This window comes from Hyperolius riggenbachi, chromosome 9 (assembly GCF_040937935.1).
Source record: "Hyperolius riggenbachi isolate aHypRig1 chromosome 9, aHypRig1.pri, whole genome shotgun sequence".
Taxonomy (NCBI): Eukaryota; Metazoa; Chordata; class Amphibia; order Anura; family Hyperoliidae; genus Hyperolius; species Hyperolius riggenbachi.
Window position 1 is genome coordinate 27816366 of NC_090654.1, and position 72089 is coordinate 27888454.

The window sequence follows — 72089 nt, forward strand, 5'->3', positions numbered from 1 at the left end:
CAATGGAACAACAAGACGTCACTTCTCTGCAGAAAGGACTTCTGTATTGTGGGAATCATCTACACAGTATAAGGTTCTTCCAACTGCCCTGATGGGATTCACATTCATTTCATATTATTAAAGTAAATCTGAAGCGATATTAAAAACAAATAACAGATACTGACCTAAGGAGAGGGAAGGCTGTGGGTCCTATAGAGTCTTCCTGTTCCTCTCCCGAACCCCTCGTTCCCCCGCCGGCTTCTCCATTCAAATCTCCTCCTGCCACTGGTGTGGGAGAGAGCGGGCGCTCGTGCGTGCGCAGTACAGAACCGCCTGTCTTCGTGAGCCCGAGTGCTTCTCAAGACTTCCGAAGCCCAGCCAAAGCGGAATAGAGCAGTCTATGACCGATCGGTCGTAGACTGCTAATGGGGGAGCCAGCGGGGGAATGTGCGGACCGTGAGAACGGACAGGCTCTTTAGGACCCAGAGCCTTCCTTCTCCTTAGGTGAGTATCTGGTTTTTGTTTTTAAAATCGCTTCACACTCCCTTTAAAGAGAACCAGAGACGAAGCACCCTCATGTATTCTACCATATATATCAGTGGGAACATTAGAGAAATCACCTACCCTGCTCTCTGCTTCATCCTTCACTGCTCAGCCTGCTTGTTATCAGCCCTGATAAAATCCCCGACTGAGCATTCAGTCTGGCTTTGCTTAGGAATCATTATAGCTGAGTCTGTCTTCTATGATGTCTTTTCAAGCCCAAGCCTGCCCCCTTGTGGCTCTGCTCAGGAATCATAGCTGAGTCATTATAGCAAAGCCAGACTGAACGCTAAGTCGGGGATTTTATCAAGGCTAGAAAGAAACAGGCCGAGCAGTGAAGAATGAAACAGAGAGCAGGGTAGGTGTTTTTTTCTAATGTTCCCACTGATCTATATGGTAAAATACATGAGGGTGCTTCGTCTCTAGTTCACTTTAAAGAGGATTCCCTCCCCTCCCCCCCCCCCCCCAAAAAAAAAGCAGGCGACAAAAAGTCTACTGAATTAAATTGCTTATTTAGTCAGTGTTTGCCCAGTGTAAAATCTTTCCTCACCCCTATTTTCATTCTGTAATTTATCACAGGTGACAATATCTTTAGTCCTGTCAGGTGCATCTCTGCAGAATGTTCGTTTCTGAGACTTAAAGGAGTCATCAGGCAAACTCCCCCCCCCCCCCCCGGGGCTTCCTCCATCCCCTTGCAGCTGACATGTGCCTTGCAGCAGCTCCATGCTCAGCCAACGGCACGAGGTCCCCTCCGGTGCAGAGGCCGACCTCCTCTAGTGCGCCTACGCGAGCGCCGCTGTCAATCAAGCCCACGTTGTCCGCAGTGTACTTCAAAGGTGCAGTAGTTCTGCGCAGTACACCGCGGACAACGTGGGCTTGATTGACAGCAGCGCTCGCGCAGGCGCAGTAGAGACGACCTCGGGGTCGCCCTCTGCACTGGCGGGGACCTCCGTCGTGGGACATGTCAGCTGCAGGGGCTGGAGGAAGCCCCGGGTAAGTAGAGAGTGGAGGGAGGAGTTTGCCTGATGACTCCTTTAAGAAGCCGGTGAAAATAATACCTGGTCTCCCAGTGTGCCCAAGAAGGGGGGGGGGGGGAGGAGGATTCCACATAGCTAAACAGCCTAGGCTAAGCATCATGGGGGAGGGGGGCTACATACCAGCAACTGAAGCAATATATAGGAAGTGTTTCTGATGCTGAGTCCAGGATACTTATTGTCAAAGTGGGTATCCTGAATAATTACATTCACTGCATTCTACTGTATGGTGCATCTTTAACGCGGACCTCAACTTAGAAACTTCCCTCTCTGCTCTAAAAGATAAGCAACAGCATAATAACCTTTACAGAAAAACAGTTCTTTGTTACAGCTGATACAAATCCTGCAATAAATCTGCAGTGTGTCTACCTCCTGCTTTCATGGAAGCTGACATAGGGCTTACACATTAGCTGTGTCTGCCAGGGACTGCTGAATTTCTGTGCTGACACAGCTGAGAGATCAAATTACACTTGGGATTACTTACAAATGAGGGGGAATTAGACAGGCTCTTCTGCTGGTGACAGGAAATGAGGAAATCCCTGCAATGGGGACACAGATTTCAGGTGCACCAGAAATAACAAGAAGATACATTTTGTGTTAAATCTGAATTTAATGGTTCTAGAATCTAGATTGTAAGCCACATTCTTCTTCTATTTGTAAAAAGGCAAGTCTGGCCTGTGACCACAAGAGGGCGCTGTCTGGCTGTCTGCTGTCCCAGCCATGTTCGTGTATCCGGGACATCTCAGGCCAGTGCCCTTCACTTCAGGCACATTGAACTTTGAGCCTCTGCTCTTTAATAACCTGATGATCTGGTTGCCCCATTACATCACATGCTTTGGGGGGGGGGGGGGGGAGCAGTAAACACACCTGATAACTCAAAATGCACAGAGGCCCCAGCACTACAGAGCATAACCTAAATACAGCAAGTCCCAAATAATAATAATAATAATTCCTTTTTTTGTATAGCACTTTTCTCCTGTCGGACTCAAAGCACCTGCTATGCAGCCACTAGAGTGCACTCAGTAGCAGAGGAGGGACAGGGTCCTCCAGCACCCAAGGCTGAGACACCAAAGTGCGCCCCTCCATCCCTCCCACCCCAGCTGTCACACACTGATAGCTATTAGACTAAGAGGCCCCTCCCCCATCCCTCCCACCCCAGCCATCACACACTGATTGCTATTAGACTAAGAGGCCCCTCCCCCATCCCTCCCACCCCAGCCGTCACTCACTGATTGCTATTAGACTAAGAGGCGCCCCAGGGCCCCCAACATCCCCAACACCTTAATCTCTAGTTATATGGCTTGCAGTCACTGCTATGTATGTCCTTTTCTTATTTCTTTGTGCTTCAAACACAATTAGGAATGACAGCTGAATGAATTGTGCGCCCCCTCCTACACTACGCCCTGAGGCTGGAGCCTCGTCAGCCTCTGCCTCGGCCCAGCCCTGCTCAGTAGGCAGTAGCAGTGTTAGCGAGTCTCGCCCAAAGAGCTCCTTACTGAACAGGTGCAGCTTACTGAATTAGGAAGAGCCGAGTTTTGAACCCAGGTCCCCTACGTCAGAGGCAGTGCCCTTAACCATTACACTATCCAGCCAGAGGCAGGCAGGGGCGTAACTAGACATCACTGTGCCCCCCTGTGAAACTTTGGATGGGGCCCCCCATCCAAAGTTTTTATCGTAACAACCAACGATTTATACAGGAAAATCATGACAATTAACAAGGTTGCCCAAACTGTCGCATCCCACTGTAGTATTCACTGTAACTTTGGCAAAGCATTCAGAATGTCACTGATGGATACTGTTATTACAGGATTTTGGACTCAGTACGAGACAATAAGCTCTCAATGAGGCAGCGACAGTCAGATATCAATCTTACCCATTCCACTGTGTCCAGTAATTAGACACCATAAGGTCACTAGCCTGTGTGTGATAAGAATCTAGGAATCTCTTCTGAGGGATTGCTGAAGGGCCAGTCTACAACTTTTTTTCAACCTGTGACTCCTTTGTTTGTAACGTTGTACATGAAGTCATCAGAACTCCAGTGTGAGACAGATGTTTTTTTACGAACCCTAGGGAGCAGGGACAGTGTACAAATTCCAAAGTGTTGATGATTCCTTATCTGTGTGGTGGACACATGCAGTCAATATAACAATGGTACAAGAGCAGAATACATTTTCTCTCCATGCCCTTAGTTGTCAGTCTCTCAAACTTTTCTCCCCACAGGGCCCCCTGTGGCTTCTGGCCCCCCCTGCGGAGGCGTCTCTTGCAGGGTCTATTTTTACGCCCCTACATGCAGGCAACCAGAACTCTCAACTAACCGGCATGCCTGAAGGATAACGGGGACTTTGATTTTGGCGTACTGGAGGGCAGAAAATACTCACCAAGTGTCCAGACAGTCTTCTAAAATTCTTGTAGCTCCTAGCGGCGTTCCAGGCGTCCGTGCACAGATCCAGGCATGTCATGTGACTTTGCACAGGTCAGGTGACACTCCGAGAGCTGTGCACAGAGAACCTCAGAAAGCCACTACGAGCAACAGGAAGGCTAGAAGATGGAGCTGGGCACTTGGTGAGTATTTTATTTTGCACAAGGAAGAGGGGGAGGGGTTTGTGCTTTTTTTTTTTTTTTCGGCTGGTCGCTCAAACAATCGGCAAGCACATGTATCCAACATCATGCGATCCCTGCCGGTGCTGGATACCAGGGAATCTGCTGTATTGCTATTCTTTCACCTATCGATCATTGCGTCGATTTGAATTTTGGGAGGATTCTTTTGCTCTGATCGGATTGCTTATCATTTTCTACTTTGTTGTTGGGCCTGAAGAAGATCGATCCCATCAGACAGTTGAAAGTTTAGGAAATTGAATCATTAATGGGCACTTTTAAACACACGCTAGTGATTAGGTTTGGCTGTGACAGGTAGAAGGGATGGTCAATGACATACAAATAATTACAAAAAGATTCAAACTTTTATGCTAATTTTATGTAAATATATATGACCTGAAAATGGACAGGACACCACAGCGGCTGCTTATATGCACATACAAATTTGCATCAATTTGGAAACATTTGCATCTCAGGAAGTGTGTGCTGGTGGGGCACAGACTCAGCTGTCTGAGAAGACTGCATCTTACAGCCACAGGGGTCTGCGCTGCAGGAAGTGTGTGTGGGTGGGGCACAGACTCAGCTGTCTCAGAAGACTGCTTCTTTCAGCCACAGCGGTCTGTGCTGCAGGAAGTGTGTGTGGGGGTGGGGCACAGACTCAGCTGTCTGAGAAGACTGCATCTTACAGCCACAGGGGTCTGCGCTGCAGGAAGTGTGTGGGGGTGGGGCACAGACCCAGCTGTCTCAGAAGACTGCTTCTTTCAGCCACAGGGGTCTGCTCTGCAGGAAGTGTGTGGGGTGGGGCACAGACCCAGCTGTCTCAGAAGACTGCTTCTTTCAGCCACAGGGGTCTGCTCTGCAGGAAGTGTGTGGGGGCGGGGCACAGACCCAGCTGTCTCAGAAGACTGCTTCTTTCAGCCACAGGGGTCTGCACTGCAGGAAGTGTGTGGGGGTGGGGCACAGACCCAGCTGTCTCGGAAGACTGCATCCTCCAGCCACAGGGGTCTGCACTGCAGGAAATGTGTGGGGGTGGGGCACAGAACCAGCTGTCTCAGACGACTGCTTCTTTCAGCCACAGGGGTCTGCTCTGCAGGAAGTGTGTAGTGAAGAAGCTCTTCAACAGATACTTAAAAAATAATTTATTGGACAGGCATTAATCATGGTGCTTCTAAACACATAAAAATAAGCTTTGCCACTATTTGTCTAAACATGATTAGGAAAACATTTGTGCCTGGACTTTAGCTATACATACACCTCGGATAACTGTCACCCAAACTGATCGTTCCTGGAAATGGTTAAGGAATGTTGGTCGTACAGAAATGATGCTTGGTTATGTGCTGGGAAGACTGTACTGTTCTATGGAAAGGGAAATATAGTGTCAGGGTATGTGCAAGGGTTAGAGATAGTGCCAGAGTAAGTGAAAGGGGTTATAGATAGTGCCAGAGTAAGTGAAAGGGGTTATAGATAGTGTCAGAGTATGTGCAAGGGTTAGAGATTGTGTCAGGGTTTGTGCAATGGTTAGAGATAGTGTCAGGGTGTGTGCAAGGGTTTAGATAGTGTCAGGGTGTGTGCAAGGGTTAGAGATAGTGTCAGGGTATGTGCAAGCATTAGAGATAGTGTCATGATGTGTCCAAGGGTTAGAGATAGTGTCAGGGTGTGTGCAAGGGTTAGGGATAGTGTCAGAGTATGTGCAATGGTTAGGGATAGTGTCAGGGTATGTGCAATGGTTAGGGATAGTGTCAGGGTATGTGCAAGGGTTAGAGATAGTGTCAGGGTATGTGCAAGGGTTAGGGATAGTGACAGGGTATGTGCAAGGGTTAGGGATAGTGTCAGGGTATGTGAAATGGTTAGGGATAGTGTCAGGGTATGTGCAAGGGTTAGAGATAGTGTCAGGGTATGTGCAAGGGTTAGAGATAGTGTCAGGGTATGTGCAATGGTTAGAGCTAGTGTCAGGGTATGTGCAAGGGTTAGAGCTAGTGTCAGGGTATGTTCAAGGGTTAGGGATTGTGTCAGGTTATGTGCAAGGCTTAGGGATAGTGTCAGGGTATGTGCAATGGTTAGGGATAGTGTCAGGGTATGTGCAATGGTTAGGGATAGTGTCAGGGTATGTGCAAGGGTTAGAGATAGTGTCAGGGTATGTGCAAGGGTTAGGGATAGTGACAGGGTATGTGCAAGGGTTAGGGATAGTGTCAGGGTATGTGCAAGGGTTAGAGATAGTGTCAGGGTATGTGCAAGGGTTAGAGATAGTGTCAGGGTATGTGCAAGGGTTAGAGATAGTGTCAGGGTATGTGCAATGGTTAGAGCTAGTGTCAGGGTATGTGCAAGGGTTAGAGCTAGTGTCAGGGTATGTGCAAGGGTTAGAGCTAGTGTCAGGGTATGTGCAAGGGTTAGGGATAGTGTCAGGGTATGTGCAAGGGTTAGAGCTAGTGTCAGGGTATGTGCAAGGGTTAGGGATAGAGTCAGGGTATTTGCAAGGGTTAGAGCTAGTGTCAGGGTATGTGCAAGGGTTAGGGATAGTGTCAGGGTATGTGCAAGGGTTAGAGATAGTGTCAGGGTATGGGCAAGGGTTAGGGATAGTGTCAGGGTATGTGCAAGGGTTAGAGATAGTGTCAGGGTATGTGCAATGGTTAGGGATAGTGTCAGGGTATGTGCAAGGGTTAGGGATAGGGACAGGGTATGTGCAATGGTTAGGGATAGTGTCAGAGTATGTGCAATGGTTAGGGATAGTGTCAGGGTATGTGCAAGGCTTAGGGATAGTGTCAGGGTATGTGCAATGGTTAGGGATAGTGTCAGGGTATGTGCAAGGCTTAGGGATAGTGTCAGGGTATGTGCAATGGTTAGGGATAGTGTCAGGGTATGTGCAATGGTTAGGGATAGTGTCAGGGTATGTGCAAGGGTTAGCGATAGTGTCAGGGTGTGTGCAAGGGTTAGCGATAGTGTCAGGGTGTGTGCAAGGGTTAGGGATAGTGTCAGGGTATGTGCAAGGGTTAGGGATAGTGACAGGGTATGTGCAAGGGTTAGGGATAGTGTCAGGGTATGTGCAAGGGTTAGAGCTAGTGTCAGGGTATGTGCAAGGGTTACCACTAGGTCACCAGCTTTATTGCGTGTGGTCCGGTATTAGTCATGGAGAGATGATGATAAATGATGAGATCATTTACATTTATATTTCAAAAAAAGAGGAAAACTAACATGAGGTCAGATTGCAGGATACTCTACAAAATCATATATAAAACCTGTGTATGTGACAGTACTTTGTATGGTTCACATCCAGTTCTGAAACATGCCTGAAGAAGAAACAAAGTTTCAAAAGCTTGCAGAGAAATCTTGTACAGTTAGTCATTAAAGGTATCACCTAAACAGCTGTTGTTATGTCTTTGAACCAGCTTTATTGGGGAGCGAGTAGGGACACCAGGAAACTTTATGGGAGGGCGTGTTGCATGTGAAATCTGGGTGTGGCTAATGGTGTCTCAGGGGTGGGGCTCTTGGCTCCAAAAGTTGGGAGGTTTGTGGCAGGAGGCGGCCACACATGAAATGGGAGGGAAGCCAAAAGAATGTTATCCTAGTTGAGGACTGGGGAACCTTTTTGGGGGAGGGACGGGGGGGGGGGACCCACTAGATCACCAGGAAAGCTTTATTGGGAGGCAGCGGAAAACCACTAAATCACCAGGGAAGCTTTATTGGGAGGCAGCGGAAAACCACTAGATCACCAGGAAAGCTTTATTGGGAGGCAGGGGAAAACCACTAGATCACCAGGGAAGCTTTATTGGGAGGCAGCGGAAAACCACTAGATCACCAGGGAAGCTTTATTGGGAGGCAGCGGAAAACCACTAGATTACCAGGGAAGCTTTATTGGGAGGGAGGGGAAAACCACTAGATCACCAGGAAAGCTTTATTGGGAGGCAGGGGAAAACCACTAGATCACCAGGGAAGCTTTATTGGGAGGCAGCGGAAAACCACTAGATTACCAGGGAAGCTTTATTGGGAGGGAGGGGAAAACCACTAGATCACCAGGAAAGCTTTATTGGGAGGCAGGGGAAAACCACTAGATCACCAGGAAAGCTTTATTGGGAGGGAGGGGAAAACCATTAGATCACCAGGGAAGCTTTATTGGGAGGGAGGGGAAAACCACTAGATCACCAGGAAAGCTTTATTGGGAGGGAGGGGAAAACCATTAGATCACCAGGGAAGCTTTATTGGGAGGGAGGGGAAAACCACTAGATCACCAGGAAAGCTTTATTGGGAGGCAGGGGAAAACCACTAGATCACCAGGGAAGCTTTATTGGGAGGCAGGGGAAAACCACTAGATCACCAGGAAAGCTTTATTGGGAGGCAGGGGAAAACCACTAGATCACCAGGGAAGCTTTATTGGGAGGGAGGGGAAAACCATTAGATCACCAGGGAAGCTTTATTGGGATGGAGGGGAAAACCACTAGATCACCAGGGAAGCTTTATTGGGAGGGAGGGGAAAACCACTAGATTACCAGGGAAGTTTTATTGGGATGGAGGGGAAAACCACTAGATCACCAGGGAAGCTTTATTCGGGGTAAGGGAGTGGGGAAACTACTAGACACCAGGGAAGTTCACTGGGGAGGAAGAGAAGGTAGAAACCACTAGACACCAGGGAAGCTTTATTGGGGAGCGAGTGGTGAAACCACTAGGAAAGGCATACTGGGGAGGGAGGGGGAACCACTAGACACCAGGGAACTTTATAGGAGGGCTATAAAATCAGGACGCAGCTAAAGGTGTCTCAGTGATGGGGCTCTGGTTCCAAATGTTGAGAGGTACGTTGCAGGTGGCTGCTGCATATGAAATAGGAAGGAACCAAGAAGAATGTTGTCCTAGTTGAGGAAAAGGTATAACTCCAAACATGCTTGGAAGATTGGCGAATCCACACTCTCAGGAGAAGTCTCCTCCCACTGCTAGACAGGTAAGTCATTGGTGGAGGAAGAGGACTTGAGGTGGGTGGTTTGGTTTGCTGTAACTGACAGGCTTGGCACCACAACCTGGAAAGGCAGTGAGTGAGTTGTAAACTAAAAGCAGGATATGTCAATCCCAATCCACTTATGGTGAGGTAACTTAAGGTGCGTACACACGCACTACGGCCGCCAACGACGGGTCAATCAGACCCTCCCGCTGGGCAGACTTTCAGGCAACAGAAGCGCGTGTGTACGCACTGTCGGCAGACTGATAAGGTTGTTTCTGAGCGGATCGCTCAGAGACAGCCTCATCAGTCTGCCGACAGTGCGTGCACACGCTCTACTATCGCCTGAAAGTCCGCCCAGCGGGAGGGTCTGACGGACCCGTCGTTGGTGGCAGTAGTGCGTGTGTATGCACCTTTACACATTCATTGTGTGGGGCCATCTGGTGACTTGTGCTACCCGACAGCCAGAGACGGCTACAGCATTATGGAAAATGCAGGGGACCCCAAAAAAAGTCACCAAAATTCCAGATGGATAAAGACACAGGAAAATGGTCTAAGATCTTGAATGAAAAGTCACACATTTAAAGGATACACGAGGTGACATGTGACATGATGAGATAGACGTGTGTATGTACAGTGCCAAGCACACAACTATGCTGTGTTCCTTTTTTTCTGTCTCTGCCTGAAAGAGTTAAAAATCAGGTATGCAAATAACAGTTTCTGTCCGGGTTGGGACCAGGTCGGACTATAGCGTAACCCTCACTGATAAGGAATTACAGCCATAAAACACCTTTCCTGGAAGAAAATGGCTTCTGAGAGCAGGAAGTAAATAAAAGGGGTCAGAAGTTCATAGATTTTAGCTCTGGCATACTTCAATGAATGTGCCATTGAGACAATGAAACTGTAATAACCTAAAAAGAACATTTAAAAATAAAATAAAACTGTGGGATATCTTTAAAAAAAATGTTGAAGGAGAATAAGTACAATTGTTTATCTCATCATTTTATTTTCACCTCGTGTTTCCTGTAAGTACAAATACTAAAGAGCTCCGTGTACTCCGTATACAAGTGCTGGTGACCTCTTGTAAGTCTTCACATGAAGCTCTCGGCAATTTTTCCCTTGCATTGGTCGCATTTCCCTGAATTAAGTCCAACCCCGGTCACCTCCAGGTCAAATTTACACGAGTCTCCGGGAGTCGCAGCCGACCTCTTCAAGGGCACGGCAGCTGTGGAGATGCGGAAGGACCCGGTGCCTATGGAAGTTGTATCGGCATCCTTGCCCTGAGTGGTGCACCGGCAAACTCGCCGTATTTCCCGGCGGAAGTGGATGGTGAACAGGCCATAGATGATGGGGTCGAGGCACGCATTGAAAAGGCCAAAGAGGAAGAGGATGTGGCTGAGGGAAGGTGGGACCTTTCGGCTGGTCAGCATCTCAGGGGAAAACCAGTACCAGATACCCAAGAGGTAGTACGGTGTCCAGCAGATGATGAAGGTCAGCACGATGACCAACGACATCTTAAAAGTCCTCATGCGAGCCCGAGGAATGTTGTTGTAGGATCGTCGCAGGTGGATTTCTTTGGAAGAAACTACAAGATGAAGAAAACTCAAATGAATGATGGGGAAGGCCGTGCTCTCCAAACTATTCATCTTTTTGGGAATGACCAGAGATGGTCAACGGGATAATAATAATTCTGGCTTACATGAAAATTGTATTTGGAATTCGGCCAATCAAATGTTATTCCTGTACAATTGCAAGCCAAAATTATCAACATTTCCAGGTTTCAATACACATTGTGGTAGATCAGAAAACTGTAACGTGTGACTATCTTAAAGGGTGTCTGAAGCGATTAAAAAAAAACAAAAACCAGATACTCAACTAAGAAGAGGGAAGGCTCTGGGTCCTGCAGACCCTTCCCGTTTTTCCTATGGTCACCGGGTTCCAAAGCTGGCTCCCCATTAGCAGTATCCGGCCGATTGCGTGCTCACACATGCGCAGTACGGAGTATCCGTTTTTGGGAGCCCACAGGCCGAAGCCTCCCTCAGCGGTGAAAGTGACGCAAGAGAGCAGTCTGTGATCGATTGGTCAGAGACTGCTTACGAGGGATCCAGCGCTGGAACGTGGGACCATAGAAGTAGCGGGAAGGTTCTATGGAACCCAGATCCTTCCCTCTCCTTAGGTGAGTATCTATTTTTTATTTTTTGATACTCACTCCAGACTCCCTTTAACACTCTTTGCCCAACTGCTTTGGGAGGCAACCACCAACATAGAAAGCCAGCCTTGGCACCCTTTTGCACATGGGGTAAATTAAAGGCACATACACATGTTCAACAAACGTCTTTTAAATGCACAATTATCAAACAACTTGAAGAAGTTGGACAACTTTTGTCAAGATGACAAGGCATTATCACTGATAAGAGGCGACCAATGACTGATAAGAAGCAGCTCAAGTCAATCCAACTGTTGGACGTCTCTTATCAGTGATAATGCCTTGTCATCTTGACAAAAGTTGTCCAACGTCTTCAAGTTGTTTGATAATCGTGCATTTAAAAGACGTTTGTTGAACGTGTGTATATAATGCATCAAGGGCCCAAAAGATGCTGTTGCAAGCAGCACCACTGCAGCCTACACAACCTGTTATTAAAGTGGACCAGAACTCAGAACTTCCTCTTTGCTCTAAAAGATACGCAAGAGCATAATAACCTTTAAAGAAAAACAATTCTTTGTTACAGCTGATACAAATCCTGCAATAAACCTGCAGTGTGTCTACTTTACCTGCTTTAATGGAAGCAAACATAGTTAACATCCTGTGCTTTCAAATGAGCTCATCTGCCTTAACTGCCATGGCACAGGGGAGAGATCAAATTACAACTTGTGATTAGTCACAGAGGAGTGGGAATTAGACATGCTAAACTCTCTAAATACATACAGGGTGCATTTCTCTAGGTTTTCCTTCTGTCGTGTGCAAGAGTTCAGGTCCACTTAAACATTCTTCAGCTGGCGGCAGACGTTTCATTTGACACAGAATGTGGCATTAAGGCGGCACTCCGCATACTAAGCGGTGAATTGGCTTATTTCTAGCTGTGTTTACTGGTGGGGCGGCTCACCCAGGCCTCACCTTTGGTCTTCTTCATCTTGTGGGAGATCTCCAGCAGGATGCGGCTGTAGCAGAATAACATGATGAGAAGCGGCAGCAGGAAGAGGCAGCAGAAGGTGAACATGTTGTAGAGGGTCTCCTGCCAGTGGGCCTGGAAGCTGCCCAGCGTGGCGCACTGCACAAAGTGCACCGGGTGCGACCGGCTCACCGTGTGGAACACAAAGAGCTGCGGGAGGAAGGCAGAGATGACATGTGAGAATCAGGGCCTTCTCTCATGAAGCAAGGTAAAACATTTGCATCAGGCAGAGAGATTACAAGGGCAGCATGTTTGTACTATGTGTTTACACTAACATGTAGTCAGAGTAGGAGGAGAAGTGAGAGGAGAGCGAGGTGAAGAGGTCATCATTGGGGGAAAAGCAGCTTGTTGTGCTGTGTGAGGAGTCTGACAGTGAGTGAGGAGGCAGGAGAGCAGCAGTGTTTCATTTGACTTGCACAGCAAAAGGGATGAGGTGGCACTGCTGTCTTAACTGAGGAGGAATGGAGGACAGCCAACTGGCTGAGGGTGAGCAGATTGTTTGTCACAGACTAACAGCCAGCCAGTGTGCTATTGTGCTGAGCTGCAGCATGTCATGTGAGAACATTAAATGAAGCAGAGTAAATTGTCGGGTGCTGTGCGATCATTCCAAATCGGGGTGGGGGGCCCATTCTCACAAGTTTGCCTCAGGTAGCAAGAAGTCTAGAACGGGCCCTGGTGAGAATTGACAACACTTACGCCTAAGGCTAGGAATACACGGTACGTTTTTGTACCGTGTAATCGAGCCACTGATGATAAAATCCGACGTGTCCGATCACCTGCTGGATTGATTCCGCGCTCGATACCGCGGGCAGGACAATGGAAGAAAACAAGGAGAAGATAAGAAGCGCCCGCGGGGACGAGCGGGAATCGATCCAGCGGCTCGATTACACGGTACAAAACATACCGTGTATTTCTAGCATAAGGCTAGGTTCACACTGGTGATGGTCGAGTGTAAGGAGGGACCTCTCAGTGGCTATTTTGTTCCTGAGGATGCCCTGTCTATGGCAGGAGCCATTTTGCTACAGAGATGCCATTTTGTTTTGTTTTTTTCTTATAGATTAGAAGAAAATATGTTTTTAAGCTTATTCTACATTTACAGACAGGGCCGATGCTAGACTTTTTTACTGCCTGAAGCAATACATTGGCTTCAGTTAGTGGAGTAGCAATAGCCAATAGGGGGTGTAGAGGTTGTGACTGCACCAGGGCCCTTGGACCAGAGGGCCCAGGGCCGGGCCTTTGCTATGAGCGACCGGAGCGGTCGCTCAGGGCGCCATGCTCTGAAGGGCATATGCTCTGAAGGGCGCATGCGCTCTGTCGCCCCTTGCCGCCCCGCTGTCTCTCCCTGCGTCCTCTCCGTGTGTAATTAGAGCAGGACTATTGGCGGCCATTTTCTTGTAGCCTTGCTCTAACTACAGATAGAGCAGAGGCGGGGAGAGAAGAGTGACGTCGGCGCTGGAGCGTGGAAGTCAGGTGAGTCAGTCTCTGCCCGGCCCGCTGCCACAGAAGGGGGGGAATTGACTGAGGCACACTACCTATTGCTGGGGGCACACTACCTACAGTGGGGGCACACTACCTATGCTGGGGGCACACTACCTACGCTGGGGGCACACTACCTACGCTAGGGGCACACTATCTACGCTGGGGGCACACTACCTACGCTGGGGGCACACTACCTACAGTGGGGGCACACTACCTATGCTGGGGGCACACTACCTACGCTGGGGGCACACTACCTACGCTGGGGGCACACTACCTACGCTGGGGGCACACTACATACGCTGGGGGCACACTACATACGCTGGGGGCACACTACCTATGCTGGGGGCACACTACCTATGCTGGGGGCACACTAACTATGCTGGGGGCACACTACCTACGCTGGGGGCACACTACCTACGCTGGGGGCACACTACCTACGCTGGGAACACACTACCTACGCTGGGGGCATACTACCTACAGTGGGAGCACACTACCTACAGTGGGGGCACACTAACTATGCTGGGGGCACACCACCTACACTGGGGCATACTACCTACACTGGGGGCAGCTATGCTACTACACTGGGGGCAGCTATGCTACTACACTGGGGGCAGCTATGCTACTACACTGGGGGCAGCTATGCTACTACACTGGGGGCAGCTATGCTACTACACTGGGGGCAGCTATGCTACTACACTGGGGGCAGCTATGCTACTACACTGGGGGCAGCTATGCTACTACACTGGGGGCAACTATGCTACCTACACTGGGGGCAACTATGCTACATACACTGGGGCAACTATGCTACCTACACTGGGGGCAGCTATACTACCTACACTGGGGGCAGCTATACTACCTACACTGGGGGCAACTATGCTACCTATATGGGGCAACTATACTACCTACACTGGGGGCAACTATACTACTACACTGGGGTCAACTATGCTACTACACTGAGGGCAGCTATGCTATCTATATGGGGCAACTATACTACCTACACTGGGGGCAACTATGCTACCTATATGGGGACAACTATGCTACTTACACTGGGGGCAACTATACTAGCTGCCTATACTGGGGCAACTATACTACCTATACTGGGGCAACTATACTAGCTACCTATACTGGGGCAACTATACTATCTATACTGAGGGCTACTATACTAGCTATCTTTACTGCGGCAACTATACTACCTATGCTTGGCTACCTACACTGAGGGCACCTACACATGAGATCCTATGCTGAGGGCACCTATATCTGGCTACCTACCTACCTATACTGAGTCTGAGGGCATTTTTTGGGGAGGGACACACCACAGCGCACAAAGAGGATGGGGGGCACCAAAATCTGGTTTCGCTCAGGGTGCAGTGAAACCTAAGGCCGGCCCTGAGAGGGCCCCTCCCTCAACTGCAATATTAGCTCTTCAATGGTGCTGTGCTGGTAATCATCACTTCTATATATGCTGTGAATAGTGGTAATCATTAACAAACCGTTCCCCATCCTCCGCTCGCCTCACACCTCTCATACTGTGGATGACCTTGGCAGGTTTTGTGGCGCCATATGAATTGTGTATAGAGTGCTTGGGGGCCCAATGTAAAGCTTGCAATTAGGCCCTAAGCTCCTTAGCTACACCACTGGCTGCAGAAGTGTCTGAATCACACACCTGAAACAAGCATGCAGCTAATCCAGTCAGACTTCAGTCATCTGACCTGCATGCTTGTTCAGGGGTTATGGCTAAAAGTATTAGAGGCAGACTATTAGCAGGACAGCCAGGCAATGTGCATTGTAAGAAATAAATGTGTTAGTCTCTATACACTTCAGGTGTGCTTTATTGCTGTAAGAGGACCTGTCTGGAAAAATTGCTGCTGGATAGAGATGGTCTATAGTGTTGGGCGAACAGTGTTCGCCACTGTTCGGGTTCGCCTGGATTTTGGCCTGTTCGGGTTCGGTTCGGCACCCCCCGAACACCTCATGGTGTTCGGGAGGGTGCTCGGCCACGCTGCCCGAACCCGAACAGGCCCTCTGTGTTCGGCCGAACACAGCCGTGTCCGGCCGAACATAGCCCCCTATAGGGTCCCAGCATAAAGGGAGAGCATGCCCCGAGCGCGCGGGGGGGGGGGGGGGGGGGGGGTGTCGGAAATGCCCCCCACCCCTCCCCGCTAAGCTCTCCCTTCTGCTGGACCCTATAAAATTAAATAGAAGTCCCCCGAAAGTACCTTGCAGGCTGGCAGGAGGAGGGCAGGAAGAGGGCAGCCGGAGATCCTAGGCGCTAGTACCATCTGGTACTTCCGCCCTCTCTCTGACGCACTTCCTGTTTACATTTGAAGTCGCGTCAAGAGAGAGCAGAAAAAAAAAAAAAAAAAAAAAAATACATTTAATCTGACAGCATTTCACCAAAACTACATGTATGTCATTTGGCAGAGGTTCCTCCAAAATACAGATAATTTGGCAATGATTCCCCCAAAATAGACATAATCTGGCAGCAGTGGTTCCCCCAACATACATATAATCTGGCAGCTGTTCCCCAAAATACACTTAATCTGGCAGCAGCGGTTCCCCAAAAATACAGGTAATCGGTGCCCCCAGTATAGGTAACCAGGTCTATAGGTGTCCCCAGAATAGGTAGCCAGGTGTATATGTGTGCCCACTATAGGTAGCCAGGTGTATATATGTCCCCAGTATAAGTAGCCAGGGGTCTATGTGCCCAGTATAAGTAGCCAGGTGTATATATGTCCCCAGTATAAGTAGCTAGGTGTATATGTGTCCCCAGTATAAGTAGCCAGGTGTATAGATGTCCCCAGTATAAGTAGCCAGGTGTATAGATGTCCCCAGTATAAGTAGCCAGAGGTATATGTGCCCAGTATAAGTAGCCAGGGGTATATGTGCCCAGTATAAGTAGCCAGGTGTATACATGTCCCCAATATAAGTAGCCAGGGGTATATGTGCCCAGTATAAGTAGCCAGGTGTATATATGTCCACTGTATAAGTAGCCATGTGTATATGTGTCCCCTGTATAAGTAGCCATGTGTATATGTGTCCCCTGTATAAGTAGCCAGGTGTATATGTGTCCCCTGTATAAGTAGCCAGGTGAATATATGACCCCAGTATAAGTAGCCAGGTGTATATATGTCCCAAGTATAAGTAGCCAGGGGTATATGTGCCCAGTATATGTAGCCAGGTGCCCCCCCTTCCCCAGCGGGAGCGCAGAGAAGAGGGAGAGCTGTGGACACAGCGATGGGGAAGGGGGGAAGTCTCCCCCCCTTCCCTCACCTTAGGACTTACCTTCTCTCTCGCTCCCCCTGCAGATATGAGCTGCAGGCGGCAGAACACTTACTCCATTCGCACGGAGAAGACAGATCTGTGCTCCACTGATCTGGTCTAGACTAGACCAGATTAGCAGAGCACAGATCTGTCTACTCCGCGCGAATGGAGTAAGTGTTCTGCCGCCCGCTGCTCATATCTGCAGGGGGAGAGAGAGGGAGAGAGGGTGAGCCTTAAGGTGAGGGAAGGGGGGGGGGGAAGACTTCCCCCCTTTCCCATCGCTGTGTCCACAGCTCTCCCTCTTCTGTGCGCTCCCGCGCGCTGGGGGGAAAATAAATAAATAAAAAAACACAGGTCACGGCAGGGTGCCCCTAGGGACCCAGCGCCCGGGGGCACGTGTCCTACCCCGCCCACCCCAAGCTACGCCCCTGCTTGCATACAAATGAAGGTAAATGTAATGTTAATCAGCCAGTGCAATATAAACACTTTCTTGCATTATCTTTGTGTCATCATTGCGGTAAGCCACCTCCTTTATTTTCATTTTTAGCTGTTTCTAAGTTTTATTTACCCTTTGGCGCCTCTTTCCCCCGTTGTGCATCCAAAAACTCCCCCTTGGGGAGGGGTGCTGGCCTTTCTGTGGCCGAGCCAAAGCTTATACCAGGTTCTTAAGAAGACAAAAAAGAACACAGGCCAGGCCACCGGGAGCCCAATCGTGTATTACCAAATGAACACTGGGAGTATATAAAATGTGTAGTATTATTAGTATTATACTCACAAAATTAGATTTATCGCATGTGAGGAAGTACCGTCCCCACTCGGCCTTGCTTCTAATATTATGGAATGGTCGCTACTCCAAAAAGGTGATCACTGGAAAACTTCCAAGTGTACACTCCCCCAACATGGGGTGTAAAAAGCTAGAACAAAGGTAGCCCGTGGACATAATAAATTTTGAGAAATATCAAATACTGCCTTACCAGTGAGTTTTACTACTATAAAGGTAGGAATTTAAGTACTATAGTTGAATTCCTGTACATATGATCAAAGCTTATACCAGCATTTTTTACTAGAGAGTGGCTGCACTTAAAGGACATCCGAGGTGAAAATAAACGGATGAGAAAAACAATTGTATCTATCCTCCTCCTCCTAAAAATTACTTTTTTACATAACACCGCAGTTTTATTTTATATATAAATCTAGTTTTTACGTTTTTACTGTTTCATTGTCTCTGCTCAATGACATCTCCCTTGAATTAATAATCTTTTTTTTTATCTCTTTTCTACTCTCAGAAGCCATTTACTGACAGAAAAGTGTTTTATAACTGTAATCACTTATCAGTGAGGGTTACCCTGTAGTCTGACCCAGTCCGACCCCTACAGAAACTGTCACTTGCATACCTGATGTGTAACTCTTTCAGGCAGAGAAAGGAAAAAAGGAACACAGCCTAGTTATTTGTGTGCTAGGCACTGTACATACCCATGTCTATCTCATCATGTCACGTCACCTCGGTTGTCCTCAACTACATAAAGACCGCCCCACGCCAATAGGCGTGGCGGCAGCCCCAAGACCGCTTTTTTTTTTCTCCTCAGATTAGTCACCTGCTCAACTAAAAGAAAACATAGCTTCATTGCTATGCTCCTGTGTTGAGCTGTTCTATCATCATTGTATATTTATGCAGTCCTCACTACCATGTTTAACCTCTCCCTATCCACAGGCACCTTCCCCTCAGACTTCAAGCAGGCCACTGTACTGCCTCTGCTCAAGAAACCCTCCCTCGACCCCTCGCTACCCTCCAACTACCGCCCGATCTCCCTCCTCCCCTTCGCCTCAAAACTCCTTGAGCGTCTGGTTCACAAATGCCTGACCCAGTACCTCAATGCCAACTCACTACTAGACCCACTGCAATCTGGATTTCGGCCTGCCCACTCAACCGAAACGGCTCTCACCAAAGTGGTCAATGACCTTGCCTTAGCTAAAGCTGAAGGTAAATACACCATTCTCCTCCTCCTTGACCTTTCAGCAGCATTTGATACAGTAGATCATCCCCTACTCCTCCAGTCCCTCCAATCCATGGGCATTCACGATCTCGCCCTGACCTGGCTTTCATCCTACCTCTCCAACCGCTCCTTCACGACCTCCTTCAATGAGTCCTCGTCCACCCCCAACCACCTCTCAGTGGGAGTCCCCCAAGGCTCGGTCCTTGGCCCCCTACTGTTCTCCCTATACACATCCTCCATTGGCAAGGTTATCTCCTCCATGGGTTTTAACTATCATCTGTATGCAGATGACACCCAAATCTATCTCCACACCCCTGACATATCCACCACTACCATGGACAAGGTCTCCTCCTGCCTATCTGCCATCTCCTCCTGGATGTCTGCTAGGTTCCTAAAACTAAATCTAGACAAAACGGAATTTATGATCTTCCCACCCCGGTCATCACTGGACTTCCCAGATGTGCAGGTCACTGTTAACCACACTACTATTCACCCTACCTCTCAAGCCCGCTGTCTGGGTGTCACCCTGGACTCTGCACTCTCCTTCACTCCCCACATCCAAAACCTCACAAAGTCCTGCAACTTCCACCTTCGTAACATCTGTAAGATTCGCCCTTTCCTGACCCCTGCCACCACCAAACTCCTCATCCATGCCCTCATAATTTCCCGCCTCGACTACTGCAATGCCCTTCTGTCTGGACTCCCTAAGACCCGAATAGCCCCACTGCAGTCCATCATGAATGCGGCTGCCAGAATTATCCACTCCTCCCATCGCTCCACCAGGGCGGCTCCCCTCCGTGAATCCCTCCACTGGCTTCCTATCCAGTCCAGAATCAGATTCAAGATATTGTGTCTGACCTACAAATCCATCCACAAAACCTGTCCAACCTACATTTCTGATCTTACTCAGAGATACACACCAAGCCGCTCACTCCGCTCCTCCAATGAACTTCGCCTGACCGTCCCCCGCATCACCCAGTCCCATGCACGCCTCCAAGACTTCTCAAGAGCCGCTCCGACACTATGGAACGCCCTACCTCCACCCATTAGGGCAGCCCCCTCCTTCAACACCTTCAAGAAGGCCCTCAAAACTCACCTTTTCACTCTTGCCTACCACCCCTCACAATTGCTCTAAACCCACAGCCGAACTCTGGTCCCCTACCTCTCGTGTCCCTACCTCTCCCTCTAGATTGTAAGCCTTTGGGCAGGGTCCTCACTCCTTTTGTGTCCTACCTGATCATGCACCTCTATTACTGTGCACCCATGCTATGCATTTGAGTGAACCTAACTTGCCTAACTCCATGCTCCATCCAGTGACTGACTAAGCATTACCTTGTACTCATACTGTGCTGTGTGATCTGGTTTTCTTGTATTCCTGTATTGTCATATTGCTGTTTGTCACCCCTAAATATTGTCTGTAACCTAAATTAATGTCCAGCGCTGCGTAATATGTTGGCGCTTTATAAATACAACAAATAAATAAATAAATGCACAACTTCTGTATATATTTTTTTCTATACACCTCCTCAGGGGAAAATAACTTTCTCAATCAGTCACACTAACCTTCAGATTAAAACATTCATACGACTACACACCACAAACGTCTAACTCCGCCCTGGATCTTAAGTCTTTCCAAAAAGCCTCTGGGCCCACAACCACAGATAGTGTTTCTTCTGCCTTACTCTCGATAATTCAAAATTTCTGCCCATTTTTTACGCCATTTAGTTTTTTACCAGGGGATGGCTCATTTGACTCCCACTCTTCCACTTCCAAAAAACTATCCATCTCTTGTAACCACTCAAACTTAGCGGATTTACATTTTTCTAGTTTTCGGCTATCAGTCTTTTGTCCACTTCCTCCATGCAGGACGCCCTTTCCCCAAAAATTATAACACGGTTGCTAAAATTACATGAATTTGGGACCCGCCGATTACAAAATAATTCTATTTCTTGACATATCTTTGCCAATTGGCGTCAGGTCCTGGGGTTGGCTACTGCAGGAGATCGCGCGGCAAACGCCTTCAGTCTCCGAGCGGCGATCGCCGCTCGGGAGACTTTTAGATGGCAAACCACCGTCTTTCTACTGAGTACAGCGCTGCGATCTTCGTGACAGCTCCATAGGCTGGGTTGTGATCGGCTGTCATAGGCTGAAGCCTATGACACCTGATCACGCTGATTGGCTGGCAGGGGAGGGAGGAAGGGAGCAGGGAAACAGGAACAAAAAAAAATAGTACATTTTATAAAAAAAAAACCATAAATATTTATTTAAAAAAATAAACAGAGGGGGGCATCAGACACCACCAACAGAGAGCTCTGTTGGTGGGGAGAAAAGGGGGGGGGGGGGGGGGGAAATCACTAGTGTGCTGTGTTGTGCGGCCTTGCAGCTTGGTCTTAAAGCTGCAGTGGCCTATTTTGAAAAAAATAGCCTGGTCTTTAGGGGGGTTTAGCACTCTGGTCCTGAAGTGGTTAAAGGGGATGCCTGAGCGGAGAAGAGTTTGTGATTCTTCACCTTGCTGATGTGGCTGGTTGCCCTAGTCTTCAACCTACCTTAGTGAGCACCCTTCTATCTTATACTTCTCATATATTGGTGGCATTTTGCTCCCATTGTCTGTGTGTTCTTTATTTAACTAGTTATCGTCCCAGGGCAGTATATCTACACCCCACATAACTTCATCTAAAGTCCCGGAGTGTAGATATTGGGTTCACCCGGCGCTTGTGCACGCTCCCGCGCACATATTCGTCGCTGCCCATTGATACACTGACCAGTGAATGCGAATACAGTATCCATTCATTGATCAAAGTGACTGTGATCAATGATCACAGGCATCAGTGAGATGCCGGTGGTCATTGACAGAAATGAAAGTATAGCATACACGCTAAACTTCCTGTGTACTGTTCACAGGAAGAGAATAAAGTGGAGGGGCATCTAGTGTAAAATTACACCTACATACATCTCAATAAATAAAAATACACTAAATACCCTATTAATTAACCCTTTACCTCCCCTCCCATAGTTGCCAAAATAAAACACTTTTATAAAAATAAATAAAAAAACAATAAAAGTGACATTTAAAAAAATTACTTTAGGGACTTAACTTTTTTTTTTTATTATTATTATTATGTATGTCATGAGGGTATATTACTGTTATTTTTGCAAATAAGGGCTTGTAATCAGTGACAGATGCAAAACTGTAAAAAATACATCTTTATTTCCAATTAAAATATTGTCACCATACATTGTGATAGGGACATCATTTAAAGGGTGTAATAACTGGGACAAATGTTATTCCCATTAAAATGCATTTAAAATAAAATGAATTCTTGGCAAAATGTATGAAATGTAAGAAAGCCCAATTGGTGGTGAAAAAAACAAGGTATAGATCATTTTGTTGTGATAAGTAGCGATAAAGTTATTGGCGAATGAAAGGGAGGAGCGCTGAAATGTGAAAGACAATTTCCTGTACATGCAAGCTGGAAAAAATAACATCTCATTGACCATCTCTGTTGCTGGACTATGACAGGAGGGCCACTATCACAAAAATGTGTAAAATGTAAAATACATGTATACATATACAAATAAAAAGTAAATTTCTGTCAGAGTAAAATGAGCCATAAATGACTTTTCTCCTTTGTTGCTGTCACTTACTGTAGTTAGTAGAAATCTGGTAGAACGGACAGGCTTTTGACTAGTCCCATCTTTTCATGGGAGATTCTCAGTATTTCATTTATCCAAAAGCACCCCCTGGAAAAGATCTATACAATGATGCAGGCTCCCCCCTCCCCTCACCTGTTTGCACACTATTGTGGCGGTTGAACAGAGCAATCGCCATTCGCCAAGTGGTTTGGAAAATAAAGAAAACATTGAGATTCCCCCATTAGTAAATGGGCTAGTCCAAAACCTGTCCGTTTTTCAAATTTCTACTACCTACTGTAACAGACAGCAACATAGTAGAAATGTAATTTATAGCATATTTTACTGTGGGGGAAATGTACTTTTTATTTATGTGTTTTCACCTATTTTAAATTGCACAATTTTTCACGATAGTGGTCCTTTAAGGCTTGGTTCCCACTACAACGTGTGAAAGTTGGCCAGCTGGAGCAGACAGTGTATCTAATGCACGGTACTGCTGCGGTGCCGTTCACACTTTATCTGGAGAGTCTAGTCTACGAAAAATGTATCTGCATCTGGAGATTATCGTGCAGGTCAGGACTTTGCATTCCAATTGCATCCTGAATACTGAAGCAGATCCAAAAACCTGCTAGTAAAGGACAGATGTGAACAAACCATATGTTTAACATAGGATCTGTTGAAGTCTACATTTTTGTAGCGGCACCGATCCAATATAACAGACTAAATTGTCATTTTGGCATTGTTGTGTAAACCAAGCCTTATGGAGGCCACAGTTTGGCCCAGATGGCATCACTGACTTACCTGTGGTGTAGCCAAAACCAGACTTAGAGTCCAAGCTACAGATAACATGGTCTTATTCTTCTTTTTGGCATCTCCTATGCCCAGTGGGTTTAAGATAGCGGCATGGCGATCGAGGCTTATCACCACGGTGACAAATGCCGAAGAGTACATGGCCACCAGCTTGAGGAACATAAGAATCCTGCAGGCCACGTCCCCAGCATACCACTGGATAGTAACATTCCATACGGCATCTAAAGGCATCACCACTAAGGTGATGAGTAGGTCTGCAGCCACCAAATTGATGATGAGAATCCGAATGTGCGATTTCTTCCGGTACTTATGGATGATGGTCCATAGAGTGGCCACATTAAAACAGGCAGAGGAGATGAAGAGGACGCAGGTGATGGCTACCCGAATCCTGGCTGCTGTGGAAAACGTCGGGAGCACAAACTGATCTTCATTCAAGAAGGTTATGTTGGGTCCATCAATCCCATTGACACGGAGACAGCTGAGATTGAAGCCTTTAAATGAACAAAGAGGTGGAGAAGTATCTTCACCAACTCTCGTCAGTAGCTCACTCGTATTCATCTTGAGTTCCTAGAACATCACTTGAATGAACCAAGTAGGACCCCTTTTAGTAAAATGTAAGACCATTGTAAACACCAGATCCAAACCAGTATTCTAAACTGATCTCTTGTGCTGAGCCTAAAGGACCTTTAAGGGTTGTAGGTGTTCGCCAAACATAAATGATGAAACATTTTAAAAAGTTTGGTGGTGGGATCTTGCTACAGTTCATACAGTCATTTCTCCACCTGTCGTTGGTCATGTCTGGTTTCTGTTATGGTACACACTCACTAGATGATGGAATTCAGCACCATTTCCTAGTGGTTACCTCCTGAATGAGGGTTTTGTTGTCAAAATGATAATTGCTTCGAGGAAAACCTCCCATTTTTCAATCTTAGTTGAAAGCTGTTCATTGTGAATAATTTTAAGGACAGCGAAAGATGGAACTAAATATACAACATGATGATGACAGTGGCGTTAGTAGGTCAGTCTGACGTTGGCTTACTTGATTGGATGCTCTCGTCGAGTTCTGGATAAAAGAAGCAACTTATCCAGTGTTCATCACTGCAAATAAAAAACGAAAACATATTGTTATATAATCGAGCCTTCGACCAACTCACAGCCATCCTGTGAAACAGAGTTTTTCTAATCAAGGAAGGTCAATTTTATAAAAAAAAAAAATAGGACTTAGCCCTTGTTCACATTGTGTTACGGTCGCGTTAGCGTTGGACTTTTTTGAAGCAATTTTTTTTCCATTCCCGGCAATTTCTGTTTTTGGTAAGTATTTTTGTAAGCGTTTTTGCAGAGCGATTCCGTTTTTTTTACTTCCTGGCGTCAGTCAGGAAGTGAACTCTTTGATCTGGAAAAGAATAAATAAAATGTATTTATTCTTAAAAACACAAATGCAATCGCTGCACAAAGCGATTTTGTGAGCGTTTTGCGTTTTCTCCTATACCTTCCATTGTAGCAGAATCGCCCTGAAAATGGTCCATTCAGGGCTTCTCTGATCGGAAAGCAGACTGATCGCCCTCATCTGAACTAGCGCATAGGCTAGCATGGTGTAAGCACTTTCAGGCACTTAAAAAAAAAAAAAAAAAAACACCTCCAGTGTGAACGACCCCTTACAGATTGCCCAACAAGCTCATAGATAACCAGAACTCCTAGGAGTTTGTAAAGGTGGCCACACAGGATACATTATTTATTGTATTTATAAAGCGCCAACATATTACGCAGCGCTGAACATTAGTTTAGGTTACAGACAATATTTAGGGGTGACATACAGCAATATGACAATACAGGAATACAAGAAAACCAGATCACATATCACAGTAGGAGTACAAGGTAATGCTTAGTCAGTCACTGGATGGAGCATGGAGATTAGGCAAGTTGAGTTCACTCAGATGCATAGCATGGGGGCACAGTAATAGAGGTGCATGATCAGGTAGGACACATTAGGACTTTACGGCAATTTGATAAAAAACGATTGGATTTTCCAAAGCATCGAAAGCTTTTTTTTTTTTTTTTTTTTTTTTTTCGAGCAAAAAAACTCTGATCGGATTTCCCGTTTTTATTCGAAAGAAGTCTATCAGGCGTGCTGGATTTTTTTGATCAATTTTAATGAAAGGTGAATGGTGTAGGGTAGATTGTCAGTTTCCTTACATATATACTTCCATGCAATTTTCTCAGAGTTTTCAGTCATCTTTTTCATAATTGGTTAAAAATTTAATTGTGGTACATTGGTCAGATTTTTTAAATGTCACAATCAGTCAGAAAAATTGATTGCAATTCTTTAATTGAAAAGATATTTTAAAAATTGTATGGTATGTGGCAACCTTAAGGGGCTAAAAAAAGAACGAAAAGCCCTCTTACTAAAACACTATGTGAAACAGAAGTTTGCCTTCTTAAAACAGAATAGGCGCTAGTGCAAAATATTGGCTTCTGGGTGCCAAAGAAGAAATTTGGGCGCTCGATAAATAGCAGGCGCCGGGCCCGTCCAACTGAAATTTTTCATTTTGAGGATTAGTGGTTTGAAAAATATTGTTTTGAAATTCATTTTGACAATTATCATTTAGTAAATTATCATTTTAAAATGTATTATCTCAGAAATGTATTGCTTTAAAATTCGTTTTGACAATTATAATTTCGTCAATTTCATTATCGTTTTGAAATGTATTATCTCAGAATGTATCACTATCTATATTAATGTTATTTGCAGTGGATAAAGGGTGTTTAGGGTTAGGCGTCAGGAAGGGGGGTTTTAGGGTTAGGCACCACCGGGGGGGTCTTAAGGGTAGGCATCAGGAAGGGGGTTTTAGGGTTAGGAGTCAGAAGGGGGGGTTTTAGGATTAGACACCACCGGGGGGGGGGGGGTGTTATGGTTAGGCACCACCAGGGGGGGTTTAGGGTTAGGCACCACCGTGGGGGTAGGGTTAGGCACCACCAGGGGGGTCTTAAGGGTAGGCGTTAGGAAGGGGGGTTTTAGGATTAGGCGTCAGGAAGGCAAGTTTTAGTGTTAGGCACCACCGGGGAGGGATTCTTAGGGTTAGGCACCACCACGAGGGCCTTAGGGTTTGGCACCACCGGGGGAGGGGGGGGTCTTAGGGTTTGGCACCACCAGGGGTTAGGCATCACTTGCTAGATTTTCACTTCAGCCTGAGGATCTGATTTAATACTGTTATCTATTTTAATGTAATTATTCTATCTTAGGTAAATATGAAGAAACAATAAATAAATTGTTATAGACAATAGTGGTGCTCAGCAGAGCTCGAATATTCGAGTAGCTCGAATATTCGAGCTCTTTTTCAGCTATTCGAGCTCGGTATTCGAGCTCCGAATAGCTGGAGCTATTCGAATGGGCTATTCGAGTACACTCGAATAGCCCATTCACTATTCGAGCTATTCGAGCAAACCGGCGCTATTCGAGCTCGGTACCGAGCTCGAATAGCGTCATAGCCCAGATTGATGTGCTTAGAGCCAATCAGAGGGCTCCCAGGCCCTCTGACGGCAGCCAATCACAGAGGGGGACCCTGGCCAGCCCCTACCCTATAAATAGCGGCCGCCATGTTCGGGTTTTCCATGCTTGCCTGAGACTTGTACAGAGAGAGATCTGCTCCTTTGTGCTTTGGCTTAGCAAGTGCTCTATTGTGTTCATTTACCTAGCGTTTTTGCTCACCTACACCTGCCATATACACCTGTATTGTTGTTATTTAGATAGACATTGTATTTTAGTTAGTAGCTTGTGTGTTACATTAGAGACAGGCAGCTGCTGCAAGCTTACAGGTTTAGGCCTCAGGGGGGCCTTGCCTCTGTGGGCAGCTGTCCTCTGTTTATTTCTCTCATCATCTATACCAGTATTTCTGCTGTCCTTTACTAATAGTATTGTAGTTATACTGTACTAGGAGTAGGACACTCACTGACTGTCACTGTTTATAGGCTACTAGCTAGCTCCTGCGTGTGTGCACTCACTCACCGTCTGTGTGTACACACACTCTATTTCCTTCTGATTACTGATAGATTATTGTTAGTTGTACTTACTTACTACTTACTCTTACTGTACCCGTAGGGACACTCACTGTCACTGTTCATATAGGCTACTAGCTCCTGCGTGTGCGCACTCACTGTCTGAGTGTACACACACAACACACACTCTATTTCCTTCTGATCGCTGATTGATTATTGTAATTAGTTAGTTCTACTTACTGTTACTACTTACTCTTACTGTACTAGGAGTCTAGGACACTCAGTCACTGTGTTCATAGGCTACTAGCTCCTGCGTGCGTGCACTCACTGTCTGAGTGTACACACACCCACACTCCATTTCCTTCTGATCGCTGATTGATTATTGTTATTAGTTAGTTCTACTTACTGTTACTACTTACTTACTCTTACTGTACTAGGAGTCTAGGACACTCAGTCACTGTGTCCATAGGCTACTAGCTCCTGTGTGCGTGCACTCACTGTCTGAGTGTACACACACCACCCACACTCCATTTCCTTCTGATAGCTGATTGATTATTGTTATTAGTTAGTTCTACTACTTACTGTTACTACTTACTGTACTAGGAGTCTAGGACACTCAGTCACTGTGTCCATAGGCTACTAGCTCCTGCGTGCGTGCACTCACTGTCTGAGTGTACACACACCACCCACACTCCATTTCCTTCTGATCGCTGATTGATTATTGTTATTAGTTAGTTCTACTACTTACTGTTACTACTTACTTACTCTTACTGTACTAGGAGTCTAGGACACCCAGTCACTGTGTCCATAGGCTACTAGCTCCTGCGTGCGTGCACTCACTGTCTGAGTGTACACACACCACCCACACTCCATTTCCTTCTGATCGCTGATTGATTATTGTTATTAGTTAGTTCTACTTACTGTTACTACTTACTCTTACTGTACTAGGAGTCTAGGACACTCAGTCACTGTGTCCATAGGCTACTAGCTCCTGCGTGCGTGCACTCACTGTCTGAGTGTACACACACCACCCACACTCCATTTCCTTCTGATCGCTGATTGATTATTGTTATTAGTTAGTTCTACTACTTACTGTTACTACTTACTGTACTAGGAGTCTAGGACACTCAGTCACTGTGTCCATAGGCTACTAGCTCCTGCGTGCGTGCACTCACTGTCTGAGTGTACACACACCACCCACACTCCATTTCCTTCTGATCGCTGATTGATTATTGTTATTAGTTAGTTCTACTACTTACTGTTACTACTTACTTACTCTTACTGTACTAGGAGTCTAGGACACCCAGTCACTGTGTCCATAGGCTACTAGCTCCTGCGTGCGTGCACTCACTGTCTGAGTGTACACACACCACCCACACTCCATTTCCTTCTGATCGCTGATTGATTATTGTTATTAGTTAGTTCTACTTACTGTTACTACTTACTTACTCTTACTGTACTAGGAGTCTAGGACACTCAGTCACTGTGTCCATAGGCTACTAGCTCCTGCGTGCGTGCACTCACTGTCTGAGTGTACACACACCACCCACACTCCATTTCCTTCTGATCGCTGATTGATTATTGTTATTAGTTAGTTCTACTACTTACTGTTACTACTTACTGTACTAGGAGTCTAGGACACTCAGTCACTGTGTCCATAGGCTACTAGCTCCTGCGTGCGTGCACTCACTGTCTGAGTGTACACACACCACCCACACTCCATTTCCTTCTGATCGCTGATTGATTATTGTTATTAGTTAGTTCTACTACTTACTGTTACTACTTACTTACTCTTACTGTACTAGGAGTCTAGGACACCCAGTCACTGTGTCCATAGGCTACTAGCTCCTGCGTGCGTGCACTCACTGTCTGAGTGTACACACACCACCCACACTCCATTTCCTTCTGATCGCTGATTGATTATTGTTATTAGTTAGTTCTACTACTTACTGTTACTACTTACTGTACTAGGAGTCTAGGACACTCAGTCACTGTGTCCATAGGCTACTAGCTCCTGCGTGCGTGCACTCACTGTCTGAGTGTACACACACCACCCACACTCCATTTCCTTCTGATCGCTGATTGATTATTGTTATTAGTTAGTTCTACTACTTACTGTTACTACTTACTTACTCTTACTGTACTAGGAGTCTAGGACACCCAGTCACTGTGTCCATAGGCTACTAGCTCCTGCGTGCGTGCACTCACTGTCTGAGTGTACACACACCACCCACACTCCATTTCCTTCTGATCGCTGATTGATTATTGTTATTAGTTAGTTCTACTTACTGTTACTACTTACTTACTCTTACTGTACTAGGAGTCTAGGACACTCAGTCACTGTGTCCATAGGCTACTAGCTCCTGCGTGCGTGCACTCACTGTCTGAGTGTACACACACCACCCACACTCCATTTCCTTCTGATCGCTGATTGATTATTGTTATTAGTTAGTTCTACTACTTACTGTTACTACTTACTGTACTAGGAGTCTAGGACACTCAGTCACTGTGTCCATAGGCTACTAGCTCCTGCGTGCGTGCACTCACTGTCTGAGTGTACACACACCACCCACACTCCATTTCCTTCTGATCGCTGATTGATTATTGTTATTAGTTAGTTCTACTTACTGTTACTACTTACTTACTCTTACCGTACTAGGAGTCTAGGACACTCAGTCACTGTGTCCATAGGCTACTAGCTCCTGCGTGCGTGCACTCACTGTCTGAGTGTACACACACTAAATTTACTTGTGATTACTACTACTGATTATTGTAACTGCTAGTTGTACTTCCTGACTGTTAATACTTACTTACTGTACTAGGGGACACTCACTCAGTCACCTCACCAACCAACCCACTCCATTAAAGTACCCCACTTTTCACCCGCCCTTTTACAAAACTTTTGTCTATACGCCCAAAACATTGAAGATGTCTGGAAGTGGCAGCCAGCGCGGTTTGGGCAAGGGGAAGGGCAGCAAGGGAATCAGGAAGAGAGGGAGCAGCATTGTGGCAAGCCGCGGCCGCGGGCGCGCCACCATGCACAGTTCCGCAGCAGCAGCAGCAGCGTCAGTGGCTAACATTCCTCCCATAGCCACTGGCCGTGGACGCCTTGGGCGCCGCCCAGGAGGAGCATCTGCAACTCACGCTGCAGAGACACAGCAGCAGCAGCGTGTAGCACCTGCTCCCATTTTCCTCCAGCCGGGTCGGAAACGTCCCATTGAGGAAAAGGATGCAGACACTGTGGTGCAACTCATGACGGAGGATGAGCAGCCCGCCATCAGCTCTGCATCCGAGGCCTCCACCCTCACCACCACCACCACCACCACCCCTGTTCGCAGCAGCCGCCCAGCAGGGTCTGGGGAGGAGGCCAGTTCACCGTCAGTCGCCGACCTCTCATTCAGCACTCTTTTGACCCCAGGCATGATGAGTCAATTGAATGCTGTTGTTGGCGATTTGGAGGAGGAGATGCTGATGGGCACTTTGGGGGAGGAGGGATTGGACAGCAAGACTGTGGCGACAGTCAAGCGTCCCATCCATGCATCAGCAGAGGAGTTTGGGGGGTCATCATCAGAGCAGGACATGTTTCAGGAGGGGCATGATGATGATGACCCGGTGACAGACAGAGACTGGGTGCCAACACATCCAGAGGATGTCGTCCTCAGCAGCTCTGAGGAGGAGGAGGAGGATGCGGTTGTGGGCCTTGCAAGGAGGCGCATCATTGCAAGCATTGGCAGCGTCCCACAGCCTGCTGGTGTCTCAGGCTCAGCAGCAGCAGCAGCAGCATCAGCCAGTACCACCACCAGCCGCACCCAAGACCCCCCCCCCCCCCCAACCACCACAGGGAAACAGGCAGCAGCGCTTCCATGCCGTAGGGGGATGTTTTTGTCACCAATCTGGCGGTTTTTCACCATGCCCACAGTGTACAGCAAGTACGCCACTTGCAACCACTGTCAGCGGAAGTTGAGCAGAGGTGCAGACCCCTTGAAGTTCAGCACCAGCTCGCTGATCAACCACCTTTCTGCGAAACACTTCCACCAGCATGAGGAGTTCCAGAGGCTGAAGGCATCTGGTGCTGGCAGTGGCACCAATCCCATCACTGCACAGCCTTCAGCAGCAGCAGCAGCAACAGCAGCCACCCGCCCTCCTGCTCCTCCAGCAGCACCAGCAGGAGTGCGGAAACGCCCTGCTCCTCCCCCCTCTGCAACTCCTGCCGCCGACACTGAGGCCTGTTCTGGCAGCCAGTCCTCATTGGCCTCCTCTGCTCCGTCTGCTGATTCCCGTGCCAGCAAAAAGGCACGCCAGAGCCTTTTGAGCGAGTCCTTCCAGGGGGTGGTTAGGGCTCTGCCTCCCAGCAGCCGTCGCGTGCGGCAGCTGAACGGCTTGCTGGCACGGGCCATGTGCTCCCAACTCCTGCCGTACACGCTCGTGCAGGAGGGGAGCGACATGCGGGCGCTGCTTGCTTGTGCAGCCCCAGACTGGCAGCTCCCCAGCAGACACTTCTTCGCCCGCAAGGCCATTCCTGCACTGCACCGCTTTGTGATGGCCAATGTGGAGCGAGGGCTGGAGCACGCGGTTGGTGAAAGGGTCCACGTCACCATGGACTCCTGGAGCAGCCGCTTCGGGACAGGCCGCTACCTGTCCTTCACTGTCCACTGGGTCAGCTTGGTGGAAGGGGGTGAGGATGGGAGAGCAGCAGCGGGCACAGCAGCAGCAGCAACACAGTGGGTGGTGCCACCCCGCAGGGTCAGGGGAACTGCAGCGGGTTCCTCCGATCCTCTGCCATCCTCCGCCACACCTGGCCAAACCCCCCGCCTCAGCAGCAGTGTGAAGGCCCGCCACTGCCAAGCGCTGCTGCACTTGGTCAGCCTTGGCAAGACCAAGCTGACGGCAGCCCACGTGTTGGCCAAACTCCAGGAGCAGGAGCGGATTTGGCTGACCCCCAGAGGCCTCAGAGTCGGAGAGGTGGTGTCCGACAATGGGGCCAATCTGGTTGCTGCCATAGACAGGGGAAACCTGACCCACATCCCCTGTCTTGCCCACGTGCTGAACCTGGTGGTGCAGAAGTTCCTGCGCACCTACCAGGGGATGGACGAGCTGCTGGAAACGGCAAGGAACGTTGTGCGTCACTTCCGGCGCTCGGCTGCAGCCTGTGCGAGCCTGGAAGACGTGCAAAAGGAGCTGGATCTGCCACGCCATCGGCTGATCATTGACGTTCCGACTCGCTGGAACTCCACCCTGGCGATGTTGGAGCGTCTGGTTGAACAGAAGCACGCTGTCAACCACTACCTTGCCCTGGCCACTGTTTCCGCAGCTCAGAGAAGGGACAAGACCAGCAACATCCCGTCCATCGTCCCCGATGATGACTGGAGGCACATGCAGCAGGTGTGCTTAGTGCTGGCTCCCTTCCTGCAGGCCACAAACATGGTGAGCAGGGACCATGCTATGGTCTGCGAGTGGGTGCCCCTGGTTTCTCTGCTGAACAGGGCACTCGATGCTTTGCTGGCACAGGGAGCGGCAGCCTTGGACCAGCAGGAGCGGCAAGCAGCTGCACAGTCCACCTCTGAGGGGGAGGAGGAGGAGGACTTGGTGGAGGTCCCTGACCTGGCTGCTGATGAGGGGGATCAGCGCAGTGCAGCTGAGTTGGTGCGGGGGTGGAGAGAGGATGAGGCAGCAGAGGAGGAGGATGAGGAGGACAGCACTGACGTCGATGTGCCAGCAGACGTGGCCCGCCTCTTCCCAATGGCAGCGCACATGCTGACGTGCCTGCGCAGGGACCCCAGGGTGATCCAGATGAAGCAGAGGGAGGACATCTGGATCAGCATGATGTTGGACCCACGCCTCAAGGGGAAGTTGAGCCAGTTCCTGCCGCCTGCAGGAGGAGACCCAGCGCAACAAATAAGGAGCTTGCAGCAGGCCCTTGTTGAGCGCTTGGAGGAAGCCTTCCCCCAGCCTTCCACCCCCACTGTCCAGCAGCCAGCACAGAGGCAGCAGCAGGTGCCTGCATCCAGCAGCAGCAAGCGCCCCACAGACCTGCTGTCTCTCAGCCACGAGCTCTACAGGACTGTAGAGGCTCCGGCAGCAGTGACTAGAGAGGAGATGCATGCAGCAGCATCCTCCTCCGGTCACAGCCAGCGCCTGACCCGCATGGTGGCTGACTACATGGGGTCCTACAGCGGGCTTGACAGCGATGCCCCTGTTGATCCCATGGAGTATTGGGTCAAGCGCATGGAGATCTGGAGCGAGCTGGCGCAGTACGCCCTGGAAGTGCTGTCCTGCCCCCCTTCCAGCGTGCTGTCCGAGCGCTGCTTCAGTGCAGCTGGTGGCGTGGTCACCGAGAAACGCTCACGTCTGTCTCACAAGTCTGTGGACAGACTGACGTTTCTCAAGATGAACCAGGCGTGGGTGGAAGGCGAGTTCCTGGCCCCTGTTGTCGGCGAGAGGGGGACATGAACTGGCTGCCGGAACTTAGTACCATCGTTAATGTGCCTTACCACCCTTTACCACCTCCTGGCTCCTGCTCACTAAGCCAGCCTGGTTCACTTTGACTATTACGTCGCCTGCAGCCACACATTTCACACCTACAGTGGGCTGCTGCTGTGTACTGCCCTTCTGCTGTCTGTCTGTGTTTCCCACTGCCAGGGTACACAGAATTACCGTCTGCTGCCACTCTGCCACCAGCTATTACGTCACAACAATAGCTGCTCACACTGCTCCTCCATTCCTCCTGCTGCTGCTGTCTGTCTGTGTTTCCCACTGCCAGGGTACACAGAATTACCTTCTGCTGCCACTCTGCCACCAGCTATTACGTCAAAACAATAGCTATATTGGTTGTAAAACCAAAACCAAAAAAAACCAATAAAAAAAAAAAAAGGTTTAATTTTTCTGAGGTGCCCGGGTTGAAAACTGTGTTGTCCCAGTTGTGTATTGGACACAATGTGGGCTGCACGACCGCTGTCTGGGACCTCCTGTTGTGTTTATTTACAGCCCTGGTATCACCGCTAGGTACCAGGGCTATTATGTCACGCTGCCTACCTGCTGCCACACTCACACTGCTCCTCCATTCCTCCTGCTGCTGCTGTCTGTCTGTGTTTCCCACTGCCAGGGTACACAGAATTACCGTCTGCTGCCACTCTGCCACCAGCTATTACGTCACAACAATAGCTGCTCACACTGCTCCTCCATTCCTCCTGCTGCTGCTGTCTGTCTGTGTTTCCCACTGCCAGGGTACACAGAATTACCTTCTGCTGCCACTCTGCCACCAGCTATTACGTCAAAACAATAGCTATATTGGTTGTAAAACCAAAACCAAAAAAAACCAATAACAAAAAAAAAAAGGTTTAATTTTTCTGAGGTGCCCGGGTTGAAAACTGTGTTGTCCCAGTTGTGTATTGGACACAATGTGGGCTGCACGACCGCTGTCTGGGACCTCCTGTTGTGTTTATTTACAGCCCTGGTATCACCGCTAGGTACCAGGGCTATTATGTCACGCTGCCTACCTGCTGCCACACTCACACTGCTCCTCCATTCCTCCTGCTGCTGCTGTCTGTCTGTGTTTCCCACTGCCAGGGTACACAGAATTACCGTCTGCTGCCACTCTGCCACCAGCTATTACGTCACAACAATAGCTGCTCACACTGCTCCTCCATTCCTCCTGCTGCTGCTGTCTGTCTGTGTTTCCCACTGCCAGGGTACACAGAATTACCTTCTGCTGCCACTCTGCCACCAGCTATTACGTCAAAACAATAGCTATATTGGTTGTAAAACCAAAACCAAAAAAAACCAATAACAAAAAAAAAAAGGTTTAATTTTTCTGAGGTGCCCGGGTTGAAAACTGTGTTGTCCCAGTTGTGTATTGGACACAATGTGGGCTGCACGACCGCTGTCTGGGACCTCCTGTTGTGTTTATTTACAGCCCTGGTATCACCGCTAGGTACCAACCAGGGCTATTATGTCACGCTGCCTACCTGCTGCCACACTCACACTGCTCCTCCATTCCTCCTGCTGCTGCTGTCTGTCTGTGTTTCCCACTGCCAGGGTACACAGAATTACCGTCTGCTGCCACTCTGCCACCAGCTATTACGTCACAACAATAGCTGCTCACACTGCTCCTCCATTCCTCCTGCTGCTGCTGTCTGTCTGTGTTTCCCACTGCCAGGGTACACAGAATTACCTTCTGCTGCCACTCTGCCACCAGCTATTACGTCAAAACAATAGCTATATTGGTTGTAAAACCAAAACCAAAAAAAACCAATAACAAAAAAAAAAAGGTTTAATTTTTCTGAGGTGCCCGGGTTGAAAACTGTGTTGTCCCAGTTGTGTATTGGACACAATGTGGGCTGCACGACCGCTGTCTGGGACCTCCTGTTGTGTTTATTTACAGCCCTGGTATCACCGCTAGGTACCAGGGCTATTATGTCACGGCGAGCTGCCTGCCTCATTGACTGCCTGCTGCCACACACTCATCCTCCTCCTCCTGCTGCTGAATTTACCTCCTGCTGTCTTTGTGTTTCCACTGCCAGGGAGCACATACAATGGCGCTTCCAACATGCGTGCGCCCACCAGCTATTTGTTACGCTCAAAAATAGCTGCATTTCTTTAAAAAAAAATTTGAAAAGAGAAATACGTGAAGAAGAAGAAGAAGACGATATTGAAAAAGAAGGAGAAGGAGAAGATGAAGAAGAAGATGAAGAAGAAGATGAAGAAGAAGAAGATGAAGATGAAGAAGATGAAGATGAAGAAGAAGAAGAAGATGAAGAAGAAGAAGATGAAGAAGAAGATGAAGAAGATGAAGATGAAGAAGAAGAAGAAGAAGATGATGAAGAAGATGAAGAAGAAGAAGAAGAAGATGAAGAAGAAGAAGATGAAGAAGAAGAAGATGAAGAAGAAGATGAAGAAGATGAAGAAGAAGATGAAGAAGATGAAGATGAAGAAGAAGAAGAAGATGATGAAGAAGATGAAGAAGAAGAAGAAGAAGATGAAGAAGATGAAGAAGAAGAAGAAGAAGATGAAGAAGAAGAAGAAGAAGATGAAGAAGATGAAGAAGATGAAGAAGATGAAGAAGAAGATGAAGATGAAGAAGATGAAGATGAAGAAGATGAAGATGAAGAAGATGAAGAAGATGAAGAAGAAGAAGAAGATGAAGAAGAAGAAGAAGAAGATGAAGAAGAAGATGAAGAAGATGAAGATGAAGAAGAAGAAGAAGATGATGAAGAAGAAGAAGAAGAAGAAGAAGAAGATCTAGAAGAAGATTAAGAAAGATAAAGAAGAAGAAGAACAAGTATATACAGTAACACTACACTACTGAACCAAATTAAGGACACAACTTCTCTTTCCACATTTTTTTTTAAAGGAACATCCCCACATAATCACTTGCTGTTGTTACTTGGAAAAAAAGATGTTTCTTGCATCATTCACCCTCAAAACAAGTGTTGGAAGCTATTTTGGGCCAATTCGAATAGTCAGCTCGAATAGTGAGCTCGAATACCGACTCGAATAGTGAGCTCGAAGTCCGAGGTCGAATCGAATAGTAAAAAATATTCGACTCGAATATTCGACTGACCTCGAATAATTTACTATTCGAATTCGACCAAATTCGAATTTTTAAAAGGGGTATTTGAGCACCACTGATAGACAATATCTTAAAATTTCAGCTATACCCCGCGCCCTTTTTTCAATCTGCATCATATGTGTTGGGGACATGTGGTGCACAGCCCAGCCTGGGAAGAGTTAATAGCGCTGTGCTGGCCGGTGACACCGACTGAGGACTAATCTCCCATCTCTTCTGTGAAGCTGGGCTGTTGATCATTTATTCATAGAGTTGAGAAGGTGCAGAGGGGTCATGGCTTGTTATCATGCACTCTCTTCTGTCTCTGTGTCTATTAAGTATTTATCCAGATTCGCTGGCATTTAGCTCGCTGGAATAGACAGCGGCAGAAATCCCGTAATGTGTGACACATCAGAGCAGTCGGACTCGCTGTGGGGGCGGAGCTGGACGACCAGCAGGAAAATTATTCACAATTTAATGCGGTGTCAGACCGACATTTCTAGTGGTAACTTCTCTGTAAACAGCATCAGGCAACACAGCAAGGAAAAATAAAGAGCTTAAAGAGTACTTAACTACTGACTGTCTTCCAGATAGTCAGTCCACAATCCTAGAACACTGTGCAAGAGAAACAAAAAAAACTAAATTGTATTCTCAAATTTTGCAGCAGAACAAGATAAAAAACAGGCAGGTGAAATGGGACTTAGGGCGCTTTTCCACTAGCAATCGCCAGAGGCGAGAGAGGCTCCAGCCTCAGGGCGCAGTGTAGGAGGGGGCGCACAACTCACTCAGCTATCATTCCCCTATTGTGTTTGAAGCAGAGAGAAATAAGAAAAGGGTACATCAGGGGCGTAACTAGGCCCCGCTTGGGCCATTTTGGGGGGCTGGAGGGGTCGCAGCATGAGGGGAAAGCCATGGTCACAGTCGGCCGGGGGGGGGGGGGGGGGAGGGGGTAGTCCCCCCCTCCCTCACCTCGGGGCTCTCCACTCTGCGCTCCCCTCCAGATTAAATTACTGTCTGGGCAGCGGCAGGCAGTGTCTGGGCAGCGGCAGCTACATACCTTCCGTGCGCTCCAGCGTGTGTTCCTCTCTCTAGTCTCTGACACAACTTTCTGAAGAAGCTACGTCCAAGAGGCCATGTGCGCTCCCGCGCGCTCTCGTTAGCCCAGGAATCAATGAATCGGGCCATGGTGCCCGATTACTGATTCCTCTCCCCCGCAGAAAATGCAACGGCTTCTCTCGGAAGCCTTGCTTTTTCTGCCTCCTACGTCCCTCTAAGAGTATATGTTAAGCTTATGAGTGGCGTCATATAAACAAACCTAAGGTTGCCATCTTGTAGGCAAAAAGTAAAACTACAGCTACATTAAAAAAAAAAATATATATATATTTACATTAAAAAAAATTACTATTTACTATCCCACTCTCCCAAAAATACCCAAATAAAATGTTTAATAATAATAATAAAAAAAAATTACAATGAAAAAAAAAAACCAAACACAAATATTTACCTAAGGGTCTAAACTTTTTAAATATGCATGTAAAGATGAAATATTTCTATTTTTTTTTTATTATAAGCTTGTAAATAGTGATGCATGCAAAACTGAAAAAAAATGCACTTTTATTTCTAAATAAAATATTGTCGCCATACATTGTGATAGGGACATAATTTAAACGGTGTAATAACCGGGACAAAGGGGCAAATTCAATACGTGGGTTTTAATTATGGAGGCATGTATTATTTTAAAACTATAATGGCCGAAAACTGAGAAATAATGCATTTTTTTAGTTTTTTTTTTCTACTTCTTACTGTTAAAATGCATTTACAGTAAAGTAGCTCTTAGCAAAATGTACCACCCAAAGAAAGCCCAATTGGTGGCGGAAAAAAACAAGATATAGATCAGTTAATTGTGATAAGTAGTGATAAAGTTATAGGCTAATGAATGGGAGGTGAACATTGCTTGGATGTATAAAGTGAAAACAACTGAGGGCTGAAGTAGTTCAGCTAGTTTAAAACTAGGCCCTGATCCAGAACTTAGGTACTAGAAGTCTCAACTAATCTGCATGCCTGAGGGGATAACAGGGACTGTACTTTAAGGGCTGGAACCCACTGCAAAACACTATCGCTAATCGCAAGCGCTAGCATTTTGTATCAGCAGTTTGTCAGCGGTTTCATGAGCGTTTTAGGAAGTGATTTTACAAAGTGTATCAATTTGCCAGCGGTTGTGTAGCGATTAGCGATTAGCATTTTAAAGTCTGATTGGTCCTTTCAATTAATTTTAATTTTGTTACAGTGTGTGGTAAGGTTGAAACACTAGAAAAATCGCTCCATGCAGGTTTTAATGAGCGATTAAGCCAGCGTTTGTATACTTTACATTGAAGCGCTAACGCTCCCAAAATGCTGCATTTCCTGGGTTTGCGATTTGAGGAATCGCAAACGCTCCAGTGGAAGTTGCCCCATCCGTTAACATTAGCTGAGCGTTTTTGCAAAACACTAGCGCAGGGGTCTCAAACTCAATTTACCTGGGGGGCCGCAGGAGGCAAAGTCAGGATGAGGCTGGGCCGCATAAGGGATTTCACAATCACGGCGCATCGCCGCCTCTGCCCGCCCCTCTCACTCTTCCTTCACAGAGAGGGGCGGGGAGAGGTGGCGATCCGTGCGGCGATTGACGTCAGGAGGGGCAGAGCTGAAGCTGAAAGCTCTGCCCCTTCCAGGAAATGCCGGCGGATTGCCCCCTGGGTGATTTGGGGGCTCTGCAGCCCTCGTTTAGCAGCGGGGATGCGGCGGATTACTTGGGAGCACTGAAGCGAATTATAAGGAGCTTTTGCCAGGGAGGGCCACAAAATATTGTATCGAGGGCCGCAAATGGCCCACGGGCCGCGAGTTTGAGGCCCCTGCACTAGCGTTTTGAATCGCTCCAGAAATGCTCACAAAACCGCTCTTGTGGGTTCCAGCCCTCAGGGCTTAGTTGGGGGTTTGCAGGGCATAAAACAATCACCAAACCTCCAGAGCTGTCATTTAGCCTTCCTGTAGCTTGTAGCAGCTCTCCAGCTCCCATGCACAGCTCAGGGGTGTCACGAGTATCGCGACATGATGCGCCACGATAGTGTGTATGAGGCCTCAACTGTGTCACTGGCGTTCACTGCCGCTCTTTATTCAGCTCCCATACAGAGTAGTAGCACCCTTTACTAGTCATTTGATTCCATCCAGCCTGAGAAGATGGACTAGTTCAGGGTCCGTTCTCACTACGACGATTAGCGGGCAATTCCCGCTAATCGCCGAAGCGCTAGTGCTATTCTATCCCTATGGCAGTGATGTCACTGCCGCGATTGGCGCCGATTGTGGGTGATTGGCGATTAGCCCCAATCGCAAAACATGTTCCCTGCAGCATTTTGCCGCAATTCTGGAGCGATCACGGTACGGTGCTTAATAAAGTGCTGATCACAATCGCTCTGAATCGCGGACGTCTACAGTCATTTTAACCACGCTAATCATGGTAAAATCACTTGCGCCAAACGGTAGCGCTAAGCGATAAGGTTTTTGAATTTTACGTGTAAATGGGCTCTCCAAGCCTGTCCGACCTCCCAGATTTTCACTCCCTTTCACTTTCTACTGTAAGTGATAGCAACATGGGAAAAAAGTAATTTACAGTACACTTTACGCTGTGGGAAATGTACATTTTCAATGTATGCATTTTACATTTTAACATTTTTTGCAATAGTGGTACTAGGTGACATGTGACATGATGAGATAGACATGGGTATGTACAGTGCCTAGCGCACTAATAACTATGCTGTGCTCCTTTTTTTCTTTCTCTGCCTGAAAGAGTTAAATATCAGGTATGTAAGTGGCTGACTCAGACAGGAAGTGACTACAGTGTGACCCTCACTGAGAAGAAATTCCAACTATAAAACACTTTCCTAGCAGAAAATGGCTTCTGAGAGCAGGAAAGAGATAAAAAGGGACGATAGTTCATAGATTTTAGCTCTGCCATGCTTCAATGTATGTGTCATTGAGCAAAAACAATAAAACAGTTAAACATAAAAACTAGGTTTAAATATAAAATAAAACTGTGGAATATCTTAAGTCATTTTTAGGAGAAGGAAGATAGATACAATCATTTATTTCATTAGTTCATTTTTGCCTCGGGTGCCCTTTAACCTTATTACATGAATACAATAATCGGTTCTTATCCGTTAGCCGGGCGCATCCTCTAGGTGGCGATAATTACTATTCCCCCTCCAGGCCGCCATGCAGAGGCGCCTCTAGGCATAGGCAGTACAGGCCACTGCCTGGAGTGCCATTGGTCATGGGGGGTGCCATGTTGCTGGATTAAGCCCTGCCCCAAATTAAGCTCCACCCAAGATCAAGCCACACCCCTGTGGGTGTTCTATTACTTGCTTCTGCTGCATCTACTTAGCGCAAGTTGCAGGCAGCTGACACCTCTGTGCCTTGTGCATCCTTCTTTCCTCCTTTGTGCCATCTCTGCCTCCTTCTGTGCCCTTTGTGACTCCTTCTGTCCCCCTGTGCCTCCTTATGTCCCATTTGCCTTTATTTGTCCCCTTGTGCTACCTCTGCCCCCCTGTTTCTCCTTCAGTCCCACTCTGCCTCCTTCTGTCCTCCTGTGCCTCCTTCTGTACCCCTTTGTGGCCTCCTTCTGTCTCCATGTGCCTCTTCAGTCCCATGTGCCACCTCTGTCCCCTGCGCCTTCCTCTGTCCCCTGTGCCTCCTTCTGTGCCCCTTTGTGCCTCCTTCTGTCCCCCTGTGCCTCCTTCTGTCCCCCTGTGCCTCCTTCTGTCCCCCTGTGTGCCTCCTTCTGACCCATTTTAGAGGGTGCCAGGCCGACCAGGTTTTGTGTCCCCAGGTGGTGAACAGGCTTGCGGCGTCTAATAGATGCCGCGTCAGTTCACTGGCCCGCAGCCCGTAAGCTCACTTCTGCAGCCTTACATTGCGTGTATTTTCTGGTGAAACGCTGCCACATTATGATTATTTTCATGGAAGGTGCCATGGGTGTGGGGGGGTTGCGTCACAGATTTTCTCGCCTGGAGTGACAAAATGGCTAGAGGCACCCCTGCCGCCATGGATAGTAGGGAAAGATGTAACTCTGCTGGAGTTCTATCGCCACCTAGAGGATGCGCCCGGCTAATGGATAAGTACCCAATAATCATAGCCCTATATCCATTGATTATTCTGAGAGCCGTGCTGCCGACCGATCTGACCCTTTTTTAGGTGGGCTGTTTCTTTAAAGGGATATGGAGGCTGACATATTTATTTAATTTATACAATGCACATTGTCCTGCTGATCCTCTGCCTCTAATACTTTTCAGCGATAGACCCTGAACAAGCATGCAGCAGAACAGGTGTTTTGGGCAAAAAATCTGATGATTAGATGCAGGCTTGCTTCAGGTGTGAGATTCAGACACTACTGCAGCCCAAGAGATCAGCAGTATGCCTGGAAACTGGTATTGTTTAAAGCGGACCTGAACTCCTGCACAGGACTGAAGAAATACATAGATAAATGCACCCCTGTATGTATTTAGAGAGTTTAGCCTGTCTAATCCCCCCTCATCTGTGCCTAATCACAAGTGTAATTTGATCTCTCAGCTTTGTCAGCTGGCTGCTTTGGCAGAGCAGCTCATTTGTAAACACAGAATGTTAACCCTATGGGCTTGATTCACAAAAGGGTGCTAAGTTAGTTAGCACGCCTAAAAGCCCCTTAGTACGCCTAAAGCCCTTTAGGACGTGCAAAGCAAAGTTTAGCGTTGCGCGGTGCATGCGAAACGTCGCACTGGGTGCGCCTAAAATGTTGCACCAGGGGGCGCCCAAAATGTCGCACGGTGCGCTGTTTTAGGCGCACCCGGTGCGACAGTTTGATCGCATACGGTGCAAAGTTTCTCGCACAGAGCTAAACTTTGCGCGCGATCAATCAAAGCTTTAGGCGTGCTAACTGCTAAGCACCGTAGTTAGCACGCCCAAAGTGAATCGAGCCCAATGTCTCCTTCCATGAAAGCTGGAAGCAGACACACTGCAGATTTATTTCAGAATTTGTATCTGCTGTAACAAAGAAATGTTTTTCTGTAAAGGTTATTATGCTGTTGCTTATCTTTTAGAGCAGAGAGGGGGTTCTGAGTTCAGTTTATAGGAGTCTGACACGCGCTAATCCAGTCAATAAGCTTTATTCCTACAAAGTTGTTTACAAATATTGCAATAAAAAATAGGTACCCCACTCCACTCATACACTCCACACCACCTCTACTCTCATACCACTGAAGGGCCCTTCTAAAAAACAAAAATGAAATAAAAAATAAAAATAATCATAAAAATTGGAACGTTAAAAATAGGCATATAATGCTTCCCTACATATGCAGGTTCCGACCCAGCAGTTTCCTATATGGATCAAGAGAAGATTTAAAACTGATTTGAGGACCGTCCTGTTAAACTTCCTCCAGCAAGTACCACATTCCTGTTACAGATATGGATCAGTCCGATTAAATGGCAAGTGCCTCAATCTACAAGGTTTTGCTAGATAAATCCTTACAAAGTCCACATACCGCTCCTGGACCTTCTAGACTTTCCGCTGTCACGCAGCTCGTTCAGTGCACTCCACGCCAGCGTTTCTGCCAATATCCGTTGGCCTTCTTCAGGAGGAGTTTAGTTATCAGAAGAAGGCCAACGGATATTGGCAGAAACGCGTTGAGGTTTTATCTTCTATAAACTAAGTTGGTGACGGAGACTGCGGACTAAGTGCTATACCGCGGAAGCGCGCAGCGGTAACCTTTGTATCAAGGTCCAGGAGTCTCTGTGCGAGTGGTGACGTCACCCGGAAAGTAGAACCAACATACATCAAAGTTACGCTAAGCGGAAGTGCAGCGAGCGGGGATCTGTATCTTGTGAGCGGAAGTGACGCAGGCTGCACGAGAAGGCTGGCGTGGAGTGCACTGAACGAGCTGCGTGACAGCGGAAAGTCTAGAAGGTCCAGGAGCGGTATGTGGACTTTGTAAGGATTTATCTAGCAAAACCTTGTAGATTGAGGCACTTGCCATTTAATCGGACTGATCCATATCTGTAACAGGAATGTGGTACTTGCTGGAGGAAGTTTAACAGGACGGTCCTCAAATCAGTTTTAAATCTTCTCTTGATCCATATAGGAAACTGCTGGGTCGGAACCTGCATATGTAGGGAAGCATTATATGCCTATTTTTAACGTTCCAATTTTTATGATTATTTTTATTTTTTATTTCATTTTTGTTTTTTAGAAGGGCCCTTCAGTGGTATGAGAGTAGAGGTGGTGTGGAGTGTATGAGTGGAGTGGGGTACCTATTTTTTATTGCAATATTTGTAAACAACTTTGTAGGAATAAAGCTTATTGACTGGATTAGCGCGTGTCAGACTCCTATAAATCGAACCATTTGCACAATTTGAGGATTTAAGGGTATTCCTCAGTTCTGCACGCTGCTTTGACTAACTAGGGGTTTTTTTCTCCAGCGCATGGTAACAGTCAATCTGGTTCTGAGTTCAGGTCCGCTGGAAATTAATATGGCAGCCTTCACATACCTCTCACTTCAGGTTGCCTTTTATGGCCTAGTGCACACCAGAGCGGTTCTGCTGCGGTTTGCGATCCGCTTGCCGGTGCGGATCCGCTTGGGTAATGTATTTCAATGGGCTGGTGCACACCAGAGCGGGAGGCGTTTTGCAGAAACGCATACTCCCGGGCTGCTGCAGATTTTGGATTGCGGATGCGTTTCTGCCTCAATGTTAAGTATAGGAAAAACGCAAACCGTTTTGAAAAACGGCAGTTCAGAGCGGTTTGCCAGGCGGTTTATGTTACAGTAGCTGTTCAGTAACAGCTTTACTGTAACAATACATGAAATCTACTACACCAAAACCGCTTCACAAAACCACAAAATGCTAGCTGAAACGCTACAGAAAAAGAAGAAAAAGCGTTTCAAAATCTGCTAGCATTTTGCGGATCTGCTAGCGGTTTTTGGTGTGCACCAGGCCAAAGAGAACCAGAGCTGAAACATTAAAAAGCTTTTATACATACCTGGAGCTTCCTCTAGCCCCATAAGCCTGGATCGCTCCCACGCCGCTGTCCTCCGCTGCCTGGTACCGGGTCCCGCAGTTTCCGCCAGTCGGAGTCAGCACGCGGCCAATTGTGCGCATAACAGGGGCTCCCTCCATATCTTTACGCGTGCGGCTGCATACTGCGCAGCCGCATGCGTAAGGGTATGGCGGGAGCCCCTGTGCATGCGGAAAATTGGTCGCGTCCGCCGGAAGTGACGAGACCCGGTACCGGCGATAGAGGAAGCGGAAGATGGCGGCGTGGGAGCGATCCAGGTTTATGGGGCTGGAGGAAGCCCCAGGTATGTATAAAAGCTTTTTAATTTTTTCATTATCGTTCATCTCTGGTTCCCTTTAAAGGGAACCTAAACTGAGAAGGACATGTATTTTTCCTTTTAAAATAATACCAGTTGCCTGACTCTCCTGCTGATCCTGTGTCTCTAATACTTTCAGCCACAGCCCCTGAACAAGCATGCAAATCAGGTGCTCTGACTGAAGTCAGACTGGATTACCTGCATGCTTGTTCCAGGTGTGTGATTCAGCCACTATTGCAGCCAAAGAGATCAGCAGGACTACCAGGCAACTGGTATTGTTTAAAAGGAAACATCCATATCCCTCTCAGTTTAGGTTCCCTTTAACTAATCAAAGATTCCCCCCAGAACAGCCAAGACTTTCATGCAGTGCACAGATTACTATTCCCCTCCTGCAGCAGGAAACAGTACTTACCGCTGCGTACCGCTGTCCTACAGTGGCTGCGACATCCGGCTGTCCTGCATCGGCTGTCCTACAGTGGCTGGGAGATCCGGCTATGCTGCAGATTCTCTGCTTCGGGAAGTAGAGAAGCGATGGGAAGATGTTGGCTGCGGTCTATCCCTGTAGGTCATTCACACATTGCAGATGTGATCCAACCCCCCTTCTCTCTCCGCTGTCATTGTTCTGTACACACTGCTGGTGGGTGACCTGCCAAGACTCCACTGCAGCTGCTGGTGACGGGGCAGTCACCTTTCCCCGCTCACTCCCTTACCACCTGCTTCTGTATTCCCACAGGCAGCTCTGGCGATATGCATCATCCTGCGCATCCGAGAACTCCGACGCCTGGAAAATACTGCAGAGCAAGAAAAGCGAATGGATTTATTACAGGACCTCCCCTGCTAGGAATAGATCGGAGGTTCCTCTTTTATTATCCCGCCAGTCAACTGCTATATATATCTCACTTATGTATTTCTTACATCTCAAGTGAGTTCTGCAGTGCAACTGGGATAGAGAGAAAGGTTATATCACGTCAGACCTGTGCTGCATCACTCATATAGACTGTGGGCGCTCCCTAAGGGCTGGAACCCACTGAAAACCGCAAACGCAAAATGCAACCGCTAGTGTTTTGTCTGAGCGGTTTGCATGCGCGTTTTTGGTCGTGTTTTGCAACATTGTATTTTTTTCCCCAGCGGGTGCCTAGCGTTTTGCGTTTTGATCCTGATTGGTCCTGTGAATTATTTTTCATTTTGTTACAGTGTGCTGAACCGCAAAACGCTAGCAAAACCGCTCAGTTTAGGTTTTGCTGAGCGTTTCTGCTAGCGTTTCAATACTTTGCATTGAAGCGCTAACGCTCCCAAAATGCTGCATGTCCTGCGTTTGCGTTTCTGGGAAACGCAAACGCTCCTGTGGAAGTTGCCCCATCCATTAACATTAGCCTAGCGTTTTGGCAAACTGCTAGCATATCGCAGTGCTGCCAAAACGCTGCCAAAAGCGCTCCTGTGGGTTCCAGCCCTAAGGGCTGGAACCCACAAGAGCGGTTTTGTGAGCAATTCTGGAGCGATTCAAAACGCTAGCGTTTTGCAAAAACACTCAGCTAATGTTAATGGATGGGGCAACTTCCACTGGAGCGTTTGCGATTCCTCAAATCGCAAACGCAGGACATGCAGCATTTTGGGAGCGTTAGCGATTCAATGTAAAGTATATAAACGCTGGCTTAATCGCTCATTAAAACCTGCATGGAGCGATTTTGCTAGCGTTTTAACCTTACCACACACTGTAACAAAATTAAAATTGAAAGGACCAATCAGACTTTAAAATGCTAATCGCTAATTGCTACACAATCGCTGGCAAATTGATACACTTTGTAAAATCACTTCCTAAAACACTCATGGAACCGCTGACAAACTGCTCATACAAAATGCTAGCGCTTGCGATTAGCGATAGCGTTTTGCAGTAGGTTCCAGGCCTAAAGATCTGCAGAACATTGCTCTGTCCCATCCACAGCCTGACAGATACATATTGTATATATTCTGCAGATTATCCCATTACTGGCCTCTCTAGAGATCTGCAGAACATTGCTCTGCCCCTCCCCCTCCTGACAGATACATATTGTATATATATTCTGCTGATTATCCCATTACTGGCCTCTCTAGAGATCTGCAGAACATTGCTCTGCCCCTCCCCCTCCTGACAGATACATATTGTATATATTCTGCTGATTATCCCATTACTGGCCTCTCTAGAGATCTGCAGAACATTGCTCTGCCCCATCCCCTCCTGACAGATACATATTGTATATATTCTGCTGATTATCCCATTACTGGCCTCTCTAGAGATCTGCAGAACATTGCTCTGCCCCTCCCCCTCCTGACAGATACATATTGTATATATTCTGCAGATTATCCCATTACTGACCTTTCTAGAGATCTGCAGAACATTGCTCTGCCCCTCCCCTCCTGACAGATACATATTGTATATATTCTGCTGATTATCCCATTACTGGCCTCTCTAGAGATCTGCAGAACATTGCTCTGCCCACCCCCCCCTGACAGATACATATTGTATATATTCTGCAGATTATCCCATTACTGACCTTTCTAGAGATCTGCAGAACATTGCTCTGCCCATCTCCCTCCTGGCAGATACATATTGTATATATTCTGCAGATTATCCCATCACTGGCCTCTCTAGAGATCTGCAGAACATTGCTCTGCCCCTCCCCCTCCTGACCGATACATATTGTATATATTCTGCAGATTATCCCATAGCTGGCCTCTCTAGAGATCTGCAGAACATTGCTCTGTCCCTCCCCTCCTGACAGATACATATTGTATATATTCTGCAGATTATCCCATTACTGGCCTCTCTAGAGATCTGCAGAACATTGCTCTGCCCCATCCACAGCCTGACAGATACATATTGTATATATATATTCAGCAGATTATCCCATTACTGGCCTCTCTAGAGATCTGCAGAACATTGCTCTGCCCCTCCCCTCCTGACAGATACATATTGTATATATTCTGCAGATTATCCCATTACTGGCCTCTCTAGAGATCTGCAGAACATTCCTTTAGCACTGCACACAAAGGACTGCTTAGATTTGGTATAACTCGTTCTTTGATCTAGAACAAATTAACATAATTATACTAATTATCAAGGTAATTTTAACACCTGATGGTGAAACGAAGCGGAACTGGCCGCTGTTACTCTGCAATTATGGTGAAATAACAGAAACAGTAGCCCAGCGATTCTTTGTAAAAATAACACAGGAGTCTACAGGGAAGGAGGTGGATACAAAATCAGAGGGGAACTTTTCTCAAACTCAAAACTTTTAGCCATAATGTTTAAATAAAGTGGGGGAAGATTAGAGCAGCTAATTGTGAGATGCTAAAGAGGTTCCTTCTCTTATGTTGTCTGTTTGTGTTGGAAGGGTTAAATAAAGTTTACTCAGAAAGCAGGAAAAAAGAAAAAGTGAGTTCCTGTGAGAAACCAAAGCATGGTGTCTGTGTGCAGTTTATCCTCCATCAGAGATCTGCTGTAACAAGATAAGATTAGAAAGCAGCGTCAGGTCAGCTATCCCAGGCCAGAACTGAAGTGAGAAGAATACGGAGGCTGCCATATTAATTTCCTTTTAAACAATACCAGTTGCCTGGCAGCCCTGCTGATCTATTTGGCTGCGGTAGTGTCAGAATTACACCAGAAACAAGCATGCAGCCAATCTCATCAGATCTGACAATAATGTCAGAAACACCTGATCTGCTGCATGCTTGTTCAGGGGCTATGGCTAATAGTATTAGAGGCAGAGGATCAGCAGGGCTGCCAGGCAACTGGTATTGTCTAAAAGGAAATAAACATGACAGCCTCCATATACCTCTCTCTTCAGTTCCCCTTTAAAGTGTTAGAGGCAGAGGATCAGCAGGATGGCAGGCAATTGGTATTGCTTGCATGGAAATAAATATGGCAGCCTCCGTATACCTCTCACTTCAGTTGTATTTAGAGAGTTTAGCCTGTCTAATTCTGCCTCATCTGTGACTAATCTCAGGTGTAATTTGAGCTCTCAGCTGTGTCAGCTGGCTGCCTTGGCAGAGCAGCTTATTTGTAAACACAGGATGTTAACCCTATGTCTGCTTCCATGAAAGCAGGGAGTAGACACACTGCAGATTTATTGCAGGATTTGTATCAGCTGCTGTAACAAAGAAATGTTTTTCTTTAAAGGTAATTATGCTGTTGCTTACCTTTTAGAGCAGAGAGGACATTCTGAGTTCAGGTCCGCTTTAATATTCCTTCCAACCCCTGGAGCAGATCTTGTGACCGAATCACATGACTCCTCTGGTTAAATCATCGTAATTAACTTGTCCGTAGGAATTAATGGTGCGTCTAACATCGCCCAGGAAATATCCTGCAGGGACCGGGAGCACGAAAGCGCATTAGATTATTATCAGCAGAGACTGATAGCCGTACGGAGAGGGAAACCCTCCTAGCAGTATTTATGAGGAAACATGCCCTCATCCCTCTTTATTACCCTATGAAATACTCAGAACAATCTCTGGATGATACAAATGCTGCTTGATCTGGGAATATCCCATTACCTGTCCCCAAACCTTTACCCACTCACCAAACTTCCTCACAAAAATACAAAGGACTACCATTGACGTGGAGAAAATAGGCCAATGCAGCCCAATTTATTGAACAATATTTTAATATAAAACAATTCTTAATAACCTAAGAAGTATAAACCTTGCAGGACAAGGAACCCCGGAAGCTAACAAACGTAGGTAATGCAACTATATATATAACCGGCCCCCAGCCGCAAACTCCGGCTCAGGGACAGCTGCATACCCTTACTAACCTCTTTCAGATGACGGATACCCTGAGAAATTCACCCGCGTGAATTCCTCCAATAATTAACCACCGTCCTCCGGGCTCCCTGCCCCGCCAGCTGCAATGACAACCAACTAAAACTTTCTAACTAAGGGAGGGTGGGAGGGAACTTTCTCCTGTGATCTCCTCTCGTTCTGGCTCCTCCCCTTCCGCTGACACCCTTCCTGTCCTCAGCCACTGCTGTCCGACCCGCCTTCCCTCTGACTCAGGTCGCCTGGCCAAGCCCACCCAGAAATTAACCCCTTCCTTTCCTGACAGAAGGTCTATCCCTATCATGGGAGGCCTTCCTCAGCTCCTGCTCTCGCCTATCCAGGCCCTTCTTGATCTGGGAATATCCCATTACCTGTCCCCAAACCTTTACCCACTCACCAAACTTCCTCACAAAAATACAAAGGACTACCATTGACGTGGAGAAAATAGGCCAATGCAGCCCAATTTATTGAACAATATTTTAATATAAAACAATTCTTAATAACCTAAGAAGTATAAACCTTGCAGGACAAGGAACCCCGGAAGCTAACAAACGTAGGTAATGCAACTATATATATAACCGGCCCCCAGCCGCAAACTCCGGCTCAGGGACAGCTGCATACCCTTACTAACCTCTTTCAGATGACGGATACCCTGAGAAATTCACCCGCGTGAATTCCTCCAATAATTAACCACCGTCCTCCGGGCTCCCTGCCCCGCCACCACAAACAAGGGAGAAACCTCACCCTTGTGCAGCCCACAAACGGAGCCCCCGCTGAATACCACCCTCTAAAGCCAGGGACCACAAATCTGTACCTATGGCGTTGAGGTGTACTCCATCACGCCTCAGAAACAAATCTAAATCCTCCTCTAAATCTTCGTGTCTCACTGCCACCCCCCCCATTCCTAACCACAAACCGGGACACCTCCCTGTTCAGCTTCTTGCGAGCTCGATTAATTTTGTCAACGGACCGAGCCAACCTCCAATGGCTTCTGCCAATAATCTCAGACCACACTATAATTGTTCGTGGGAAAGTCGACCGCATCCTCATGAAATCACATTTTATATCTTGTATAATCTGCCTCGTGGTCCTTGAGGCCAGATCATTCCCACCGACATGGAGAACCAGTACCTCAGGGGCCCTGTCCAGGGCCACGAATCTCTGCAGTTCTGGCAATACCTTGGCCCATTGCATGCCTGGAATTCCGATCCACCGGACAGTTGCAGTCGCTCTCGGGATACCCAACTGCCGGCCGTCCGGCCGCACAGCGGCTCTGCGTGCACCCCATGCGACATATGAGTGGCCGAAAATCCAAACCAAGATTGGAGGAGCTGGGTTATCTGAAATAAACAAAAACTGAACAACTAACATAATACCTAACACTAGTTTACCTCCCCTTCGCTGACCCATCATACCAACTGTGGCCTGACGTACAACTGGAATCTAGCTGATTCCCATCTTCCTATGCTCTTAATCTGATCATCTTGAAGCCCCCATCTGGCCGCCTCCGTGGCCGCTCCTATCCTAAATGAGTGCGATGCAAACTCGGCCGCAACAAGGCCCAAGCTGCTCAATGTTTTCCTAAACACCGCCACAAACTGGTATTTTGTCAATGGCACCCCATCTGCGTGACACAGCCATGAACCACCCGTCCGGGGGCGCACCCTCAAAAACTGACCCACCACCGCCACTGGACAACCCACTGATCCTTCCACGGGGAACAACGTGATCTTCCGGCCCCCGCCTAACTGATCTGTCTTTGATCTACGCAACTGCACCTCCACTCCTGTCCCCGACCATGCCACATCCCCTTCCAAGAAGCCACCCACCCCTCTTTTATTGGGGCTCACTAATTCACTCACCCTGAAAGCCCCGAAAAATGCCAATACAAAAGCAGCACTAAATAACAAAACCTCGTATGGGGAACTACATATCTCTCCCAGCTTCCCCAAAATTGGAATCAACAGGCCAAATGTAACTGGGCGCCTAGTATCCTTGGGGGCTACTACTTGTCTCCTCAAACCTCTCAATGCCATGCGAACTCTGAAATCTTTAGTAACATCAGTTAAACCCTGAACTTTGAAATAAAACGATAATGCAGCCAAATTTTTTGCTATTACCCCCGGGGTGATCCCCGCAACCCCTTTTTCCGCCATGAATTTCAGCAACAAAAACAACCTTTCCTCATCTGCTTGGCAACCTCCAACTTGTCGCCACGACTCCTCCCATTGCGTCCACACCGCTGAATACGCTGCCCAGGTTGATGCTGACAATGATTGAGAAATCCAAACTCCTATTGTCCCACGGGTATCTTCCATAAGGCCGGAGGGCAGGAAGCCCCCTGCCGTTCTGCTCCCGGGACGAGGGTCCAAAATCTCTGCCATTGGAATCGAGAAAGAGCGTCAGCCACTTCATTCTCTACTCCAGGCAAATGGACTGCAAACATCAACATGTTGAATCTCAAACATCTTAACACCAACTGACGCAGCACTCTCACCACCGGAGGTGATGATGCCGTCAAACTATTGATTGCCTGCACCACACCCATATTGTCGCAATTAAATCGGATTCTCCTATTCCTCAACAAAGGTCCCCACAGCTCAACCGCCACCAAGATAGGGAATAATTCTAACAGTATCAAATTTTTCGTCAGGCCTAACGGTTCCCATGTTTCAGGCCAGGCCTCGGCGCACCACTTACCCGAGAAGAACGCACCGAAGCCCAGAGATCCTGCGGCGTCCGTAAATAACTCCAAGTCATGGTTTGCGAGAGCTTCCTCCATCCACATAGAACGGCCATTAAAGTCAGCCAGGAATACCAACCACATACGCAAGTCCTCCTTGTGCTCTGCCACCAACCGGATCCTATGGTGCGGGGACGCAACGCCTGCTGTAGCCCTTGCCAAACGTCGGCAGAAAATACGCCCCATGGGCATAATTCTGCACGCAAAGTTCAGCTTACCGAGAAGCGACTGAAGCTCTCGCAAGGTGATCTTTTTTGAACCGAGCGTCCTGGTAATAGTGAGACGCAAGTCATCCACCTTATCACCAGGCAGCCTGCACTCCATGGCGACCGAGTCGATGACAATCCCCAAAAACTTGATTGTAGTCTGTGGGCCTTCGGTCTTTTCTTCTGCTAAGGGTATGCCAAACTGCGCACACACCTGGCGCATGGAGGCCAGCAGGTAAGCGCATTCAGCTAGAGCCTGCCCCCCGATAAAAAGAAAGTCATCCAAATAATGAATGACTGACTTTAACCCTGACACTTCTTTGACCACCCATTCTACAAACGAACTAAAGCGCTCGAAGTAAGAACAGGATATGGAGCACCCCATCGGGAGGCAGCAGTCTACGTACAGGTGTGACTCCCAAAAGCAGCCCAGCAAGCGAAAACTATCTGGATGCACAGGAAGCAACCGAAAGGCTGCTTCCACATCAGCTTTAGCCAGCAAAGCCCCTTTACCTGTCCTTTTGACCAGCCGGACTGCTGAGTCAAATGACGTATAAACAACCGATGAAGCCTCGGGATCTATACCGTCATTGACCGAAAAACCTCTCGGATGAGAAAGATGATGAATCAGCCTGTACGATCCTGGGTCCTTTTTTGGGACTAAACCTAGTGGAGATACCACCAAGTCAGTAATCGGGGATTCTGAAAAAGGGCCTGCCATGCGGCCCAACTCCACCTCCTTCTGTAATTTGGCAGAAACAACCTCTGGACGTAACATAACAGACTTTAAATTGCGATATGGCGGATGAGAACCTGGAACACCTGAACTAGGAATATGAAAACCCTCCGCAAAACCCTTACGCAGAAAATCCGCATCTGCCGCATCCGGATACCTACTTAGATATCGCTCCATCCTTTCCACCATCACTGGAGTCCTCCCTTTTGTTTGCAGCATCTGCGGAACGACCTTTGTTTTGCTTATAGCACCTGGTAAGGGCATGGCTTCCACCACAGGATGAGCATTCATGCTTGAACCTGCACGAACTTCCGAATCTGCATGCCCCCTCATTAAACTTCCAGCACACTCCTGGCTTCTTATTAGCCGGCTGCCCAGCTGACCCTGAGCTGCCGGCAGCTCCCTGAAAGGGCTGATTGCTCTTAGTCCCGGGGATCATCAACTGCATCCACATGCCTATGTCTTTCTGATCCCACCTGATCGTTGGGCGAATCGCTTTACACTGCCTAAAATGTTCATCATAGCGCAGCCATGCTGAACCTCCGTATAACCTGTGGGCCTCCGCTATACATTCCTGGTAACAAAAAAGGGACGAGCAACACTCGGGTTGCTTCTCCCCCAGTACACTGGCATATATAGAAAAAGCCTGTGACCAGTTTTGGAACGTCCGGGGAATGAGTCGGTACCTCCTACGTTCCTCCTCCTCTTTTTTGCTCTCGTCGGGCTTGACCCGATCCAAGTTAAACTTACCCAATTGCAGTAACGAGAAGATCTCGATATACTCACCCTTCCAAATTTTTTCCCTAACTTCCTGTTTTAAATGCAAACCCAACGGTCCAGAAAAGCAAAGATAAACCTCCCCTTTTGCTGCGTCTGCCAGCCGCACCGTATCCATTTCCTTATCCTTTGGGGCATTCTGCGCCGGGGCAGTGACCACCGCGTTGGTAACCACATTCCCCCCAGGCTGCGTAACCCCACCAGCTGGCACTAATGCTGTGGACCCTCCCACACCCGAAGGAATCCATGCTGCCACAGGTGACTGCTCAGAGGCCACCTGGGTCCGACTAGGCCCCTGTAAGGCATCTCTGATGCCGACAAGCAGGGTATTAATGAGGGATAATGCCGATGATGAGCTGTCCCCTAAACCTGTAGTAACTGCTGACTGTGCTACAGACAGTGATCCCCCACTGCTACTCGCCCCACTAGCACTCTCCCCCCCCCTCACTAGCACATCACCCCTGTTATCATCATTTACAACATTTCCAACAAGGTTGCTCTCACCTGGCTGCACCGGACGTGGGTCCCGATCAGCCGACCCTCTTGGCCTTGCCGCCTCGAACCGACCACCATTTCCATCCGATCTCCCGGAAGCAGCGACCGCAGGGGAAGCGGCCCTGTTGTTACTCCTGCGCCTTTCACTTTCCAGTCGCCTCTCACCAGACCCCTCAGATTGGCGGTCCCCGTCTCGAGACGACTGACCACGAAGTGATCCATTGCGCCCAGACCGTCCTCTGCTACCCGATGCTGTTTCCTGACGAGGTGGTGACGGAGAAGATGACCTGCCATGCCCAGCAGCCGCACTCCGTATGCTGCTATCAGAGCTACTGGACCTTGGTCTGCAAGCTTGCTTCCCCTTAGCAGCTGTCACCTTCTTCCCAGACCCCGGATTGGAGTCCTTCTTTGATCGCTTGGACTGCCTGGGTGTAGGGGCATCAGCCTCACGCTGCCGCCTCCCCTCTGCCGCCTTGTTTCCCCTAGTATCCTTCAGACCACTTCGCCTGTTTGAAGCTGCTGCTCCGCTCTGCTTGGGGTTACCTCTGCGCTGTTTGCCGCCACTAGGCCCCATACCGCTTGGGCCCGCCACCTCCTTGTCTCCTTGTGGTCGTTTACTCCCAGCTACTTTGCTCCCAGCCGCGCTATTCTTCCTTGCTGGGGGGGCTGTAGTAGCTTGTCCCGGGCTACCTCCTCTCCTCTGACCTGCGGGGGAAGCGCTGGGACTCAGCCGCTCCGGCGGCCTGGAGATGCGTGCACTGACCCGCCCGGCTTGTTCGCTGGCTGCGCCCTCCGTCCTCTCCGCAATCTGCTGTGCCACCCATTCAGGTCCTCTTGCCGCTGCCTCGCTCCTCAGCATTGCCATCAGGCTGTCCAACTCCTCCATCACGTTGCTGTAAGCAGGAGAACACACAGAGAAGCCAACTTTCTCCTGTGATCTCCTCTCGTTCTGGCTCCTCCCCTTCCGCTGACACCCTTCCTGTCCTCAGCCACTGCTGTCCGACCCGCCTTCCCTCTGACTCAGGTCGCCTGGCCAAGCCCACCCAGAAATTAACCCCTTCCTTTCCTGACAGAAGGTCTATCCCTATCATGGGAGGCCTTCCTCAGCTCCTGCTCTCGCCTATCCAGGCCCTTCTGATGGGTCATAGGCTCGGTTTTAACATTTGTTTTAAAAACGTATCCGTGGCTCCGTTTTCGGGCCCGCCGCCCGGAACAAAACCGGAGCCACGGATACCAATGTTAAAAAAGCGTCCGTCTTCACCCACTTCAAAAAACGGATCCGTGGGCGATCCGGTGGACCTTCTTTTAAAGACTGAACGGAGGGATTTGCAGGGTTTTCACGGACCCCGGATACATGGAAGGGTAGGGCAAGGCAATACAAAAACGGATCTCCCTCTACACTGGCTACTTTGCACACAAAAATGGAGGGAGATCCGTATTTCCTACTGCTTGCTCCTCCCCTCTACATCACCCCCCATAGGTGTCCCCAGGTAACCTGAAGGCGTAGCAGCCAGGAAGAGGGGCAGCGTGCACAGCAGCGGGGGGAGGGGGTCGGCTCCTCCCTCCCTCACCTGGGTCCCCCGTCCCCAATCCCCCTCCAGCTAAGTGGCTGGATAGTGTAATGGTTAAGGGCTCTGCCCCTGACACAGGAAACCAGGGTTCGAATCTCAGCTCTGCCTGTTCAGTAAGCCAGCACCTATTCAGTAGGAGACCTTGGGCAAGACTCCCTAACACTGCTACTGCCTGTAGAGCGCGCCCTAGTGGCTGCTGCTCTGGCGCTTTGAGTCTGCCAGGAGAAAAGCGCAATATTAAGGAAAATTGGATACTCACTTACCGGTAATTTTCCTTTCCAGATGTGTCCATGGCAGCACGATAGGGTTAAGTCCCACCCACTTTACCCCATAGGACCAGAAGTGTATAAATTAAATCCCTATAGCCCCCCCCCCCCAGTCTATGTACCTCGGAATCACCGAAACTAGGGCGGGGCCTCGTGCTGCCATGGACACATCTGGAAAGGAAAATTACCAGTAGGTGAGTATCCAATTTTCCTTATTCCATATGTTTCCATGGCAGCACGATAGGGAGATAACTAGTCACAAAACACAAGGGAGGGATGAGGTACATTCCACACAATTTATTTTCACACCAAAGCATTAACTCTTAACACACTGTTTCCAAAATGAATAGAGAAATTTACAGAAGGATCCACTCTGTAGTGCCTCATGAAAGTATTCATCGAGGACCAATTTGCCGCTTGGCAAATGGAGTCTGGGGAAACTTTCGTGAAAGCCGCCCAGGAAGCTGATATTCCTCTTGTTGAATGGGCTGTAATCTGATGTGGGGGAACTAGTCCACTAATTCTGTATGCCTCCTGAATAGTCTTCACCAACCACACCGCTATAGTCCTAGAGGATGCTGGTTGGCCCTTCCTATAACCTACCAGAACTACAAATAGTCTTTCAGATGTTCTTATAGTTGCCGTCTTTGCTATATATTCTCTAAACACTCTTCCTATATCTAGAGGATGTGGTGTTACCGTATCATCTTCACATAGTGTTGGTAATGTCCAGTCCTGATTGAAATGGTATACTGATGATACCTTAGGGACAAAATGTTGTAGAGGCCTCAAAACTACTCTGTCAGGGAAGAAAGTTAGTGATGGTTCTTGCCACCCTAGGGCTTGCAACTCTGATACCCGCCTAGCTGATGCTATGGCTATCAGAAAAACTGTTTTGTAAGTCAATTGCAATAGATTGCATTCTTCCACTGGAGTGAAGGGAGATCTAGACAATACATCTAGAACTAGATTTAGGGAATATTGTCTTTTTGGGCGGTTTTTCCTTCATCACTCCTCTTAAGAATTGAATCACAAGCGGGTGCGTGGCCCATCTGTTATCTGTCAACGCCGACAGTGCTGAGACTTGGACCTTCAGCGAGTAGTAACCTAGCCCTTTATCTAGGCCTGTTTGAAGAAACTGTAAAATTTTATTCACCATAGGTTTGAGTGGATCAATCTTAGATTCTTCTGCAAACGTAATAAATCTACTCCAGATGTTGTGATATGACCTATTGGTTGGCTTTAAGGATGGTGTTGATTACTGACTCTGGAAGTCCTAATACTTGTAACTTCCTCCTTTCAATGTCCAGGCTGCCAGATTCAATCTGGCAGGGTCTCGATGCAGGATTGGGCCCTGATGGAGAAGATCGGGACAAACCTGAAGTATCAACGGTTGTTGAGTCTTCATACGCCAGAGAAGTGGAAACCAAGGCCTCCTTGGCCAAAAGGGTATCACCGCTATTAATGAGAACCAGAGATGAAGCACCCTCATGTATTTTACCTTATAAATCAGTGGGAACATGACAGTAAACACCTAATCTGCTCTTTGTTTCATTGTTCTCTGTTTAATTTGCCTGTTATCACCTTTGATAAGAATCCCGACTGAGCAGTCAGCTGGCTTTGCTACAGAATGATTATAGCTGAGACTGTGTTCTTTGGTGTCTTTTCAAGTCCAAGCCTGCCCCCTGCTGGCTCTGCTCAGGAATCATTATAGCTGAGTCATTATAGCAAAGCCAGACTCAATGCTCAGTGCGGGATTCTTATCTCAGCTAGATAACAGACACTTTTAGCAGTGAGGCTGAAACAGAGAGCAGAGTAAATGTTTTCTCTAATGTTCCCACTGATTTCTATGGTAAAATACATGAGGGTGCTTCGTCTCTGGTTCCCTTTAAGGTCACCGGTTCCCTCATTAGCCGTAGTAGGAGTCGGTGAATTAAAGGAACTGAAGGGAATACATAACCAACTTTGAATGTCCTTTGGGCTAACAGTGAATCTGTCGCCACTGCTTGGTTGGACTGCCATCTGGACATGAACGTTGCCATTATATCTATTTCTGGTATTCCACACTCCTCGCAGATTATCTGGAAGACTTCGTCCTTCAATGACCACTCGTTGTGATCTAATCTGGTTCTGCTGAGGAAATCGTCTGTCGTATTTTCTCGTCCCAGAATATAAGTGGCTGTCAGGGTAAGGAGATATTTCTCTGCAAAGTTGAAGATTGAGGAGTATCATGGAGTGGGCGGGGTAGTTGAGGTGAACAATGCTCTCTGCCGAGTCCATTTGCAAGCCTGGCCGAGGTGTTGGGGCGGGGCTGCTGTGCACAGGCTACATTCTAGCCAGAAACGGTCATTGTCAATTGCCTCAGCTGAGTTTCATCTGTCTTTGGGCTCCCCCAATTTTCAAAGTACAAATGAAATCTAAAATCAAAAGTAAAAAAAAAAAATCTTGTTTAGCACTAAGAGTAATAAAGAGCAACTAGGTACTTATCCGTTAGCCGGGCGCATCCTCTAGGTGGCGACAAAAGTCCATCAGAGTTACATCTTTCCCTACTATCCATGTCGGCCTGGAGGGGGAATAGTAATTAGCGCCACCTGCCGGATGCGCCCGGCTAACGGATAAGTACCAGCAACTATAATGGTGTATTGTAAAATAGGGAGAAAAGAATCGCAAAAACACCTGGAAAAATGCATGCATGTACTGTAGGCTTTTGGTCAGGGCTGGCACTGTAAGGCCTCTTTTCCATGAACTGTTGAGCTGTGTGCTCAGCAAGCAGTTGCCAGGCAGCAGTGAGCAGTTACCAGGCAGCAACAAGCAGTTACCAGGCAGCAGTGAGCAGTTGTGAGAGTATGAGAGGCATTTCACTGCCTATCAACAGTTTGTGGAAAAGAGGCCTTATACAGGCAAAGGGGGCAATTTCACCAGAGCCTGACCTCTGCAGGGGCCCCTGTGCTGCCAGACCTCACTGGTCCCCCCCAACTGCTATACAGGGCCCCTGCACCTGTTGCTGGCTAGCTGCATTAGGCCTCTTTTCCACGAACTGTTTACAGGCAGTGAAATGCCTCTCAAACTCTCACAACTGCTTGCTGCTGCCTGGTAACTGCTTGCTGCTGCCTGGTAACTGCTTGCTGCTGCCTGGTAACTGCTTGCTGCTGCCTGGTAACTGCTTGCTGCTGCCTGGTAACTGCTTGCTGAGCACACAGCTCAACAGTTCGTGGAAAAGAGGCCTTATACAGGCAAAGGGGGCAATTTCACCAGAGCCTGACCTCTGCTGGGGCCTCTGTGCTGCCAGACCTCACTGGTCTCCCCCAACTGCTATACAGGGCCCCTGCACCTGTTGCTGGCTAGCTGCATTAGGCCTCTTTTCCACGAACTGTTTACAGGCAGTGAAATGCCTCTCAAACTCTCACAACTGCTCACTGCTGCCTGATAACTGCTTGCTGCTGCCTGGCAACTGCTTGCTGAGCACACAGCTCAACAGTTCGTGGAAAAGAGGCCTTAATCACTCACCTGTTCTCATCCTGAATGTATTAAAGAGTGTTTAGCCAGTCTAATTCCCCCTCATCTGTGACTAATCACCACTGTAATTGCCTCGGCAGACCAGATAATTTGGATGTTAACCCTATGTCTGCTTCCATGAAAGCAGGAAAGAGACACACAGCAGATGTATTGCAGGATTTGTATCAACTGCAACAAAATGTTTTTTTTCTTTAAAGGGTATTATGCTGTTACTTATCTTTTAAAGCAGAGAGGAAGTTCTGAGTTCAGGTCTGCTTTAAATCAAACAAAAATAAATCATTGTGCGCGTGAGTTTATCCACTACAGTGTAGCAGCGACGTTTCCGGGTAGCGGTAAAAGTAGGTCTGAAATTTATGTCTGGCGCAATTACAGCTTCATTTTATCCCATGCCTCAATAGACCGGCTCTACGGCGGGATGGAGGATTCCCGTAAATAAACCCGAGACGGCCGGGGATGAGTGACGCCAGGCGCATAATTGAAAAGATGAATCTTTACACGCGGCCATTAATAATCCCTGACACATTTTCCTCGCTCGGCCGAGCGCTGACATCGATCCCGCCGGACTGTTGTCTCCATTAACTCCATTGATTTTCCAATTGGGTTTGTTCCGGATCTTCAGATCTGCGAAATGAAAAGCATCTACGTTACCTTGAAGCGGACCTAAACTCAGAACTTTCCCTCTGCTCTAAAAGAAAAGCAGCAACATAGTATCCTTTAAAGGGAACCAGAGAGGAATGGAGCCTGGAAATAGAAAGAACTTTTATACATACCTGGGGCTTCTTCCAGCCCCATAAGCCTGGATCGCTCCCACGCCGCCATCCGACGCTTCCTGGAACCGCCGGTACCGGGCCCATCACTTCCGGCGGACGCGGCCAATTGTCCGCATCACAGGGGCCCCCTCCATACCCACACGCATGTGGCTGAGCAGTAGGCACCCGAGGTGTCATGTGATATGATGAGATAGACAATGTCTATGTACAGTGATGAGAGCACAAATATCTAGGCTATGTTCCTTTTTTTTACTTTTTCTGCCCGAAAGAGTTAAAAATCAGGTATGTGACAGTTTCTGTCTCGGTCGGACTATAGCGTAAACCTCAATGATAAGCAATTGCAGCCATAAAACACTTTCCTGGAAGAAAATGGCTTCTGAGAGCAGAAAAGAGATAAAAAGGTTCAATAGTTCATAGATTTTAGCTCTACTTCAATAAATGTGTCATTGAGAAGAGGCCATGAAACAGTAAAAACTTAAAATTTTGATTTAAACATAAAATAAAACTGTGGGATAGCTAAAAAAAAATTTTTTTTTAGGAGAAGGAGGATAGATACAATTGTTTATCTCATCATTTTATTTTTTCCCTTCAGCCGTTCGCCGCAGCTCCGTCCCGGTCCCCAGCGATGACGTCAGTGTGACCTCCAGGTCGGCCTGTACTGCGCCTGCGCGAGCGGCGCTGTTGATCACCGCCACATGGGCCGGATCGGACTGCACAGGCGCAGAACTACTGCGCCTGGCCTGCGCAGTCCGCTCCGGCCCATGTGGTGGTGATTGACAGCACCACTCACGCAGGCTAATAAATAAAACCCTCTGAGGGGTACTTACCTCGGGAGGAGGAAGCCTCTGGATCAGGGGTAGGGAACCTATGGCTCGGGAGCCAGATGTGGCTCTCTTGATTGCTTTATCTGGCTCACATACAAATCAGTAGGGGTTGATTCACTAAGCTACATCGCTCAAGCAGCGCAAGTAACATTTTTAAAGTGGGCACACTACTGCTGTAGCATGCACCACTAACTTACTCACGTTCCCCCCAAAACTAACAGCTGCTCCAATTGTCCCAGTCTGGACCCCGTCAGGTCCAGTGACTTTGTAGTATGAGATCCCTGCACTTTGATTGGCCCAATAGGCTGCCTATTGGGCCAAAGTTTGGGGATTTCGGCCTACAAAGTGAATCAACCCCCAAGTCAGCTAGCTAAACAAGCTGTTAGTCGGTATTTCTCCTGTCTGGCTCTCAGGGAAATTGCTGCTGTTGCTGAAACCCAAGAGAAGCTGAAGACGTGTCTGACACTTCCGCTGCCGAGCGGAACAACTGTGTACACATCACCATGGCAACAGGGTGTGAGCCCTCTGCTACGCATGCGCACTGTGCCAGTTTGAAACATGTTGTATGGCTCTCAAGGAAATATATTTTAAAATATGTGGCGTTTATGGCTCTCTCAGCCAAAAAGGTTCCTGACCCCTGCTCTGGATCCTAACAAGGCTTCCCCCGTCCTCTGGTGTCCCGGTAAGCCAGCGCTGCAGCCCCCTGAATCGCGACAAGGGAAATATTTACCTAATGCGATCCTGCGCAGGCACACTAGACGCTCGCCGTTCGGGGCGGAGATAGCTAAACCCAGATCGGATCCGCTCTACTGCGCAGACACGAGACCTTTGTGCCTGAGCAGTAGTGCAGATACAATTGGGTTCGGCTATTTCAGCCTTACCCGTACAAAGAGCACTTAGTGCGCCTGCGCAGGATCCCGGAGAGGTAACCATATCATCGCTCGTCGGGGGAGACAGCACTGGATTCTGCGCATCTACAGGGGACGGGGAAGCCTCATTGGGATCCTGAGGCTTCCCTCTCCCTAGGTAAGTATCCCGAAGAAAGTTTTCTTTTAAGTATAAAGTCTCTTTAAAATAAAACATTTATTTATTACAGCTGATACAAATCCTACAATAAATCAGCAGTCTGTCTACTTCCTGCTTTCATGGAAGCAGACATAGGGTTAACATCCTGTGCTTTCAAATGAACTTATCTGCTGTGGCAGTCAGCTGACACAGGGAGAGATCAAATTACAAACGTGATTAGTTACAGATGGGGGGGATTAGACAGGTTGAACTGTAAATACATACAGGGTGCATTTATCCACGTTTACCTTCTGTCCTGTGCAAGAGTTCAGGTCCACTTTAACCCCCCCCCCCTCAGGGCCCTCATTCACTCCCCCTCCCACCATACTTTAACCCAGCTCCTCCCCCATACTCGGCCCAGCTCAAGCGCGTGCCGGGAAAATTGCGAGCACGCCACCACTCAGTAGACAACAGATTAATAGCGGGAAGCGGGTGTGGGGTGGAGGCTGAGAGTTAATACATCTCGCTAATGGGACAATAAAAACCTATTTGAGAGCCGCGGAAGACATTACGCCGCGATTACCTGGCAGGAAACGCAGCGAAATACGATTATCATAATCCATTATTGATGAGGAGTACGAATATTAAACAATAACTCAGCCAGGCGCTAATTGTCGGTAAATTACAACCCTATATCATTTTATAAAAATCCACCGCCGTTTCTGGGGAGAGGAACGCTTTTAGCGTGTTATTTTTTGTGCCGATTACCGTCAAGCATTTTGTGTGGAGATTTCATATTCAGCTGTTGTGAGTGCGTACGAAGTCAGCGGGAATAACACATATAACAAATATAGGGAAGGCTGCGCAGAACTGACTATGCAGAGGGTTTATTTATAATAGATGAGAATTGAATTCTATTCATATTCAACCTTGACAGATGGCTAGAAAGTCTTCTGTGCCTATGATGACTTGTGCTGGCTCTCACTGCTTGCTGATAAATTCACTCCAAACAAAAAGATTTACAAACAACTGTTCTCCGGGGCCGATTGCAGACTTTCTGTTTCCTGAAGGAAATGTCGGAGAAGACTACGCCCCCCTGGAACACTGGCATATATATGCCCCCCATCATATAAACCTCATACTATATATATCCCCCATACCATATACCCATCACTGGCGAAAGAGCACCATGGCCAGTCAGCTGGGAGGCTTTTGACATGTGACCAATCAGGTGGGGGTGCTGGCTGGCACCAGACCAGCCAATCACAGCTGCCCCCTGCTCCTTGTGCTAATTGGTTCTGATGGTCTCACACAGGGCTGGTTCTAGACTTTTTGCCGACTAGAGCAATACATTGTGAGGACCTCCCCCTGGTGTGTGCGCAAAGCCAGAGAGGAGAGACACATCAGGCTGTGCATTGCAGGCACTGGCACTACACCTACCTCCCTCTGCTCCAAGATGCCCACAGCTTCCCCAGGGATGTCAGGTATGTGCTGCAGCGGCACTGCATCACTCAGCAGATCAGCGATGGGATCACCAGCCACACGTGAAGCCCTCTTTCCTCTCTTGGGTACAGCGGCGCCTCATGTGACCCGGGAGCACGTAACAGGTCACATACCGCACCGCTGTAGCCATGGATACATGACATTGGCCGGGGGAGTGGCAGTTTAGGCGTCAGGATTCAGGAAAGGGGTTTGTGCTGGGAGAGGAAGGTTGAGGTTAGGAATTAGGAAGGGGGTTTATGCCAATGGGGGCGGGAGTTGCAGTTATGTTTAGGCGTCAGTAAGGGTGTTTGCGCTGGGAGGGACAGTTAAAGATTCGGCTACAGCGCGGGCCCGTCTGTATGCCTCCTCGATCGCACTCCCGTAGCCGGGAACGTTCTGTGCATGCGTAATTTAAGTCTTTCTGCACTGCGCAAGAGCAGAATGCACTCAGGCATGGGGGTGTGAAAGAGGAGGTGCCTGGACAGGCCCCTGCATGCACAGTAGCCTCAGACACTGGCCGACATTCAGATCTTTTGGAAGGGTAACTAAACCCCCCAGAATAAAAATCAGCTTAACTTACCTAGGATGTTTTGCAGCCCCCTTTAGTCATCCTGTGCCTGCGCCATCCTTCCGAGACCCACCAGCCAGCAGAGGCGACCCCATCCAAAGCTAGTCAGAGGCTACTGCGTCAGGAGAGCTCTGCACATGCGCAGAAGTGGTTTTCGTATACTGCGCATGCACAGAACGCTGACGTGCATGGGGACACAGTGAGAAGGCATGTGGCCGGCCAGCTGCTGGCCAGAGGGTCGCTGAAGGACAGCACGGGCACAGGATTACTCCAGGGGGCAGGGCCGGGCGAGGCATAGGCTGGAGAGGCTCCAGCCTCAGGGCGCAGTGTAGGAGGGGGCGCAGAATTCATTCAGCTGTCATTCCTAATTGTGTTTGAAGCAGAAAGAAATAATAAAAAGGGATACATGGCAGTGACTGCAAGCCAGATAACTAGATATTAAGGTGTTGGGGAGGTTGTGGGCCCTGTGGCGCCTCTTAGTCTAATAGCAATCAGTGTGTGACGGCTGGGGTGGGAGGGATGGAGGAGGGGCCTCTTAGTCTAATAGCAATCAGTGTGTGACGGCTGGGGTGGCAGGGATGGAGAGGCGCACTTTGGTGTCTCAGCCTTGGGTGCTGGAGGACCTTGTCCCGGCTCTGCCAGGGGGTGCAAGACATTACAGGTAAGTTAAACTGATTTTTTCCCCCCGCTTTTCCTCTACAGCGAAAATATAAGCAGTTAAAATCTGACCGAACCGACAGGTTTTGAACTAGTCCGTCTCTTCATAGGAGATTCTCAGGTTTTTCTTTTGTTTTCAAAACCATTTCCTGAACGGAAGTTTAACCTCCCTGGCGGTTTATTAAAATCTGCCAGGGGGCAGCAAATAAGTTAAAAAAAAAAAAAAAAAAAATTTTCATGTAGCGAGACCACGTCCAGCCCCCCAGCCCCTTCAAAGAACGGGATCTCTTGGAGGGCTTCCCCCGTCGCCATGGCGATGGGGCGGGATGACGTCACCGAGGTCGTGACGTCAAAGGGGAATCCGATCCACCCCACAGCGCTGCCTGGCACTGATTGGCCAGGCAGCGCACGGGGTCTGGGTGGGGGGGCGGCTGCGGCGCGACGGATAGCGGCGGATCGGCGGGTAGCGGCGGCGATCGGAGCACTTTGCTAGCTGCGTGTAACAAAAAAAAATTATGCAAATCGGCCCAGCGGGGCCTGAGCGGTGCCTCCCGGCGGCATAGCCCGACCTCAGCTCGGGCTTACCGCCAGGGAGGTTAAGTGCCAAAATAGTAAGATACCAGCCAACCTCCCTACATGTTTGCACTCCATTTTGTCAGTTAGACCTAACAACTGGTGTTTCAAGAAACAAAGAAAACTCTGAGAATCACCCATGAGGATATGGACTAGTCCAAAACCTGTCATTTTTAACAGATTTTAACTGCTTACTTTTTTCGCTGGAGAGGTCCTTTACGACAGAGATTGGGTGTAGCAGAAAGATAAGGGACAATTTTTGCAATAAAGATGGCAGCTTGCATCAGAACAAACACCTTAGCAGCCAAGCCGGTTTCTGGTCACCTGTGGCCGAGGAGGAGGGGGGGGGGGGCAGCAGCTACACTACATCTATCAGCCGGCAGAGTGTGAGGTCATCCCAGCTGTGTGACACAGGATAACAGACTTCATCGCCTCCGCCCGCTGCGGCTCAACATAGAATAAAAAGAACTAATTTTAGCCCCCGGCGCCCCCTGAGAATCTCCCTTTACAGAAAGTGTAAACGTATCGAGCCGTCCCTCGTCCTTGGAGAAGGAGCGCGCGGCGCCGCTGGAGGAGATTATAGTGTAAATAGACTGAATGATCCCCACGCCGCAGAGCACAAGATGAGTCACAAACATTTCATTTTCCGCAAGAAAAATGAGAGAATAAAAAGTGACGGCAGTAATAACATTGTCTCTCTTGTTTAAAGAGACTCCGTAACAAAAATTTCATCCGGTTTTCTTCCATCCTACAAGTTCCAAAATCTATTCTAATGTGCTCTGGCTTACTGCAGCACGTTCTACTATCACCATCTCTGTAATAAATCAACTTATCTCTCTCTTGTCAGACTTGTCAGCCTGTGTCTGGAAGGCTGCCAAGTTCTTCAGTGTTGTGGTTCTGTGATGCATCTCCCCCCTCCGGGCCCCTCTCTGCACACTGCCTGTGTGTTATTTAGATTAGTGCAGCTTCTCTCTGCTCTATTATCTTTTACAAGCTGGATAAATCCTCCTCTGAGCTGGCTGGGCTTTCACATACTGAAGAATTACATACAGGCAGAGCTGTCTGCACTCTGCAGGAAGAAACAGCCTGACACTTCAGTGGAAGATAGCTGCAGGGGGAAAGAAACACACAAGTGATATCTTGAGATTAAAAAGGAAGGGTGTATACAGCCTGCTTGTGTATGGATGTATTTTCTATGTGTACATCAACCTACTTCCTGTTTTGGTGGCCATTTTGTTTGTTTACAAACAAACTTTTTAAAACTGTTTTTAACCACTTTTAATGTGGCGGGGAGCGGCGAAATTGTGACAGAGGGTAATAGGAGATGTCCCCTAACGCACTGGTATGTTAACTTTTGTGCGATTTTAACAATACAGATTCTCTTTAAAGTGACACTGAAGCGGAAAAAAATATATGATATAATGAATTGGTTGTGTACTATGAATAATTACTAGAAGATTAGCAGCAAAGAAAATATTCTCATATTTTTATTTTCAGGTATATAGCGTTTTTTCTAACATTGCATCATTCTCTAATATGTGCAGATTACACAACACTCGGCATTCAAAATGATTCTTTCAGAGCATCTGTGAAGTAATGACCTCTCCTCTAGCAGAGAAAAAGTAAATGGTTAACTAACAGTTGAGATAATAAAAGTCAGAAAACAGCCCTCTCCACGACTTTGAAAGTCGTAGAGATAAATGGCTTTTTTTTGCATAGAGATAACAACTGGAGTTTCTTAACTCTTCCTGTACTGGAAACAATAAGACTGATGTATCTGATCTTAATGTTTTATTTCTTAGCTGTACTACACATACAAATCATAATATCATAATTTTTTTTCCGCTTCAGTGTCTCTTTAAGGAGTCAATGCTGCCTACAGCCTCTGCTACCAGGTGCGTAACTATTGATCATTGCCCAACTCCCCCAAGCAGAACTTTCATAGGGCTTGATTCAGTAAACCGTGATAACTCAAAAATCACACCTTATCAAAGATATCACACCTTATCAAAGATATCACACCCTATCAACAATATCACACCTTATCAAAGATATCACACCTTATCAAAGATATCACACCCTATCAACAATATCACACCTTATCAAAGATATCACACCTTATCAAAGATATCACACCCTATCAACAATATCACACCTTATTAAAGATATCACACCTTATCAAAGTTAACACACCTTATCAGAGTAGCATAGCGAACACTACGATCCCGCAGGGGCTCATGGCAGGATGAGTGCCATTGCCAATTAGCAGGCATAAGTTCATAGTGCTCGCTATGCTACTCTGATAAGGCATGCTAACTCGGATAAGGTGTGATATCTTTGATAAGGTGTGATATTTGAGTTATGACGGTTTAGTGAATCAAGCCCATAACCCGCCCAACTACATTCACACCACCTCCCCACCCCCATGGGGCCGCCACGTAAGCAGGAAATATGGTCACTGAAGGAGCCACAGAAGTTTGGCACCGCCGTAGGCACCCATACAAATATCGTTTACAGCTGGAAATTTGGGTGCCGGAGGCATCCAATAAATAGCGGGCAGCCCCCGCATCGAGGCTACAAAAAGCGGGTACTAAGCCTCTGGTGCCTAAACTTACAGCTGTAAACGATATTGGTAAGGGTGCCAAGGGTGGATTTTTGCAGCGGGGCAGATGCTTAAGGTTAGATGAGAAGAAGAAAAAACCAAGAGCCCAATATAGTGGTATGTACTGGTGATTGAAGATTTATAGAGTCATTCAAAATGTAATACTCACAAGTCAGGGTCACCATTAGGCAACCACTGTAAAGGCAGGTGGGGAGATTGTCCTGATCCTACTCAGGATTAAGAAGTCGCTCTCTGTAGTAGGAGAAGTAAGTGGGTACAACCCTCCACCCAGGGTGGACTCAATGTAGCAATAATATAACAGAGGCGCCAAAAGGATAAAAGGGACTAAATGAGCTTAAAAAACAATTCGGTAATATTGGGGGGGGGGGGGGGGGGGGCAGTGGTGGACTTACCTCCTCCAAGCAGAACACACGACTGTAGATTTTCAGTCAAACAATGTTTATTGGGTATACAAAATAAAGTGCAACGCGTTTCGCAGGTAAACCTGCTTCCTCAGGCAATGCAGATAGGAGTAAAAAAGCATCTGCTAGTAACATCAAAGCTGAGCGGCTCTGTGAGAAACCAAATTGGTTTTTAAGCTCATTTAGTCCCTTTTATCCTTTTTGACGCCTCTGTTAGCTTAAGGTTAGATGTCAGGAAAGAGGATTGCGAGGGTGGGTTGGAGGTTAAAGTGGAACTTTAGCCTAAAGAGGGGAGGAAAATAAATCAAAACCTTGCAAAGTAAGAAGTTAAAAAATAGAAGAGAGATCAAGAAATAATATTCGCCATGTCATTTGTTCATTTTGTTTGATCATCATCTTTACTACTGGCAGACATGAAAAAAACAAAACAGACAGTGCCAATCCCATTATCTATATCCACAGCTCCTAGCAATGCAACAGGATTGTGGGAAGTCTTTATTTTAAGGCAGGGAACACACCAGGCAGAAACGCTAGTGTTGCGGAAAACGCACATAATGCAAGTCAATGGGTAGCATGAAAAAACATATGCTTGCGTTCTGCATCGTGCGTTTTTAAAAACGCTGTTTTTTTTTGCATATTTTTCAAACCACACATAGTGAAAGTCAATGGTGATGCAGAGGTATTGTGTTTTAGTGCGTTTTGTATGCGTTTTGCATACTTTTTATATGCTTTATTGAAATTTAAAAAAACATGTTTGATAATGTATTTCCGCTTCCTGTTGACATCCTAGTGATTTGCATAAAACGCATAAAAAAATGCAAAACACATACAAAACGCATATGCGATTTATATATATGCTAACCGCAAACGCATTAAAACACACAAAACACAAGAAAACCGCATGTGCGAGAAAAAAAACGCAAACTGCAACCGCACAGAAAACTCTTGTAAAATGCACTAAAAACGCAGAGAGGCAATATGCAGCAAAACGCTACGTCTCCCGCACTGCCTAGTGTGTTCCCAGCCTCACAAGCTTATCGCAAAATGAAAATAACAGAAAGCTCCCTATAAGGCCCATACAGACGTCGGATTTTTCCGAACGACAGGTCGTTTGAACGTCCCGTTGTTCAGTCGTCCGCACGCCAAATCGGGCGTGAGTACAGACTGTCGTTCGCGTGATCGCGGCGGATCACTCAAACTCAGTCTTATCACGTGAACGACAGTCTGTACACACGCCCGATTTGGCGTGCGGACGACTGAACGACGGGACGTTCAAACGACCCGTCGTTCGGAAAACTCCGACGTCTGTATGGGCCTTATTTCAGGTAAGATAAGGACACTATAGAGATTACACATTGATGTAAGCCTGTTATCTAGGTGATGTTTGCTATTGGGAGGAACAGTAGATTAACAGTGAGCTGGGTTGAAAAAGAAAAAAAAAAAAAGGGCAGAAGTGATGTCACAATTGTCATCATAGAGAAACAGTAAAGATGGAAACCCAGCGGAATATTATTTTCTTTTTTCATATCACGTTTCTCTTAAATCTGACAGTGAACACTAAAAACAACAGGATAGGTAAGCTAAATAAATAATTTCTAATTGGATGATTTATTTGATTTTTTTTTTCTTTTAATATAGAGCTTCATCGCACTTTAACCTCCCTGCCGTTATAAAAAATTGCTGCGCACGGCAGGGAGGGTGTTTTTTGGCATTATTTTTTTTTTTTAGCATGTAGCTAGCCTAGCGCTAGCTACATGCTTCCCCCCTCCCTGCGGCGTCCCCCCGAATGCGCCAATCGCCGCCGGCGCATATACCCATCCGGAAATCCCGTTCTGAACGGGATTTCCAGGAGGGCTTCCCCCATCGCCATGGCGACGGGCGCGATGACGTCACCGACGTCATCGACGTCGTGACGTCAGAGGGAGTCCCGAACCACCCCTCGACACTGCCTGGCACTGATTGGCCAGGCAGCGCACAGGTCTCGGGGGGGGCACCCTCTGATGCGGCGGGTTGCGGCGAATCGGCGCGGAGCGACGGCGATCGTAAGTTACACGCAGCTAGCAAAGTGCTAGCTGCGTGTAACAAAAAAAAATTATGCAAATCGGCCCAGCAGGGCCTGAGGAATCCTCCGCGGCAGGTTACCCCGAGCTGAGCTCGGGATAACCGGCAGGGAGGTTAAGAACATATAGATTTAGGCCCCATTCACAGTTGTAAATTGCAAAACGCTAGCGCTTTTGCTAGCGTTTTGCTCTGGTGATATTTGGCGATTAACACGAAAAAAATCGGCATTCACACTTGCCGATATTTCTGCAATCGCGATTAGCGCTTCTATAGCACTAAACGCGACCGCCGGGAAATTGCCTGAAAATGGTGCAGGATACAAATTTGCGTTTAGCGATTTGCGTTAATCGCCGGCGATTAACGCAAATCGCCCAAGTGAGAACGGGCCCATAGGGTATTACTGCACTAGCATTTTAAACAGCGCTAGCGCTTGAGCGTTCTGCCGAAATCGTCTGCAAAACGCTCAGATGTGAATGGGGCCTTATAGAGCCTTATAGACCTTTTTTTTCAGAGATGAAAGCATGGCCTATAAAGGATTAGGTGACACTTAGCTTAGATTTGTACTTAGCACAGTAACATCAAAAAGCAACATCTCAGGGAACAGACCCCAACCCCCCCCCCCCCTTACACACATACTTTACTGCCAATAAGGGTCTTTGATGTACTGACAGGGACATGCTAAAGGCAGGCGAGTAAGGCCAT

At 47.7% G+C, this 72089-nt stretch overlaps 1 protein-coding gene across 1 annotated transcript; it reads right to left on the reverse strand.

Annotated features, from left to right (window-relative positions):
- Nucleotides 1-10055: 10055 nt before the first annotated feature.
- Nucleotides 10056-45795, reverse strand: LOC137531519 (putative gonadotropin-releasing hormone II receptor). Its single transcript, XM_068251441.1, has 4 exons — nt 45732-45795; nt 23405-24511; nt 12185-12389; nt 10056-10654 (listed from the first exon to the last, which is right to left on the reverse strand). The coding sequence occupies exons 2-4, from the start codon at nt 23969-23971 to the stop codon at nt 10161-10163; spliced, it is 1266 nt and encodes a 421-aa protein (XP_068107542.1). The 5' UTR covers nt 23972-24511; nt 45732-45795; the 3' UTR covers nt 10056-10160.
- Nucleotides 45796-72089: the final 26294 nt, after the last annotated feature.

Excerpts from the sequence above, each read along its gene's own strand:
- LOC137531519 (XM_068251441.1), bottom strand. The coding sequence starts at position 23,971 with ATGAATACGAGTGAGCTACTGACGAGAGTTGGTGAAGATACTTCTCCA. Across the intron at positions 12,390-23,404 it reads TGGTTTTGGCTACACCACAG|CTCTTTGTGTTCCACACGGT; the intron begins GTAAGTCAGTGA and ends TTCCTCCCGCAG. Across the intron at positions 10,655-12,184 it reads CAAGATGAAGAAGACCAAAG|TTTCTTCCAAAGAAATCCAC; the intron begins GTGAGGCCTGGG and ends TTCATCTTGTAG.